This window comes from Urocitellus parryii, chromosome 7 (genome assembly GCF_045843805.1).
Source record: "Urocitellus parryii isolate mUroPar1 chromosome 7, mUroPar1.hap1, whole genome shotgun sequence".
Lineage (NCBI taxonomy): Eukaryota > Metazoa > Chordata > Mammalia > Rodentia > Sciuridae > Urocitellus > Urocitellus parryii.
This window is the reverse complement of record NC_135537.1, coordinates 102,839,856-102,911,944: the sequence shown is the minus strand read 5'-3', so window position 1 is coordinate 102,911,944 and position 72,089 is coordinate 102,839,856.

Here is a 72,089-nt window from a genome sequence, read left to right as displayed (position 1 = left end):
AATGTACAGAATGTGGCAAAGCTTTTGATTACAAATCACAACTTATTTGCCACAGCAGAATTCACACTGGAGAGAAGCCCTACAAATGTACAGATTGTGGCAAAGCTTTTGGTTACAAATCACACCTTATTTGCCACAGGAGAACTCACACTGGAGAGAAGCCCTACAAATGTACAGAATGTGGCAAAGCTTTTGGTTACAAATCACACCTCACTTGCCACATCAGAACTCACACTGGAGAGAAGCCTTACAAATGTAAAGAATGTGGCAATGCTTTTGGTTACAAATACCAACTTATTTGCCACAGGAGAACTCACACTTGAGAGAAGCCCTACAAATGTACAGATTGTGGCAAAGCTTTTGGTCAAAAATCACACCTTATTTGCAACAGGAGAATTCACACTGGAGAGAAGCCCTACAAATGTAAAGAATGTGGCAAAGCTTTTGGTTACAAATCACACCTTATTTGCCACAGCAACTCACACTGGAGAGAGGCCCTACAAATGTAAAGATTGTGGCAAAGCTTTTGGTCACAAATCATACCTTATTTTTCACAGGAGAACTCACTATGGAGAGAAGCCCTAGAACTGTACAGAATGTGGCAAAGCTTTTGGTGACAAATCAAACCTTATTCGCCACAGCAGAGGTCACAGTGAAGAGAATCCCTACAAATGTAAAGAATGTGGCAAAGCTTTTAGTCAAAATAGAGACCTTATTCACCACAGCAGAACTCACTGGAGAGAAGCCCTACACATGTAAAGAATGTGGCAAAGCTTTTACTGGAAAAACAGGCCTTAGGGCCTGGGGATGTGGATCAAGTGGTAGCGCGCTCGCCTGGCATGCGTGTGAACCGGGTTCGATCCTCAGCACCACATACCAACAAAGATGTTGTGTCAGCCGAGAACTAAAATAAAATATTAAAAATTCTCTCTCTCTCTCCTCTCTCACTCTCTCTTAAAAAAAAAACAAAAAACAAAACAAAAAAAAAAACAGACTTTATTTGCCATAGAAGAACTCACACTAGAGAGAAGCCTTACAAATGTAAAAAATGTGGCAAAGCGTTCAGTCAAAAATCATACCTTATTTGCCAAAACAGAACTCACACTGGAGAGAAGCCTCACAAACACAAAGTATGTGACAAAGTTTTACACAAATATTACACCTTATTTGCCACATAAGCATTTACACTGGAGAGAAGCCTTACAAATATAAGCAAAGATTTTAGCAGTATAACAGGCCTTATTCACCACAACAGAACTCACACTGGAGAATAGCCCTACAAATGTGAATAATGTGGAAAAGCTTTTAGTAAAAAAATAAAACTTTATTCACCACAGCAGAAGACAAAGAATAAAAGATATTTAATCACTCACTAAAGGTCACTCAGTGAATGCATAACAGTTTTTATTCTAAAGCTTTTACAGAATTTTTTGATAATACATTGCAAAGTCTCACATCTTTTCTTTTTTTTTTTTTAAAGAGAGAGTGAGAGAGGGGAGAGAGAGAGAGAATTTTTAATATTTATTTATTTTATAGTTCTTGGCGGACACAACATCTTTGTTGGTATGTGGTGCTGAGGATCGAACCCGGGCCGCACGCATGCTAGGCGAGCGCGCTACCGCTTGAGCCACATCCCCAGCCCCACATCTTTTCTTTAGAAATAAGAAACAGAGGTTGTTTTAGTCTGTTTTATAATGTTATAGAAAAATACCAGAAACAGGCCAATGTATAAAAAGAGATATAAATGCATAAAAATATTTTCTGAGAGGCAGGGGTTGTGGCCCAGTCGTAGACTGCTCACCTGCCACATGCAAGAAGCTGGGTTCAATTCTCAGCACCACATAAAAATGAATAAATAAATTAAATAAAGATATTGTATCCAACTACAACTTATAAAATAAAAATATTTTGAGTACATAGTTCTGAAGATTTAAGTGCACTGTACCAGAATCTTCTCAGCTCCTTTGATAGCTCCTTCACCTGCATTACACATGAGGTGGCATTTTGGTGAGGGCTCATTTGAGAGGTAGAGAGAATAATGAGACAGGAAGTTAGAGAAATTCAGAAAACAGACTTGCTCTTTTGTAACAACCAGCTTTAATAAGAACTATATTGTGCCCCATGAAAGTTACAATAAACCTCTCCAAGAACATCTCCCCCAATGATGTAACCACAATTTAGTAGATCTCATTTCTTAAACATTCCACTATTTCCCAACTCTCTCCCTTTGAAACTAAGTTCCAAACACATGAGCATTTGGGGGACATACTCAAATCATAATGAAAGTAGTATGAGAGAAACAATGGTAAAAATGAGACATAAAATGTCATTTCTTAGTAGTTATAAAGATTCTAGATTATACAATCAAATGCTTTAGACTATAGAAATTAATTTAGGTTGATATTTTAAAGACAATAGGATATTTAATTAAATTACTTTTTGAAGAATGAATGAATTTGAATGTGACAAGACTAATGGGCTAAATATATTAAAAGAAGGGAAAACTGTGCAAAAAATCAATGAATGTTTAGTAAAAAATGCCTAGGTATAAAAAGAGAATGCTGGGCTTTCTGATTATGCTATATCAAGCCAAAAGTTTACTGCCTAAAATCTGGTGGCCCTCAAAACCAGAGCAAATATTCATATGAAAGATTCAGTGGACATCAGTCTCAAGAGCTTCTTACTTAAAATATCTGCTTCCAAATACTACATGATTCATAGTAATTCTTGGGACTATTATATTTCTTTCAATTTCAATTTTTAGCTTTCTGTATAGTTACCACACCACCTCATGGCCAGATCAATATTTTCTTGAACTTCATATATTAATCTATACACTGTCTCAGACATGTTTGTTTCTAGATTTTCAGGGATACCTCCTAGTGAATTCTGAGATGTGTGAGAGGTTGAACAAGCATAGAAATTTGCTTATGAAAAATAAGCCATGTTGTAGGTGGGAAGTAAAAGTAGAAAAGATGCAAAAGCCCTCCTCTAAACTTGTATGTGCTGATACTACAAAAGGTTACTCCAATGATGTCTGGTTTGGGGTAGGGAAGCAACTTTTCTTATACATTATGACACAAAGTTCATCAAATATGGTTGTTACCGACTTTTGGAGAACACCTAATTTTTTCTTAGTAATTTCTACATTAAAAAACTACTGTTACTTTAAACAAAACTATCCATTGCAATAAATCTGAAATAGTTCTTTAATATTGCAAAACAGAAAATTGATGGCATTATTCACCAAATGCTAATATTTTCCAATAACACCTCACACCACAATATTTATGCCTTGTATAGTTTAACACCTATAGGGGTTCTTAACATAAGTAAAGAGTGAAATGAGACTCAGAAATGATTAATTATAGTAAAAATTATTATTACCTTATTTCAAATACTAGTGCACCCTTTTGCTTTTTTTCCCAAAAGTTATTTTTTTAACCTTTGGTATGATATTTCACTTTATTTAAATAACATAATAAGTAGTATTTTTTTCATATGTGCTCTCTGATGCATCTCAAATATATTTGCATACCCCAAGACCTTAGCAGATTTCTATACACATTATTCACTAGAGAAACCGTAGTTACTTCTGAAGTATATATTGCTCTTTTCAAATGAGGTCTTGCAGTTTTTTAAAAAATATCTGAGATAATTATAATGAACTTATTTCTAATTAGCATCTCTAATTTATCAGCCTTTCTGACATCCAATATCAGGACATGAATGCTGCTCATGGGGGGATATTTTTACCATCAAGAACAATCAATACTACTTTCTTCTATCCCATTAAACTTTACAAAAAAAGCACATTTTACTGTATTTCTTTTTTTTGTACATAATGTTCATTTTATTATTCTTTAAATCATACAATATCATATTAATGATTTGCTTCACAATTAAAAAAAAATCCCACCCACTCCCCTTGCCCTTCCATGGTCCATAAAGAGCATTCTGGTACTGCTCTGACTTCCACTGTAGCTTTGTTTCCGGTTAAGAAATGAAGGAACATAGGCACATTTTACTGTATTTCACATACAGAACTTGGCTTTCCATTATTTGTGTTTAGTGTGTTTTTATTTTCCTTTTTCATCACTTTGTTTTTCCTGTATTTTCTAATATTAATTTTTTCTTGTGGTGAGAAAATATATCAAAAGAATCTTCTAACTTTTGCTACATCCAATCACTTGACTACTCAATAGCTAATATTTCTATTAAACCATCATTATAAAGGTAGGACTGAGGTATGCTAAAAAACTATTTTCAAGGTCTACTGCAGAATCAGCATAAATTTCTTGAGCTCAGCAGTTAGAGCAAATTGTTTCTGTCCACAAAATCTGCGGCCTTTTAAAAATTTTTCTTCTATATTGAGTAACTCTCTTTGAAATGAGGCATGGAAAATTGCTTTTTAGATTTTATTATTTATGAAAATCTATTTTTATTTATCATTGATGGAAAATCGGCTTCATTTTAGAATACCAGGTTGAATACTATTTTTCCTTTACATCTTGAGGTTATTCTGTATTTATCATTTATAATCAATCATTAAGGATAAATACTTGGGTTTTATTCTTGCTCTCTTGAAGGTGACCATGATTTTTCATTTTAGGATATTTTCTTTGTTTTAAGCATAGCTACTGGAGAAAATCTGGAGATATATTTAACATATTTAAATTTTATTTTATTGATTATAGCATTCAATAAAAGTGGAATATTTCCAGACCTAATTTTCTTTTCAGTATATACATGTAGGAAAATGGATAAAATATGGAAAATAATATATCTGTTTTTCAGACACCAAAGAAAGGCATGGCAGGTGAGTGAAACCATAAGCACTAAGTACAAACTGGTTAGGCGAACTATAACTTTATTTTAAAAATGGTTCTTAATAAGTGCAGTTTTATAAAATGCTGTCAAAACTAATGGGTAAAGGGCAAGTAAAAATAATCAAAATATACCACTGTAAAAAATACTTGAGGTCTGGCACCTGAGACCAGACTGTGGGGAAAACTTCATGTTATGATAGGAAAACAATCCCCCACTTTCCCTTCACCTTCTCACCCACTTAACCTCACCAGAAACCACCAAGATGCCCAGAATAAAAGGTTTCAAGTTCAATAGTCACACTCTTTCCAACTACAAAAAGCAGTTTTAGTTCAACTGAACAAAGAAGCTAATGTGCAAAGTTAAGGGGATCTGAGACATCATATAAAAAGTTAGGTTAAAGATAATTCTGTTTTTTTGTTTGTTTGTTTGTTTGTTTTGTGTGTTTTGTTTTGTTCCAAGGGTGTGGTTGTTCATTGGTCACCTGAACTCAGAAAAGAAACTGTTATTTTGATGAAGTGTGAGTGGGTGACCCACATTGAAAACAGACAAATGTTAAAAAATTTTAAAAAATCCTTTTACCAAAAAAAAAAATGTTGCTACTTCTCCTTCTACATTTTGCTTTTTAAAGTATCTTTTTTTTAAAAAAAAAAAAATTCATTTTTAGTTTTAGGTGGACACAATATCTTTATTTTTTTTTATTTTTACATGGTGCTGAGAATTGAACTCAGTGCTTCATGCATGCTAGGCAAGCACGCTACTACTGGAGCCATATCCCCAGCTCTAAAGTATCTTTTTTTTAAGTTTTGATATTTATTTTTAGTCCTGAAAAGTAGACAGCAAAACAGCTTCTGGAAGAATTTACAACCAACTGCACGAGGGTTTGGGAAGCTTAGAGGCTGAAGCAGGGCTGGGAGGAGCAGATCAGAAGTCTGACTAAGGAGCAGACTTCCTTTAGTCACTAGAGGCCAATTATAACTAAAAAGAGACAAAAATCAATAAGTGTTTGTAAACCAGGAAATGACACAGATTATCAAGTTAGTATCAGTTATAAAAAATTCATATAATCAATAAAATAGAGAAATCATGAACAGGATTAGAAAAATAATATATGTAAATTTTATTTTTAGAAGTTTATTGGTGATACATAAAAATAAAGATGAATTTTATATTTTGATTTTAAATGTAAGGCAGAGAGATATGCAAGTCATATAGTACTTCACAAACCTTACTTCAGTTACAAAAGTATAATCAATTGATAACTTCTACTTATTTTACTCTCTATCTTCCTTGACATTTCACCTGAGGTCACACTTGTAGAGTGTGACCAATAACTAAGCAAATAACTAACCAAGAAGATAATAACTGAAGTTACACTCTTTCTCAGAAAACCCCAATCAATTTCAGAGCAAAGGTGTGATACAACACCTATTCATTTCCTTCTTTGGGAAAAGGTCCCTTTTGCGAATCAGATAGAAGAGGAAATTGGCCAACCTCTATCAAAATATTAGTAGAAATAAATATGAGTTATCTTCATTTAGAAGTAAAGTGAAATAAAATAACACCATTGTACAGTATCTTTCAGGATTACCCTTGAAAAATAAAAAAAAAATGAAAAAACAATTTTTTATGAGCAGAATATTGGCAGCACACTTCATCCTTAATTTCACGTAGAAAAAGAAGTTACCTCAGGTAAGAAGGTACATGAGAATGTACATAAAATAATAGGAAGAATCCAATAATAGGAAGAAACCAGTGTAAATATCATGGGATTTCATGCTATCACATACCAAAGCACACACATCATGGACATTGTACAAGACAACCAAGTTGACAACTGGACTTGGCTAGTTGTTTTTATCCAGCCTCTGATGCTGCACAGGATGAATGAGGACTGAGTACCATAGTGGTTTCCAGTTACCTTATTTTATCTATCAAATGCTTCTTCCAAATATCTAGCCAGCTAGGAGGAGAGATCTATATCTAGATTCTTGTTACAGCATTGTTCTTTTCATCTTTTTCTCATAATAAATTGACAAGTTGACATCTTTTAACCCAGAAATAATTTTAACCAGAAAAACCCAAACATTTTTTTTTAAATTTTGCTTTTACAGACAATAAATGCTAAGCAAGTACCACTAATAGAGTGTCAATACATCATGCCTAAAATTGAATAAGACCACACTTAACAAAAATAAAAAATATTACTATTGGTCTATGACTGTGGTATCCACTGTATCCTAACATAAAATTCTATTGTATATTTGAAGATAAAAATCAGATGATTCAGTTTGAAAACAGACGATCCAATTTTCTACTTTTTCGTATTCACTTTCCATACAGGAATGGTAAAAGGATCAATGCAGTAGTTGGGTCTTGAGAAAATTATAGTGAGGATCCTCAAATGATTTGGGGATGAGTATAGAGACCAAAAGAAGTATGTTTAGTGGATCTAAATTGAACAGCAGAAGAGACACAAGATAACTATTAATTTGACATTCAGTCTACACAGCTGTCAAAACTGTAATTAATTGCACTGTTTTCAATTCTTATACGTTTTCTTCAGAAATTGAGTCTCACCAGTACCGTAAACTAAGTACAGAACTTAGACTGAAAAGTGAGTTTTTGTGGTGTCACTATAGGGAAGTATGCTTTAAGGCACCCTTAGGACTGAAGGATTCATTTCCCAGACAATTGCTGAAAGTGATCTTTTCAAAATATTTTCATTAGTAGAAGATCGTTTTTCTGGCTATTACCATTTAAAGCTTCTTAAACTCAAGACTGTTTGAAACTCATGTAAATCATACTCCATGTCTCAAGTAGGAAAAATGTGAGAGTGCAAGACAGATCCATAATTTCACTTTGAGTAAGCAGAAGCCTCCTTTGAGATTAGACTGCAACCTCAGATTCTGTGTGCCCAAATGTGCTTCCTTCCCTTTATTTCCATTGTGCTGATCTGAAGCACACTAACTTAGGGACTTTCAAGATGCCTAGTCATTTAATCCACCTCCTGGGGAGCCCTAAATAGAACTCAAATGCATTCTTCATCTACTTCCAGACTTTCTGTTTTCCAGAAGTTCTTTGAAGTCTTTTTGTCACTGGAGATTACCTCCTCTTTTTATTGTGGATGTTTATCTCATTTTATGCTTCTCTTTTACTGTTACTTTAATTCATTGTTGGTAAAATCGACTTGTATATTTGAAGATCCAGATCTCTAAGTAAAATAGTTAGTTTATGGGCTTATAATACACAATCAAAATATTCAATACATTTTAATATGAATTTAGATCCATGATTAAAATTTGAGGAAATAAAATAGGCTTTATTAGGATATAATTCTGCACTACAAAATTATCTTTTTTTTCACAAGGATAAGAATTTTGGAAGATAACATGACACCAAGAAGAAAAAATACTATATTTTATATATAGTTGTGCTTGAAAGAGAATAATAATGTCACCATAAATTGATGATATAATATAAAACAAAAAACTTTATAACCAAGTTATGTTTATTTTTGAAAAAACATATTTGAAGCAAAAATACCAAATCATGAGTTTCCTCAAAATACAATACAGTGAATAGCATTTCTACACAAATCATATAATTTTTAATGATATTATGTAAATTTTCTAGACATAGATGTAGAGGTTAAATACACTAATATTATTTCTCAAGGCACATTTATTTTGAAGCACAGTTCCATAAATCTGCAAATACAATTAAATTTTACTTATTATACATAGATCAGTAACTCAAAAATGACCAAATACCTGGATATATTTACTTTGACAGATTTCTATTACCTAGACAATAAGGTCAGCTTTAATATAATATATCTTCTACCTTTTCAGTGACATAGAATTTTTAAATTTTAAGGAAACCTCTCCTTTAGGCTCAAAATTCACCATATAACTATGGTACTAATACAATTAGTGATGGATGTTACAAGAAAAATTCTTAGTTCTCTTAAGACAGTTTTTTTTTTTAAATGAAACACTATATCAACACATGATACTTCAAACAAATTATGATAATGCATCACAGCAATAAATTTGGAATAAAGAAGGTATAGACATTCATTAGCTATAGGACTTTGAAAACACATGCTTTGGACCTAAAAGACAGTTATTTTGCTTTGTAATTGGAGCACTTTTTATATCTGTTTGAGGAGTTTTAGTTCTATGTTTTTGTTTTGTGATCTCATGTGCTTCATTTATTCAGATGTATTAATGTAATATATGCTTATATGAGTTATATGCCTCTTTCTAATTATAGAAAAAATTTTTAGAAACTCTTGGTAAACATACAGTTTCTAAATTAGAGAGCAATTACCATGCAAGCTAGAAAATGCACAGTGGCTTAAAGAACTCTTCATTCCAGAGTCTAGCCTTAGATTTTTCACATAGTTGATGATCAATAAATTTATATGGATCATAAAGTTAAGATCTGTTTAATCTTTTTTTTTAAATTTTAATATTTATTTTTTTAGTTCTCGGAGGACACAACATCTTTGTTTTGCATGTGGTGCTGAGTATCGAACCCGGGCCGCACCCGGGCCGCACGCATGCCAGGCAATCGCGCTACCACTTGAGTCATATCCCCAGCCCAAGATCTGTTTAATCTTGAAGTAAAGAAATAGGAAGCCAGAGAGGTGCTTCTTCACAGAATTCAAGCTGTCATTACTAGGATACCCAAGGAGTCCTAGAGGGCAGTCTGTCTCTCTGATTGATGTAGTTATGTAAAATTCAAGTACTGTTTTTCTTCCTCACAACTTTGACTTTCCAGTGTCTTCTTGTTCTTTGTGTTTCAGTGACCAGAGAATGAGATAGGTTCACAATTATTTGTTCATGCTAAAGACAAAAAACAAACAAACAAACAAGCAAAAAAAGAACTAAAAAACAACTGAGGTTGTGAAAACATCAGAAATTTAAGTACAGTGATCAGGGTAGGATGAGATTCCACTGACCTAAATGTTCCTTTAGGAAAAACTAGATTCAGACATTTCCATTGTGACAGAAATGGGAAAGGGCATATATGTATGTATATAGTCACATATATATACACACATGAAACTAATACATAAAGAACGAATGAACACAAATATTCCTCCTCTAAACTTGGAAATTATATTCCTGTGTATTTTTAATCCAGGAATGGGAAATTACTAGTATGTTCATTTGATTTTCAAAAATATTCAGTGTGCTTCCAAACCCTGTTATCATGATCCTCTCATTTGTCATTTCCTATGTGAAAGAGTATTGGATCAGGAAATTTTTTTTTTGAATTTTTAATATTTATTTTTTAGTTCTCGGTGGACACAACATCTTTGTTTGTATGTGGTGCTGAGGATTGAACCCGGGTCGCACGCATGCCAGGCAAACGCGCTACCGCTTGAGCCACATCCCCAGCCCCAAGGATCAGGAAATTTTTAATCTTTTGAGTTAAATTGGATCCAAAGACTTTATGCTAAATATAAGTAGTTTATGGCATTGTGATATTGCCCTCTATGAAATGAAGTTTTGAACATAGAATATCATTTTATTCTAAAAATTTAAAAACTTATAAGTACTCAAATTATAGAATTCACATCAATAGTAGTTCTATTATATTTTTTAATATTACAGAAGCAAATTTATAAATAAAACATGCTAAATTACAGATGGCGATATGGCTCAGTAGTGGAGAACTTGCCAAGCATGTGTGAAGTCCTGGGTTTGATCCTCAGCACCACATGAAAATAAAATAAATAAAAAGTTTATAAAATATCAAGTTAAACTCATGTCTTCTTTTATAATATGTATACAAATAAGTAATTTTTAAAATCTCAAGATGACATTCCTTATGTAAGTTGTATCACTAGAACTCATTAAACTTAGAACAAATGGAAAACAAAAATTAATCATTATTACCTATTAAAAATGACTCATTTAGGAGGATATAAATTAAAGAAGCAAACATTTTTAGAAGAAAATATCCTCAATGTACCTTACAGAACACAGTCCTCTGGATTGAGTAAAACTGTTGGAGCTGAAGTCTCTCTTCTGCATCTACAAGAAACCTCAATTATGCTAAAATTTCCTCCTTCCACAGCCTTTCCATGACCCAACTGCACACTACTTCTGAATCTAAGAATGCAGAGGCACTTATCCAGATGGATGAGGCAAAAGATGATGTGGTGAAGGTAATAGCCTAAAGAGTTGCACATTTTAAGAAAAGACATCTTTAAGTTCTCTCTCTGTGGGCCTATACTTCTATTGTCTAGAGAAATATGACCAAAATCTCCCTGGAAAAGACAGAACTGTGGCTTTCCCAGTGTGACATGTAAGCTGTCTCTTAATTTTACTTCTTCTTTGGTGGATAACAGCAATCCTGGGAGAGCTGGTCTTCAAACTTTTTTCTGGAAATATTTGGAAAGGCATCTCAATTGGAATCATGTCCAAACAAAATTGCTATTACTCTGATCATAACATCAAATTAGTCCAGTCCAATTAAACAATTTACAATGCCTCCACTTTGGGGTGAGGGATTTTTGGCACCTCCCATGGCTACACCATGGCTCTGAGAGTCCTCTCTCTATCATGTGTGGTAGGCCCCTCTTCCCTAGCTTTTTCTCACATGAAGCACCTGGTTTCTGAGTAGTGTTGTTTCTGCATGCCACCATTTCTAAACTGGCTTTTTTGTGATTTAGGCTCTGTGTAAAATATTAAAATTAATCTGAAATTTTAAAAGAAGAAGAAGAAGAAGAAGAAGAAGAAGAAGAAGAAGAAGAAGAAGAAGTAGTAGTAGTAGTAGTAGTAGTAGTAGTAGTAGTAGTAGTAGTAGTGAAGGACACAGGCTGAGGAAATCACAGGAAGATTGAACATGGAGCTGAGTCAGAGCCCATGCTGAAAGGCAACCCGAAGGAACCTGTGATGAGCCCTCATATTCACTAATGGAGGTAGAGGGGAGGCCTATCCTTTCTCCAAGACAAACCATGTAATATTAGCTTAGTCTTCTCTGTACTATATATAAAGTTATATAAAGCATAAAAAATAAAATGGAGACTTGTGATGTAGAATCAAAAGAGAGTATAATCATTTCAAGCAGGTCACTGAAATTTCAGTGTTGGAGTCAGAAGATACTGCTTTATCACAACCATTGTCAATGTGTGAAGAGTTAATAAAAGTATAATAAAAATGAAAAAAAGGGTATTTTGAGAGAGATTTCAAAACTTGAATTAAATGGTAATAAAATAAAATAAAAACTGTAACATCTACAGGTAATTTTCCACATGGTTGAATTTGGAGTAGTTTGAAAGCTGCAGAAAAAAAAATGTATAAAAAATGCCAAATCATAAACCTTCAAAGCAATGTGCAAAAGAAATATAAAATAGGAGAAGGGCATAAATAGTTGAACAAGCATATGAGTGATAAGGCAAGGCTCATTTTTGGAGGAGGAAGCCCCAGGCTTCATGTGCCTTGGTAAAGTTTATCCTCTAGGCCAGCCCTCATCCTGGCCCAGCCACTCCTCTGCCTTTGCTGAAGTGGCTTGTTCCCTATTTCTTTGCGTGGCATTGTCCATTGATCACGAAGTTACCACCTGGAATTCTCTCCTCTATTTACACTTATTTTCTGGGAGTATTGTGGGGTGAGTTGTGGCAGAGGGGTTGGCTTCTGTCCTCCCAGCTTTGTGGAGTCTTCATTTGTTTGGAGCCACAGAGAGCTCTTTGGAGAGCTACAGAAGTACAGACACACACCCTTGTTTTCCTATGGACTTGATGCACAACACTGAGCAGGTGAATCCAATCTTTTTGTCTAAGTTTCCCTGATTTTTAATATAAAAGTGATTGCATCTCTAATTGTGAGCAGTAGAGTCAATTACCCTGATACCTGGACTTTAGCTCCAGTCAGTGAAACAAAAATATCTGGGGAGTACTCTCAAGCATTGGATTTATTAAGCTTGCAGGGAGGTTCCTAAATGTTATGACTAGTATAAGATAAATGTTAATGGACCAAGGTCTTGAGTACATATCATACATTTGTATTCTGGCTTTTATATATTTATAGAGGCTTGAATAGTTTTTTTTTTCCTTTGGTACTTGGGATTGAACTCAGGGGCACATAACAACTGAGTCATATCCCCAGTCCTACTTTGTATTTTTATTTATAGACAGTGTCTCACTGAGTTGCTTAGCACCTCAATTTTTCTGAGGTTGGCTTTGAACTCAGAATCTTTCTGCCTTATGATCTTAATCTGCTGGAATGGCAGACATGTGCCACCTCACTTAGCTTGAATAGATCTTTAATTTCTCTCCTATTTATTTATCTTTAAGATGGGGCTAATGCCACTTGCTTCCCAAGACTATAGTGAGAATTAAATGAAGTCATATATAGTTAGCACTTAGTGCCTAGTAAGTGCTCCATAAGCCAGGGGGATGACAGGCCTTTGTATTTTTGCTTTGTGGGCACCCAGCTTTAGCTTTTTTGGCAAAGCCTTGAAAAACTTAGCAAAACCCTGTTTAAAAAAATGCAAAAATAGGACTGGTGATGGCGATGTTTCTCAATGGTGAAGCATGCTGAATTTCAGTCACTGGTACCAAAAATGTCATTTAATTTAGGATATTGTAATTATTTTATTAGTATGTTCATTTGTGACCTCTACATATATGGGCATAACATCATTGACCCTCATTTCTCAGGGCCTGAATCATGTCTCTTATTATCTCTTCCATCAGTCTAAACTCAATTATTCTTCCTCTAATTTTTTTTTTGAGATCCACTTCTTTTTTTAACTCAATTTTTCTTTTACCTTTCTCATATGAAAGAAAACACTTGACAATTGACTTTCTGCATCTGATTTATTTCATTTAATTTGATGTTCTCCAGGTTCATTAATTTCCCACAATTGATATAATTCCATTCTTGTTTATGGCTGAGTAGAATGAGTAAACTTGTGAAAATATATGTAGATGCTATTTTCTGGGGATGTCACCTGCAAGCACACAGGACCTTCAGTGTCTAAGCTCAGCCTGCCATTGTGTGAGCCAGGGAATGAAGATGCAGGAAGCAAAAGGTCTCATGTGAACCATTTGTGGTCTTCCAATCTGTGGCTCTGACTGCTTGTAAATTCACCAAACCGCCTGGTAACATCCAGAGTGTCCTTTATTGTCTGCATTGATGACTAACCTGTCTCAGTGGTCTGTTTTCAGTACAGTTTTGTTCTCAAGAGAAGAGAGTCAATATGAAGGTAAAATCTCCTGATTCTCCAGGTGTCAGATGTAGGATTTGGCTCTTCCCTCAATTCTTTCCTTTTTATCCATTCATGAAACTGCCTTTATCCACTTTACGTTAGTCTTTTCCTCATGTGGCACCTTTGTATTCATACTGGCCCTGAGCTCTGGTTGGGAGCACGAAATCTAGAGTCAAAGCAGACCTGGGCCCACTGGCCCTGTGAACTTAATTATTTTATTTATTTATTTATTTTTTTACTTTTCAAGGATTCATGTTTCCCATGTTGTGAAGTGGGATTGACAGCTAGTTATGGTGACATGTAATGATATCAGGAGCCATTGATGACCATGTTCTGGACTATTGTTTTTGAGAATTTTATCCCTGACCTCTTCACTGGCAATAAGAACTCCATGAGAAGAAGCCATGTTTACATCCATCTTTCAGGTCAGGAATGCTCAGCTGTGTCGAGTTAACTTGCTTAAAGTCACACAGTTAGCAAATGGCAGCTTCATTGTTGCTGTGGGAACAGAGGAAAAAATGCACAGATGAGCATGATAAAGTATTGGCACATAATGATCAGGTCATAGAGCAGGAAAATGAAGTACAGGTCCAGTGGAAGGCCTGGCTTTAACAAATATACAGGCAGGGCCCCTGAGGAGGTGAAAGCAGAGTCCAGAGTACAGGGTAGAAGGAGGCTTCACTCCTATCTTAAAGAGGTCAGAGAGTAACACCACAGGAGGCCTGGGCCTGCCTTGCAGGGATGGGGCCTAGAGGGTGGTTCCCAAATTTGACATGAAAAAATGCAGAATGTGAGGATTGGGCTTGGTGGAAAGCCCCAAGTTCCTTGCTGTTGTATTTGCATGTACATAGGCACATACATGGAGGGATGCCCAGAGAGTTGATAACCTGTGTAAAATTAAAAAGAAGTGTTCATATTGAAGGAACAATTGAAAAGATATAGTTATCATTTAACTATATTTTAGTCTATTTGAACTGCTCTAAGGGAGTACTAGAATCATATACCTTAAAAGCAAAAAAAAAAAATCATTTGTGCACTTCTGAAAGTTCAGATGTCCAAGATCAAATTACCAACAGGTTTATTGACTATTGAGAAACTGCTTTTTTATAAACAGCTCTAATTTGAAGGTTTGTGTCCCCTTGAGTACCTTGGTTGAATTCCTCTCCATTAAGATGATGGTATTAGAACGTGAGTCTTTGGGGAGTTGTTGAGGTCCTGAGGCTGAAGACTTCATCAGTGAAATTAATGCTCTAATAAACAGTGCTACAGGCTCGCTGCCTTCTTCCACCATATGATGACACAGCCAAAAGTTTCTACCTATTAGAAATGTTTTTTCCAAGCATTGAATTGCCTTGTGCCTTGACCTTACACACTGTAAAAATGAGTGTCTGTGGCTTATAAACCACCAAGTCTACCATAAATCATTATAGCAGCTTGATGAGAGTAAGGAAGTACACCATCACTGTCCTCACAGGATAAATTGAGAAGTTTCTTTTCAGCTCTCTTTTAATAAATGACAATAATCCTCTCCCATGACTTAATAACTTGCAGGACCCCACCTTTGTCTGCCTAGGCTCATGATAAACTATCACAACATTAAAATACATACTCACACAGGGTCTAGGACTGGTCATTTTTCCCCAAGTCTCTATGGTCAAGCTTCTGAAACCTGGACCTGAAAGTAACTTTCAAGACCTCTCTGTGCTCTTGGCATTAAACTTTCAAAGAATTCTTCAGTGTATGTTAATTGTTATATCTATGTATTCACCAGGCTGCTCACCCTATATAAGAAGTGGCCCCTGCTCATGTAAACTCCAGTCTAATTGAGAAAGCATAAAACCCATGTTGTCCCTTGCTTGCTGACAATAAACTTTGCATATGTATTCTGTGATCCTTTATCGCCAATCACTGATCAGTTAATGTTACATCACAGCAAGCATTGCTACTTTAGGTAAACATTTTGTTCACATTGGAGAAAAGATCCTGGAAATCATGCAAGCTTAAGAAATTAGTCACAGAATAGTATGGTTAATGTTTGTGTTGTCAGACTCTTACCTGTCTGTTGGGCTTGATTTTTGTCCTTTGATTTAATTCTATGTTTTGAACATGGTTTTTGTTTATGTGGCTCAAATATAAACCCATGTTAAAAAATACTGAAGACTCATCTATATTCCATCCCCACTAATCTTTAACCATTGCCCTTCATGAACAACTGATTTAATTGTTTCTAGTATATATTCTTACTTTTTCTTTTTTGTTGGTGGCAATTACAATAATAAGTTAATATGTAAATTTCTTTCTTACCCAAAAGTGAGTGCTCCTGTATATCCTTTACACCCCTTATTTTTCACTCAGTGAAACAACCTGGAAAACACTCCACATATGCAAAAATCTTAACTTTCCATGATATAGATAGACAAAAGTTGGAACTAAACAAATGATGGTCATTTGGGCTATTTCTGAATTTCATTTCTTAACAATATTTCTGTATTGAATAGCTCTGGGAATCTATTTTATATTCTTGCAAATGTACATTCAATGTTCAGTCCTGCAAGAAATATTGCTTTATCAATGGCTATTTTTTTATACTTTCAAATAATAAAGCCCAATTCACTGGAGGGTTGCAACATTGTTCTTTCTCCCAGGAGGTATACAAGTTCATACTTTATGTAGATGCCCTGTATACAGAGGCCACATTTTGGATATTCTGTGCACTATCACAATGTGCTTGTAATTTCTTTTTTTTTCTGAGAGAACCATTTCCTATTTCTGTTATTTTTTTCTTTTTACATATGATTGATAACATATTATGGTTACAGATAAAAACAGCAGTGTCCTACCCTAAATAAACCCATAGGTTGGTGAGAGTTCAATGCTGAAAACTATAATTTAATCCCAGTACAATGATCACCAAGGACAAAATGTATTTTGGTAGTTTGTGTCTTCCAACAAATTGATCTATATAATCTAAGTCCTTATACCTATGGCCTGAGAGTTTTAAATATTGTTTATTTATTTTAATGTTCATGTATTAATAGTGATAACATAATTTATTTTTTAGTTAGATTTTTATCTATTTATTGACTTTTAGAAAGACCTGAGGACATGAGCCTTAGAAAAAAGACTTCCTGGAACACCCCCAAAATTGAAAATAAATGCCTTAGAAAGTAATGCATTGGTACAATTTTCAGCATACAGTAATAAATATAAGATCATGTTAGGTCACATTGATGATGGCAGTAGAAGAGAATGAGAATGAAGCATTCATGAACATGTAAAATACCCACAAGGAACAAGGAATTACAGGCTCTGATGTGAGAATTGATGGTTGAACTTTGCCAAGCAGGAGCTTCTGGGGCTGAAGGTGATGTCATAGAGAACACTCAGTGGGCAGGTGGTACAAATGGAGAAGCCCCCCCAAAAAAAAACCTGTGAAAGTAGATTATTAATTTTTATTTGATGTCATCTCCAAAATTATGAGATAAAAACATCTGTAACTATGAACCCCATAATTATCAGCATCCCTAGATGTATTAGGGCCAAGATACCAATGGTAAAGATCTTGGGCTAGATCTTGTGCTAGAAAAGGAATGTGAAGTTTCAGAAGAAAATTCTGGTGTTAGCTGAAATCTCAAAACAAACTTCAGAGGAAATGTTTCTTTTACTAATAAAATAATATTGTTTGTTGATCTTTTTCATTTTTTTTCATATTCCATATCAATAGTATATATCTTAGGAGAAAATGAATCAGAAGCCTTTGTTTAAAATAGTGTCATCTTCATCAATCTCAGCCTATCCTATTACCAGGGATATATGAGGATTCACCCAAAACACATTTTTCTCACTTCAGTTATCAAGTCCCTCAAATAAACTCCAGGTGCCATTCCAATATTATTACCAAATTATGTCTGGATTATGTAATGGTAGTTGTGCTCCCACTGTACATAGGCTTTCTTATAGATTCAAAATTACCATATATTATCAAAATAGTTCTTGATATAATCTCATCTTGAAGTTTTCTGGGGTAGTGTATTACTTTGATTTCATCTTTCTCTTCTTGATTAAGCAGTAGGAACATATTGAAAACTCTACAATTTTCAGTGAATCGAAATGGAAGGATTGCACAAACATAAAGAATTGCAACCTTCTCAAAAATGCATCTTAATGTAGTAGGTGTGCACTTAGATGTATTATTTAGTGCTGTCTTTTTACATTTATTACCAGAACTAATGCCTTTAATATATCATCTAAGATGACACTGAGAAGAATGCCCTCTAAGATGATTTTTATAAATTTGTATTTATAATCTTCTATTGAGTTAAAGTGTTACCTTGATGCTAAATCTGATCATCTTGTATGACATATAAGGAGTCACATTACATATATTCTAGAGCTATTGTGTATGAAAGAAGAACAATTATCAAATATAAATGGGATTCTGAAATATAAAGTCCTCAGTAGAAATGCTGGCCATTATGTTTTAATTATCCAGTTTCTCATATATGTGATTTAATAGATTTAAATCTTTTCTTTTAATAATTGCTACATATGTTTTTGCTTCAAGTTGTTTTCATAATGTTAAAATATTCTAGCAATATGTGTAGAAAACCCTTTGGCAGTATTCTAGGCCTGTCTTTGAATCCCCAGTGTAGCTATCCACCTTGCATATATGTCATTATCATGACCAGAAAAAATATCTTAAGTGACCAAAGTCCAGCTATTGAATATCAGTAGAACTATATTATTATTGTCTTCTCCTCAGTCATCTGGAATAAAGGTGTCATTAAAGTCACATTTCAGATAGAGTCAAAGTCATTTCATTGTAAGGTTTTTAATTAAAGAACAAGAATTTGACCCAAGCCTAAAAGATGAACTTCCATAAAATCCCAATATTCATCTGCTTGAAGGAGGCAATTTATTTCTTCAGTAAAGAAATCACACATAAAATTGATACAGAAAATTTGATGTTAATCTGATGGAATATTTTCTATACAAGGCATGTTGTGTTTTAAGTCAAGTGTCTGAAATAGTAGGTATGTATTTTAAATTGTTTCAAGCCACATATTAAAAAATACCAGGCATCAGGGCTAAGATTGTGGCTCAGTGGTAGAGTGCTTACCTAGCACATGTGAGAAACTGTGTTCAATCCTCAACACCACATAAAAAATAAAATAATAAAATAAAGTGTAAACAAGTTTTGAAAAAAAAATAGCATTCATCAGAAAACCATGTGGATGAGGCTAAATCGTTCCATGACTCTTTAGACCTTATAGATCTAAAAGACATGACAGTAAGAGAAACCAAAATAGTGAAACATTTATTAACATAGGATACCATTTTAAAATCTGAGGTGATGTAGATATTTGGTTAAAACATCAAAGAGTTGATTTATGTTTATTTTAATTTTTAACTGGAATCTACTATTTGTACTTGGATATGAAACCCATTATTGTAACTCAACATGAGTATATAGTGTGTAGTTATCAGATCAGGGTAATTTTCATCTAATTAAAATTATTATTCTTTGTTTGAAACCTGCAAATTTCTGGCTATTTTTATTTGTTTAAGAAGTTATTGTAGAACATAATCACATTATTGTGCTATAAAACCTAAGAGTTACTTTCTGGTCTTTACTGGTTTTGGCACTCCTTACACACAATCAGTCTCTTTCTCATTCTTATCATAAATCTGGGAAGCATTTCTGTTTCAGTTTCTGTGCAATTAATGTTTTAGCTTCAACACATAAATGCCACATGCAGTATTTGTGGGAAAATAAATGTCATTACTAGGAAAAATAAAACATTATTTTCAATTAATAATTTGGGATATTGGCATAATTATTTGCATTCATTCATTCAGTGTTTTAAACTTGTCTATAATAATAAATCTGGAAAATGAATAAGAATATATAAATCAAATATCCATGTTTTCAAGATTTTATGGGTCACATTTGGTCAATGGGTATAATTTTTGTGCCATCTATTTTTATAAAAATGGCATATGCTAATTCTTATAAATTTATTTATAATAAGTGAATACATTATATGTACTTTTTTGGATTGTAAGTTTAAGTAGATCCTTGTTACCATGGAATAAATAACTTTCAAAATTGTATTAGAGTTGGCTCAGTGGCACAGGCCTGTCATTCCAGTGGATGTGGTGGCTGAGGCAGGAGTATTGAGAGTTCAAAGCAAGGCTCATTAACTTAGTGAGGTCCTGAGAAACAATTTAACCCTCTATCAAAATAATAAAAAAATAAATAAAAGAAAAGAGGAACCAGACAGAGTGGCACAGACCTGTAATCCCAGTTGCTCAAGAGGCTGAGGCAGAAGAATCAAGAGTTCATAGCCTCAACAAAGGTGATGAACTAAGAAAATTACTTAGATTCTAAATAAAATACAAAATGAGGCTGGTGATGTTGCTCAGTGGTGGAGTATCCAAGAGTTCAATTCTAGAAGGCCAAATCAAATAAATAAATAAAAGGTACTAGGAATGAGGCTGGGCCTTTGGTTCAGTGGTGGCATAATTGAATTGCATGGCATGTGTGAGGCACTGGGTTTGATTCTCAGAACCACATATAAATAAACACAATAAAAATCTGTCAACAAAGCAAAAATATTTTAAAACCTGGCAATGTATCAGTGGGTAACCACCCAAATGCACTCACCCTGTACCACTTCTCTATCTGGGATGACCATCCTAACACATATGAAAGAATAATATCTCAGCCTGGCCTCCTATCCAGCATTTCTCTTTTAGCAGCCCATGAGGACCCATTCCTCACTTGATGCCCATTCTTTCATGCCACCGTGTGACTATGCATTGGGCCTGGACTAAGCATCCCGAGCACAACTGGTTGTTAAGGTCCAGGTTCAGGTATCACTAATTCATTCCACTGGGACCTTATATTTTATAAAATGGGTTTCTAATAATTCAAAAATGACAGGTTTAGGGCTGAAAGTACAGTTCAGTAGTAAAACGAGTGTTTCACATGTGCCTTGCTCTGGGTTTCTCTGCCATGCTATCAGAACCAGTGTGAGCTTCATGAAAGAGGATTCGATGCATAAGAAATTGCTAGAGAGTTTTAAATTAAAGAGACTCTCATTACATTTAGCACAGCTCTGAGATGGCTTCTCCTAGTTCCCGTCTCCAGCCACCTAATGTGGTGGCGAGATTTACAGAAGAGACTAGAGAGAAGGGGAGAGCATGCCAGGGAGTGAGCTTTTATTGGGCAACAAAAAATTCAAGGGAAAATCCCATCCAATGAAGGATAAGGGGGGGGCAGCATCCCAAGTTCAGGGCCAGCAATTGGGTCTTAAGGTCAGTGGCCAGGCACGGATCAGCACAAAGAAGCCCTCGGACCTGGGAAAGGGTGGGGAAGGCTTTTTAACACAGGCTGTTTTTATTCACCTCTCACCCAGGCAGGGAGGTAACTCAAATCACATGTAAGGATGGCCTCCCAGGATCCAACTCCAGCATGTAAAAAAAAAAAAAAAAGCCAGGCAGGCCTGGTGGCACATGCCTATAATCCCAGTGACTATAGAGGCTGAGGCAGGAGGCTCACAAGTCTAAGGACAGCTTCAGCAATGTAGTGAGGCCCTAAAAAATCTTAGAGAGACACGATCTTTAAAATATAAAAAGGGTTGGGGATGGTTGTTCAGTGATTAAGCAATCCTAAATTTAGTCCCCACAACCAAAAACAAACCAAACCCAAACTAAAAGTGAAAAACAAACTGTATTCCCCAATATTCTTTGCGGGTAGGGGTCTCTATTATTCTGTGTTGGCCAAAGAGATATCCGTGGAAGCAACTGGGCCTCTAGATCTTTGTTTTTTCCTTATTCCCTTTCCCCTGATTTCTGTATTGAATAGATTGCAGAATGAAAAAGTAAAGGTTCTGGGGCATGATGGCATAGCTGGATAGCCATAGCAGCCCAGAATACCAACCACTGGGCTTTTTTGATTTTCAAATAAAAGGAAATCTTTTTTCAGTATTTTATGGGTATATTTTTCTAGTAGTGGAAAGAGAGATGCATTGATTTTTCTTTCTTTTTTTTTTTTTTTTTTTTTTTTACTTTCTGTTCATTGTCCTCAGGTACAGGAATAATGTAGGCCAAGAGAACCAGCCATTTTTGTCACCAATTATTATTCAGGTCTCTGGGGATGGAAAGAAAGTACAACAGAAAACCTCGACTTTACCTAATCTGAGCCCTTGGGGCACAGTTAGGCCTCAGTCATCTCCAGGATCTCTCACCTGCCCCAGAATGTTCTCAGAGAGTGAGTATCTTTTCTTTTGATGCCAACACTCAAGTCCAGAATCTCAAGACTCCCATGGCTCTCCTGAGAACTGTTCCACAACAGGCTGACACTGGTCCCAATCTCAATTCCTGCACTGATGGGCCATTGGGAAAGTGATTTTAAGCAAGCCTTACTGTTCCCATTTTTGAAGTGGGTCTTATCCAAAAAAGACTTGAATCTAAATGAACACAGAAGGAAGAAGCCAGGGTCCAAGGACTGAAGATGAACACTCCTCCAGAGAAACCTAGGATTTGAAAAAATATTCAATTAAACTGAGGTGGCAGGTAAAGTATAGACCTTGACATAAAACAATAGGCTGACAGCAAATTGTTAGGTGTGGGAATGGACATATGTGTGAGAGACTGACTTTTCACAGCCTCCACTATAGGTGAAAATGAATGCTAAAATTGTAATATGTAACATAAGAAAAAGGAACTGCTTTTTTTCTTTTTCTTTTTATTTTTTCTTTGTACAAGGATTTGAACCTAGGGGCACATACCACTGAGCCTCATCCTCAGATTTTTTTTTAATGTAATTTTTTAACTTTTGAGACACATTGTTAATCACAATATTAGTGTATTCTTATATAGAATAAGCACTTTGGTCACAAAATAAATATGTCATGTTAGCAACTACTTCTCTTTTACTGATTTTGTTTTTTTTCCCTTAAATTCAAGTGAAAATGGTTTATTTTCATATTTAATAACTTTTTTATAATTTTTGCCATTATTTTATTTTATTTTTTTTTATTTTTATGTGGTTTTGAGATATAACCCAGCACCTTGTGTGCACTAGGCAAGCAATCTCCCAGTGAGCCACAAACCCAGCCCACATTTAACCCCATTTTAATCAAATTATTTTCATTCTTTTTACCCACCCTTGCTTTTTCATTTACTCTCCAATCTATGTGACTAACAAGGCCTGAGAAATGAAACTACCTAATGTTAATTCTGGTGTTTGGGGCACTGGGTTTTGCCAAGATTCCCACCCTTTGGCAAGTTTTTCAGTATTCTACTGTATATTTTGAATTCTTTATAGGAGCCTTTAGCATTGTTGTAGAACAATGCAGTTTCCCAAAATATGGCACTATTTTTGAAAGGTTTGTGGACATTGAGTGACATGATGAGAAAAGCACCTGGCATGGTGTGGTTGTGTGATTCTGAGAAGACACAAATATCATTGTGAGGTCACAAATGGTGTTCTTACCTATAATTAACAAATTTTCTTCCATTTGTTCTTTATCATACTTCAACTCATCCTTCAATACCTACTTTAATGTGAAGAATTCATACTCTCAGCCAATACCTATACCCAGCCAACCAGACCCCTTTCTCTGAAGACTTAAGAATCTGAGCAGAAACAAAGCAACAGCAGAAAGGCTTCCAGTGTGCTCATATAGCATTGGGGTCCAGGAAAGACTATAAAGGGGTTTTGGGCACTGAGATCACCTGGCAAAACCCAGCTCCTGGTTTTATTGAATTTTGCCATCAGGTTCCCTTGACCTCAACAGTGTCATCTATAGAATTTTGTTTAAAATCACCCAGTTCATTTTCTGCAGCTTGAAACCCAAGTCCCCAACTGCTGCCCTATCTCTACAGCATTGAGTCAGGCTGTCAGAATAAAAAATAGTTATACATAAGTCATTATAAAGAGGCTTTTCTTCTGAGACTCAACCTTGAGAAAGATGGCCATGGTCAGACACTTATGCTCCCTCATTCTGAGATAACCCAGCTGGCTGGAGAAGAGATCACAGATGACTCTTGTTTGCCAAGTAGCTGTGCCCATCCTGTGCTGAAAGGGTAAGACAAGGTGGTAAAGCTGTGTCTGAATCAGACTCTTGGCCCTGTGTGTGGCTGTGAATTACATTCTCAGCACCCCAGGAAACTCAAGAAAAATCCCATGTTTCCATCCAAATTAAAAGGATGAAAAAGAAGTGTAATATTGGATGAAGTCTCTTGCCTTCCTCTGGTCAGTCTCCTGACCCCTATGAAGTAAGAACAGGGATCCTCTGGGTCAAATGAGTTGTTGCAAGCCCTCCAGTAACTAGCACACAGGTGTTTGGGTTTTTTTCATTAGTCCAGTAAGCATAAAGAATCTACCCCTGGCAGGCAGGAGGCCTCTAATTTGAGAAGCAGAGCAGTATTAACTACAGGCCCATTTTCTCTATCCTGTTTCTCAGGAAGGGTGTCCAGGCCACCATGACATTTGGCATATGTTGGGTATGAGAGATTACTTTGCACACCATCTTAGACTGCTCCCCCTATGAAAACCCCCAGCCAGAATTTTATGATGAGTATCTGTATGGAAGAAGATGAGGGCCATGTGGGAGTGTTTTTGTTAGAATAGTGGTCTTTTGTGTGGTGGTTGGAAAAGATGAGTGGGTCCACCTCAGCTTGAACTCTGGTGTGATGTCATTAGAGACTCAGTTCTGGAACCGATCTCAGAGAACTCTGCCCATGAATCGTGTTGGGATTTTACAAGGCCAGGCATTAGAGGAGCCTTTGGAAACTGAGATCTAGGCAGAGGGTGGCTTTCTCCACAGCACTGGGAATCTCAGGCAGGATTTCACATGATTTTGCTGTTAAAGCCTTTTCAGCTATAGTTGAGAGCCAAAACTCACATGAACCTCATATTTTAGACGCCCAATGGGCCTGGATTCCTGTGACCTTTTGCCACTCCTTGAAAAGCCTTGTTTTATTTTTAATATAGCTCAATTTACCTATTTCTTCTTTCGTTACTTGTGCTTTTGGTGATGTACTTAAGAAATCTTTGCCTAAACTAAGGTCATGAAGATATATACATGGGTTTCCTTTGAAGAGTAGGTGATGTTGCATATTTCCTATCATAACAGGACTCATATTGCTCAGTGATATTTTGCTTTGAGGTTGAATCTAGGGGAAGAATATGAATATATTCTCCCCCCATCAATTAAATAAAATAAAGGCAATCAAGACATTTGTAATTATTGAAACCACATCACTTGAAATTTTTGACTGGACAGTCTTCATACTGTGACAAAATTTGTGATTTATTTGTTTATTTATTGTACTAGGAATTGAACCCAGGGGTGCTTTACCACTGAGCTACATCCCCAGTCTTTTTAATTTTTTTTTAATTTTGAGACAGGATCTTGCTATGTCCAGGTGGCCTTGTTTGCACTTGGTGATCCTCCTCCTTCAACCTCCCAAATTGCTAGGATTATACTTGTATGCCATGGTGCCTGGCTAAAATTAGTAACTTAAAATTGTTAATTTGGGGCTGGGCTGTAGCTGAGTGGTAAAGCACTTGCTTTGCATGCACAAAGCCTTGAGTTTGATCCCCAGCTCCAAAAAATAAAAGACACCCCCCTCAAAAAAAAAACCCACCTAAAATCATTACTTTGATTATGGGAAATGTTAGTTTTCTGGAAGGTAACTGCTCTTGATGGCAGGAGACTTGGATGCTTGGGGTTGGAATTCTTTCATTCATTGACTTTTTTATTTTAGAACTATTGATTATTCCTGGCATTGTACAGTTGCCTTGCATTAGAGCTAGATTCCAATGTTCATTGCATTTGCAGTTGGGAGGCCAGTTAGCTTTTTCAGAGCAGAAAAAGCAGCAGAAGCCTTATTGGAGCTGATTGAGGAGTAAAAGGAGAAAGTGTGGAAAGACTAAGTGAAAATCAGTTTTTAGCTTAAACAGAAGGAGACGAATTAAGGGAATTTATTTTTTTCTTTACTCCATCTTTTCTTTCCCACTTCCCCCTTCTTTTTCCTTTGCTTTTCTTCCTCTTTGGCTTCCTTCTTCTCTCTGCTTTCTTCTTTCTAAATTGAATAATATAAGTATATTTATAGATTACTGGTAAAGAATTAGTAGAGATATTAAAATACAGAAGGAGGGGATATCTGGCCTGACAAGATACTAAAATATGGGAATAAGTGAACCCATCTGGAGGTTCATAACTTTCATAAGTGAAGTCATTCTATTGAAATAGTTAAATAAAGGCATAAAAAGCAAGGGAGAGAGGATTGGGCAGTTGAAGGAACCTAAAGATTTTTATTTTTATTGTTATATGAATTAGCTTCATCTGCCAAGAGTAAGTTTGACAAATCTGAAAAGTGTTGGGGGTCTTTAGTACTTGATGAAAGATAATTAGTAGAATTATGAATAGTTTTGAGAAACTGAGAATTTTAGTGACCCAATTTCTATATTTGTCTTTATATGATTTTCCCAGTATGAAAAAACTGAATTACAATGTGGTATAGAGATAAGATAGAAGGTTTGCAGGAACTGTGAGGTTGAAGGGTAGAGTGGGTGGGGATGGGAGTTGAGGTTACTAGAGAAAAGGTAATGAAGTGATTGGCAGTCTGTGGAAGATGAAGTATGGCCAGGAAGAAACTGAAAGGGGAGGAATAGGGCACTGGATTCTTTGATTAAGGTCAAAAAATAGATAAATGATAGGAGGAAAGAGATTAAAGTGATTGGTTTCAGAGATGAAGCAAGTGTCATGGTAAAGTCCAGGTTATTGCATCACAGTAGACTACTGAAGTAAGGTGAATACAATTCTGTTTGTTTAGATAAAGTATAGTTGAGGCATGTACATGATATGGGCTATGCTCTGAGATTGTCTAGGATAATGTCTTGGTGAGGTAGAAGGATCTCAGAGCTTAAATCATCACTGAATATGGAGAGTGAGGATGAAATGGATTCAGTAAGGAGCGTTAGTGTAGTAGAGCTGGATAGCATGTGTCTCAAAGAGAAGGGTGTGATAGGGGCTAGAGGTAGCCATGAATTAGGATACTGATTTTTCCCCTCCTGTTGAGTGTGTTGAATGTTGCAGAAGGGAGCATATTCACTTGATTGGGTATCATACAGCTAGTAGTGTTCTGTCAATACAAACTAGACTTTCTACTTTTACTGGCAGTAGGTTCCAAGACAATGAATTCCTTTTTTTTTAAGAGAATTTTAATATTTATTTTTAGTTTTTTGGCCGACACAACATCTTTGTATGTGGTGCTGAGGATCCAACCCTGGCTGCATGCATGCCAGCCGAGCGTGCTACCGCTTGAGCCACATCCCCAGCCCAATGAATTCCTTTTAAAATGAAAGTCTGAGGGCTTCACAGAGCTCAGTAGAATTGATTGGAAAGGAAGAAAAAAAACAGGATGATCAATTGAGGATTGAAAATATAGTGGAAAGGAGATGAGGTTGTGTGAGAAGATAGGTGACTAGAGGGCTCAGCATTTTGTGCAGGGCTTTTGGGTTATATTGTGTGATTGGAAATGATTAAAAAACAATACTGTCTGGCAAATTTGTCAAAGAAAAATGAAGTCAGTTTTTAGTTTAGGGTAATAATATGCCCACCAGGTGGCCCTCAGGCTTCATATTTAGCTATACAAATAAATAGAATAGGCTTGTAATGGGGCCAATGTTATCTAGGTCTTTATCTGCTTTTCTCAGATATGGCACCATCAATTAATCTCTAAATCAGTCTATTCAATGGTTTTAAATAAAAAGATCAGAGACTTGTAATTTTGAAAATAAAAGCCAGAGTCCTCTCTGAAGTACAGATGGTTATGGCATTGTTTCTCCTGAGTAGAGAGAGTTGAGTTGGGAAAACATAAACCCAATAGAAATGTCATGAGCACAAATAGATATAATGTACAACTAAGCGTGTTGGGGAGGGAGGTAAGTATTTAAAAATTCACTGGTGTCTTGAGGGGTTGAATGTAAGCAGTTCTACATGCCATATATATGGTGAAGTGGTGACCTTAAATAACATGCACATCATAAAAATTGTTTTACCAAGTTATACCATTCTGCAACTAGGTTACTAGTTGTTCTCCATCCTCACAAGGAGTTAGTATTGTTAATTTTCTAACTTATTCTAACAGCTATGTAGTCACAGTTTTAACTTATAATTCCCTGATATCTAACAATATGACACTTTTCTATACTCATTTATTTACATCTTACATAAGGACTAATTCCAAATGAATTACTGTACAACATAAAAAAATGTAAAACCATAAAACTTTTAGAAAAATACATAGGAGGAAAATCTTTGTGACTTTGAGTAAGGCAAAAGATTCTAAATTGGATATCATCAATATTTTTGTTATATTTGCCCTGTGAAAAGCTTTTAAGAGAATAAAACAACTAATCACAAACTGGGAGGGAATATCCACAAGTCACTTTTTATGTTAAATAATTTATATACAGAATACATAAAAATTCATCAATCCAATTGTATGAAATCAAACAATCCAATATTTAAAATTGGCAAATGATTTCAACATTCATTTTGTAAAAAAGAGAGATGTGTGATGTTCAAATAAATGAGTATAGAAAAGCATCAACTAGTAACCTCACACATTTGTGGTGGGGATGCAGAATGGTATAACTTGGTAAAACAATTTCTTAATACAAACTAAAATACATAATGGTCATATGACCCAGGACCCTACCGTACTGTTTATATTCAAGAGAAATAGAAATTAATGTTTGATAGAAAAACCTGTGTGTGAATGTTTCAACAGCTTTATTGACAATTCCAAAAGCTACAAACAATCTAAATGCCTTTAAATCAATGAAAGTATTAAAAAATATGATATACACAGAATAGTACTTAGCAATAAAAGAATCAAACATGTAATGATGTGGATGAATTTGAATGTATTAGCCTAATGTAAGAACCAAGACTCAAAAGACTGCAAATACATTCTTCCATTTGCATGGCATTCTGGAAAAGGCAAAACTATCAGGAGAGAGAACAGATGAATGGGTTTTATGAGTTAATGGTTGCAAAGAGATTGACTATAAAGAGGAGGAGGAAAGGTTTGGGGCTGTTAAAATCATTCTGTCTCTTGATTTTAATGGTGCTCACATGACTGAACATATCTGCTGATTTTCATTGAACTGCACAACAAACAGTGAATTTTCTCATATCTAAATTTTAAAAGTAAAGAAACTCATTTCTCTTATGCTATTAATAGGAATGTGGTAAAAAGAAATAGGGAGATGATGATGTAACTATGCCATATTTTGATCATCTCACTGAAGATGATCAGATAACACAATCAGAAAAACCAGTCTGTGAGAATTCCAGAGACTAACCTTAAAATTTCTTCAAACCCTGATCCAAACTTCTGTCAAAGTGTGATCAATAGTTTGTAAAGAAAAAAATGTGAATAGCTGGTTCATATGAAGGTAATAATTAGAAAAATAAAGTGGTGGAATTGCCCAAAATATTGAGTTTATTCAAATTAATGAGATACATCAAACTATGACATGTAGAAATATGTTGCAATGAAATATGAATATATGTAAACAAATGTGTATGTATATATAATGCACTAACTAAAATAATGATAACAATGGTAGAAGAGAGATGAGTAGTAGAGCAAGTGAATTGGAGAAGGAGGAGGGGAAGGAAAAGAAGGCACCGGAGAATAAGATTCATCAAATTATTCTATATGTATGTTCAAGTATGGCATAGTAGAACCTAAGACTATGCATAATTATAACATACCAATAAAACATAAAAAAAATTAGAAATCTTTAATATGCAATAATTTATGTAAAGTCTATTTAAATTTAAGATTAAATAACTAAAATCTTTTGATAGTTTACCACTTACTTATGTCTGTTTTACACACTGTTATAACAACAATCTTGTTTAGTGTTACTATTTTCATTGTAATTTAATTTAAAAATTATGAAATATAATTCATTATAAATACATCAATATAGTTTTATTTTCCTGTATACAAAAAGAAATATCTTGTTTTAAATAAGAAAGTTAAGCCTAAGGGGTTAACCCTAAAGCTTAACATAGTGGTTAACCTCTGCTGTACCATTGAATCTTTACATATATAGAAATTAACAGACTTAAATAATCATATTTTTATTACTCTTTATTACTTAATTTTGATTTGTTGAGGTAAAATTAATGTACAAAAATTTCACACAATGAAATATACATAGTGTTAAGTGTGAACATATGCATCCTAATGAAACTACCTCCACAACTAAAATAATAAAAATAGCCATTGCAATTTTATTGTGTTCTTTCGTTTTACATATTTTGGTTTTCTTTGGTTTTGTTTGGTAAAAACACTTAACATTAACTATATATTTATAGCATATTTTAAAACACACAATCTCATGTGTAATTACTGGTAATGTGTTATATTGCAAATCTCTAGAATTTATTCATCTCACATAAGAAATTTTATACTCACTGAGGAACATTGCCCATTTTCTATCTCCCCAGACTCTAGCAACCACCATACTATTCTCTGCTTCTATGAGTTTGACAATTTTAGATATCTCATATACACAGGATTCAATGCAGACTAATAATGAGCCAAACACTGGAGGTAATGCTATGACAATGGTATCAAGAACTAAAGATACCTGGGTAATTTTCCTAAAGAATTAAAATCATCAAACTATAGGAATTTATGCATACCCATGGTTATAACAGTACAATTCAAAATAGACAAACTATGGAAACAGCCTAGGTGTTCATCAATGGAGATATATATAGATAGATAGATAGATATAGATAGATAGATATAGATACACATATACATATACATATATAGATATACATAGTTATACGTAGATATATAGATATATAGATATCTATATCTATTTATATATATCTATCTGTCTCTCTCTCTCTCTCTCTCTCTATATATATATATATATATATATATATATATATATATAAAAGAATCAAACATGTATATTTTGATTCTTTTACCAAGTTATACCATATATATATATATATATATATATATATATATATATATATATATATTTGCAAATTATTATTCCAGCTCCTGGTGTGTTCTAGAGATCTGCTGTACATTATACAATGGTTAATCATTTTCGATTGTGCACTTAAAAGTCTGTTAAAGGGATAAATTTTATGTTCAGTGTACTTACCATAATAAAATATAATTTTAAATATGATAAATAGTCAAGTTCTATCTAGCAAAAGAGATTGGCTGCAGTTATAATTATACTAAAAATGTGAGCAAAGTGTCAAAATTGGTCATGCAGTGGTCCAGCCTTCTGTCTCAGGTGATGAGGGATTCAAACCATAATGATCCCACCTATTAGATGGGTACTTTTGATGCCACTGTTTCTTCATTTGAAATGGGGAGAAGTGTGATTTTCAGAAAGAAGCTTTTCAATGTTTCTCTTTCTGTATATTTGAAAATGCTCACAATCAAATATTTGAAAGCTAAAAAAAAAAAAAAAAAGAAACATAGTGCTTTTGTTTTTGCCTTCCATACAAACCATATATTTTAACCCTAGGTCACATTATTTAACTGTAGGTTACATTGAATTTCCAAAAATGCTTGTTGGAGTGGGCAATCACACTGTGTCTTCCAGACAGCTCAGGTGAGCAAAGAGGAAAAAGGGATGTCCTTTTAATGTCAATATTTCTTTCTGCCCTAAAAATAGAGAAAAAAAGATGAAAGCCTGATCATCCTCAGTTTGGGAACATATCAACAAGGCAGGTCCCCTACTCTTATGTCTTATCAGACTAGCTCATGCACCTTGTTCCCCTCCTTTCACCAGTTTGGAACATCCAGTGTGTGTATTAATCTGTGTGCAAAATATCATATACACTGTTAGACTGCCAAGAGGTGTATGAACTTTTGAATTCTATGCATGCATATAAAGATATAATGTGTAGCACTTGTATTTTATACTTTTTAAACAACACTATTAAAGTATAACCGAGCAATTAAAATATATATAAAAGATTATATATTTAAGTTGTATAATTTGGTACATATGCATATATGTACACACACACAAATACACACACACACATGCATACAATCACTGTGGACCAATAACCACATAAAGATAATAAATACATCTGTGAATTCACAGTTACTCTGTGTGACAGTGTGTGTGTATATGTGTGTTTGTGGTGTTGAACACTTTGAGATCTGTTTTCTTAGCAAATTTCCTGTATACTAGAGTTTAGTTGATTACTGTCTCCATGCTCTACAGGGGAGCACAAGAATGCATCCATTTGCATAACTGAAACTTGGTATATTTTGACTAGTATCTTCAAACTCCTCCATACCCCAACCTCTGGCAACCATCATTCTATGTTCTGCTTGTATAATATCTACTCTTTTAGATTTCTCATATAGTTAAGATTATGTGGTGTTTCTAACTTATTTTACTTAGTATAATGTGATGAATCTTCTATTTACTCTCCAAAAATGGCAGGATTTTCTTTTTCTTAGTACTGAATAACACTACCTTCTCTCTCTCTCTCTCTCTCTCTCTCTCTGTGTGTGTGGGTGTGTGTGTGTGTGTGTGTGTCAACAGACATGTAGATCATTCCCATACCTTGGCTATTATTATGAACAATGCTATCATTACATCAGGAACTCATGCAACTCAAGAGCAAAAAACCCCACAAGTAATCCAATTTTAAAATGAAGAAAAATGAATAGAAATTTTTCAAAAGGATGTATACAAATGGCCAACAGGCACAGGAACAGTTGCACAGTATTACTAACAATCAGAGAAATGCAAGTCTAAACTACAATGAGATATCATCTCACACCTGCTTGAAAGACAAAAGATAAAAAGTGCAGAAGAGAAGATGTAATGAGAAGGGAATCCTCATCCACTGTTGTTGGAAATGTAAATTTGTAGAGCTGTAATAGAAGACTGAAGATTCCTCAAAAAATTAAAAAATAGAGCTGACTTATTACTATACGATCAATAAAAACCAAACAAATGTTTTTCCCTGCACATTCTCAGGGAATATGAGACAAAATACAAAAACACACATGCACACAAACACACACACACACACACACACACACACACACACACATACACACCTGGAGAGGTTCTGTGTCTATCCAAAGTGTCATCTGACTGGTGGGTTAAACTATGTTCACCTGCAAGAACCTGTTCTTTCTCAGCTCTAGTCTCCTTGAGCAAACTCACCACAGATGTCATGACCCTGTGAAGATCCAGTACCTTCATTCTCAGGAAAGGGCCCTTCTCAGTGCTTTAATGGCATTTGCTCATCCACCTTTCAGTAGATGCCAAGAAAGTATGACTCTGTCTTTGATAATTCAAAACAAGTGAGCAGAGTGGAACTTTGTCTGGCTCTGGGTGCCTAGCTACCTGGATTCCAAATTTAGTGAGCTCCAAGGCCTAGGAATTGAGGTGAGATCACTCCCTTAGTCAAGGAAGTGAGATGTGGTCACTGCCTTGGCAACCACTGTCTCCTAACAGGTGCTTCCAAGGGCCCCATGAGATGGAGGCTGCACACATCTTCCTGTTACATTTCCACAAGTTGACAAAGTTCTACCAACTCATACAGGATCAGGTATCCAGACAGGCCTGGTTATGTGCATCTTCCCTGGATTGAGGAGACAGAGCTTGGTTCAGAAACATTTCCTCATTCTGATCATGTTGATTTTCCTGGAAGTTGACAGCATTCCTCACAGGGCCTACATAGCTGCCTTAATATTGCCCAGGGATCATTCTGGCATCTAGTTTTGAGATTCTCAGCAGATGTTTATCCCCTATATATCTGTACTACTATATCAACTCTATACATAAAATTAGTTTTAGATAATGGAGTAAAGTTAACATGACATTTCAATTTTGGCCAGGGGTAATTTTAGTGGAAGAATATTGGTATTGAGAAACATAAATATTCATAAGAATGTATAGGTGAAAAAAATATGTAAGATCTGAAACATAGAAGTGCATTAGGTGTGTATTTGGATACATATTTTTTAATTAGGGGACTTACAGATGTATGATAAAATCAATACATGATGACATATGCAAGCGTACCATTCATAACAGAATGCAGAAGTCAATATCTACTGAAATATGCAGAGTATGTAGGTTTTCAATGTAGATTTAAGAAGAATGAGTTTAGGATTAGTATTGAATATTTTTAATAGGACAAATTTCTTCAGTGTTTGATTCATATGTGTATTACTTAGAGTAACAGCTACATTAATTCATTTGAAAATTGGTAAAACAAATTTGCTTTGGGCTCTGACCTCATAAGCCAAAAAGCCCCGTGTGAATTTGTAGAGTTGAATTATACTTCTGAAAAGCAGTTTTATTATGAAGATATTGATACCACTTCTACTCTTAGAAATATTCATGACCAGGCTGATAAAGATATATTAGTTATTAACAACAGTATTCTTAAAGTGACAAAAAATGAAGAAAAAACAGAATAAAGTGACAGAATTATAGAAAGTAAATTATTGGATAAGAAAAAAATGAGATAATTTCAGAGAATAGCCAAAACTTTTGATACATTTTTTAAGAAAATCATATTACTCCCAAATATTTCAGAAGACTCTCAATGGTTTTGTGGAGTCCATTGTAAAAACATTATTTTGTAATTTGTAGTAAAAATTTTCTGTATCCTGTGGTATCAGATTATTTTAAGTTTGCTCTGAAGTGCTGTGGCTTTAACATGACTACATTATATTGTTATCATGCCCAATAATTTATATGTATATGGTTTTACATAGGTGGTATATGGGATGGATGGAAATCTCTTGTGATGTAAATTTAATTATTTGAGACCATATGATCATTTGTCTGAGAAGAGCTTTCTCATTTTATTCTGCTATTCTTACCCAGCAGAAGTAAGCTAGCTTTTTTACTTTAGAATTAAATTTTGTGGGTAAATAAGGGCCAAACATCTGAATTGTTTTTACAGATTATTCAATTTTAGTGTAAGACAAAGTCTTGCTAAATTGTGCAATGTAAACTTGGCATCCTCATGCCTCAGGTTTCTGAGTAACTAGAAGTATAGACAGTCATCACTGGTTCCATTTACAGTTAGGTGTATTTTCTACCTCACTTTAGGTTAAAAATTATATTATCAGAGTAGTCACAGCTATGATTTACTGGTCAGAAATTTAAAGTTTAGAATATACATGGACTTACAAATAAACTGAAGTTCAGAAAAATTTCAAAATACACATGAACCATAAAAGTATAAATTGGCATCACCTAGATTTTGGTTAATAGTTCTGAATTATTCATTAATTGTGTTTAAAATTCATAATTTTATCCATGCATGGTAGCATATAGCTATAATCTCAGAGACACAGAAGACTAAGGCAGGAAGATCACAAGTTCTAGGCCATCTTGGGCTATTCAGCAAAACCTTTCCTGAAAATAAAACTTTAAAAGGTAGGGGTGTTGCTTAGTGGTAGAATGCCCCTCTGTTCAAACTCCAATACTGTAAAACAGAAAAAAATAACCTAACTAAATTAAATAAATAAATACATAAATAAAATCACAATTTAATAAACAGAAACTTTATGCACATATAAGTAAACATTTAGATTAAAATTTTTGAGAAACTAAAGGCATTTAACTTCAATACTGAGGCATCTACAGAAATTTCAAATGCATTACAAGTAGACATAGATATTTAATGTCTGAGCACCTAAAAATAATGTTAAGGATACAGTGATAGCTTTATGTTCATAATGTGTTCTTCTTAGGAGAACCTGCATTCTTAACATAAACACAGCATAAGCAAGTGGAAAGATTATCAAAAAAATGCCAAACCATGTTTGAAGGTTTAAAACACCATTTGCATACCTCAAATTGCCTGCAGATCAGGAGATCATATGCAAAAAATACCTCGATAAATCAAGTATTTTAGTTATGTTTATAAAAAATCACTGATAGTTTCATTGTTTTCTGTTGAATCTTATGAAAATAATAGAACACTACTGGGTTCAACAAATTAAAACTTAAAATTGAGTATATGTTGTTCTAGTTAATACTCCTTTGTTATGGATAAATTGCCCCTCATTAGAATTGTGGCTATGAAATTTCTACAGATCTGTGAATCCATGATGGTTTGGAACACAAGTCTTCAAACTGGAGTATTAGCAATCCCAAAATTTGGGCTGACAAATTACTTTATCATGGTATGAGAATTTTAGAACCTATAATAATCCTCAGTGTATCAGGATAAAGAGCATATTGTTTACTTTTATGTTTTCTAATTTATCAGCAACTCATATTTGTTTTATAGAGTTTTCAGTAAGACCAGGGCAACAATCAGTGTAAATCATGATATCTGCACAAATACCAAAATAAATGTATTAAAATTGTTCGTTTGTGGGTAGAGCAAACTATAATTCAAAGTAAATGAACCTAATGATGGATGATAGATATTTCATGTGTGTAATGCATAATGATAGAAATGTTAAAATGATGTCACAATTCTATAATAATGTCTCACACTTTTCAATGGTTAGGGTACAATGTACTTCTGACAAACAATAATATATTTAAATAAGAAAAGCAACATTGCTTCAATTTTTACTTGTGTATCTTAACATGAGACTCTTGAAAATTCTTTAGAAAATTTACCCATTTCCTCAGATGTAAATTTATGCAGTAATAGTAATATTATAAGACTATTTGAAGAATAATTGATACAATGCATTTATAATTATAATCTCTTAAAAAGTGCTTGATATATAGTAAAAAGAAATAGATTAAATTCTTTCTGCTTAATGAAATGCAATAAGCAATCAAATTCCCATTATTTTCTTTTACTTACAGATAAATAATGTCAAATTTAATACCAATTTTGTCAATGTATAACCATTACCTTTCAATATGCCCATTTAAAATAATTTGATTTTCCATTTTGTGTTTCTAAATCAGTAAAATTTTTTTCTTTGCGCTTATTTTTAAATTCATTTTATGTATCTAAAATATAGAGAGCAGAAACATTATGCTTAACACTAAATACATCATGCATTTCTTATTAATTCATAAAAATATTTTTTTAAAAAATTATTAGTTGCTGATGTATCTTTATTTTATTTATTTATATGCAATGTTGAGAATCAATCCGAGTGCCTCACACATGCTAGGCAAGTGCTTTATCACCAAGCCAAAATCCCAGTCCCTGTAAAAATACTTTAATATTTAAAAATATGCATCAACTTTCAATGTTGACCTTGAAAGTGAAATATTTTTCTGGTAATATAGAGCTTATTTGTTCAATTTTTATTTTATGTTTTATAGTTATTTAAACTTTAATTTTCACTTCCAATATGATAATGAAATCATTGATTAAATATTGTGTATGGCTTCTTTTTTCTTTTATATTATAGGCTTGAGTTTAGAAAATAAGATTCAAATTAAATAATACACCAATGATCACAAATTCGTAGGATTAAAATTATGGCAACTCTTTCAAAATTATAAGCTACTTTTAAAAAGCAAAACACAATTGGAATAATAGGAGTTACCTAATACTTAACTATAATTCTTTTTAGTGTCTTGGTAAAAGAAAAAAATTCATTCATTAGTGAAGTTAAGCAGGACTTAGAGGTTGGAATATTTGTCCTCACTGGTGACAAGGCAGCTTCACACTCTCCCTCCAGTCTTGTTAACACATCAGGTTTACTTGAAGATGCAGCCAGGGTTACACTATTCTGTGCATTGACACCAACAGAGTTCACTTTGAAATGAAGAACCACAGAAGCAACAGCCATATGAGGTGGAACCTCCTGGAGTTCTTGATAGTTTTCTCTGTCATATACTAATGCATTTATTATGAGTAATTTGAAGTTATTGAGAAACCATAATAGGGAATGCATTGACTATTGTTGCAGAGCTGTAATAGTGTTTGAAAGCTACCCTTTTGAATCCCCTTATTGAATGACCAAGTTTTTTTTCAAAAAAAATTCAAATTAATTCCTGATTCTCCTTTCACTTAAATCAATCACTAGAATTATGACAGTTCTTTATTTTTAATAAATAATTAAATCTAATGAACTACAATTAAATATAAATATAATTATTTAATCATATTACATGAAAGCTTTAAAACAATCATTTTATATTAAGTAACAAGAGATGGGAAAAAGGTAGAGTATGGTTACAGCCAACTTGTTATCCAGCAAAAGCAAATTTCTTCTTCATTCATATTTCTGCTCAATTTCATTCAAAGACAGTAATCTTCAATACCTGATTTCTGGTTGTGATCCTAACTCATGAATATTTGTGAAAGACCAAAATATTTGTAAATGCATAAAATAACTATTCAGAGATACTACCTCTATTCAATTTTTTTGAAACAATTTTCAAAATAAATAATCACGTTTTTAAGCCTCATCTTTTTTTAAAGGGTTAAATTTATTGAAAACTATTTATATCAAATTTGCATTACACAAAGCAGATTTTAAATTCATATTATACAATAATTCTATTTTTGTGCAAATATATATTCATACAAAGTATTTAAGTGATATCATCATGAGTGATTTTGTTATTATTTTTTTTGGTTTTGAATTCTAACAATTCTAACAATTGAAGTGATTTTTAAACTCTTGGCCTTGGGGCCTGTCATGAACTGCCCAAGATTAAACATTCATTGTAAGACCAGGTAAACAAAGACTAAATGTGATAGTAATTGGACTTCCTAATTGTGTCTATGGCTTGTGTATTTTAGAAGGATAGCCCATGGTCTCTATGCTCTGAGTTGGTTTTCATCTGTGTACTAGGTTATGGGAGTTGATTTTGGATATTGTAGCAGCACACCTTAGCTAGCACAGAGGTTCTTTGGCAGAGGTCCATGGCACAGAATGGTAAGCTTGTCTGCTCAACAGGTTTTCTCATCTACTCTTTCTCTGATTTACATCTTCAGTATGGGAATTTCTGTCTAAACAGGCTTTGGGGTCACTGTCAGCACAGATGTCAGGTCTTTTAGGGTCTCAGTTACATGGCTATAATGTGAGTTTCTGTCTATGTCATTTTGTATATGTTTAAATGTGAGCACTTTTTCTTTCTCTTGCCTGCATTTACTCCGCATTTTCCTTTGTCAAGTCTCTTAAAGTGGCATGTACCACATTACCATATCAAAACAGTTCATGCATACAAAAGGAGTTTGTTAGCTCTTTGGTGGGAAGTTCAGGCTGGGCTGGTCCCTAGAACACCAGGTCTTTTTCTTTCTCCCTTTTGCATAACTTATCTTTGTCTGTGCTGGCATCTATGGAGGACAACTTTTCTCCATGAGTTGAAAAACACAGCTTTGGGAAATTCCAGGCCCACATCTTGCTCATAAGGAACAATTTCAGAGGAAAGAGCAATGCTTGTTGGACCTGCAGCTGGGCAATCTTTTTAACAAAAGCCACTTGGTTCTGCTGAGTTACCTGCCCATTCCAGTTGTGTCTGTAGCTCCAGGGGCAGGAGGAAACAAGATAGACAAGCTGAGTCAAATCTCATATGGTAGACATAGAAAAGTAGCTATGGACAAATCTGGGGCTTGACTGCCTGGACTCAAATCCATACTCAGATCCTTAATAGCTCTACAAATTTCAGTAGATTCCTGAAATATAATAACAATAATACATGGCAGGCAGGATTGCTTTGAGAATTTAGTAAGCTATGTCTGCAAAAGATTTGGAACAATCCTAACATGTATTAAGCATAACATGGCTTTGGGGTCACTGTCAGCACAGTGGCACCAGTATAATCAGTGGGACTCCCCAGTAACAGATAAGCCACTTTTTTTTTCTATAGCCCAAAGCTAGGATGTGGAGAGGGTTTATGTTGTAAAAAACATGAATTCCATGGGAAATCTACAACAAATCATGATGTCACAAAATTTTCACTTTGGAATAAATGTTTTAAGCTCATTTTTCCTGGCAGAACTACGGGCTTGAGGTGAAAATTGACTCATATTGTAGAAATACACCTAAGATCTACACATTCTATACATTATTCAAGAGCAAATGCAATAAAAAAATTCTAGTTCCTTAAATCTGTTTCTTTACAAAGTTGTATATGTTACCTATTTGAGAATGAATGTACACACAAAAATAGGGGAAAGATGCCTGAACTCTTACCTACATGAGACTTGGGTCTGTCTCTGTACAAGTTGGCATAGTTTCTAGAAATTGCTGAAAACAGTTTGCTGAGAAATTATTCTTTCTTTTCTTGAAGGCCAAGGGTCAAAGACAAACCAACCAATGGTTTCCCAATAATTAGTGGTGTCCTGGATATTCTGTATTTTAGCCATTTTCTGACCTGTAGCTAGGCATTCATTATTGGACTATAAACTTTATTTTGTGGAGGCTGAGCTTAGGAGGATATGTATTAACATCTCTCAGAGGCCCCAGGAGCATTGGCGGCGACCTCCTTCACCTCTAACCAGCTCCTGAAATATGGAGTTGTAGTGGAAACATCTGTCAATCTGAATTAAAAAAAAAAACATTTTCCAACCAAGACTTATAAAAAGTGAAAAGTAAAGTATAGTCCCAAGGATGGGTTTCTCTAATATTCTGTTTTTGAACAATAGAAAAAAGTGAACTTGATATCCCATCTAAGGCAATGCCTGGCTTAGATGGTGACCTCTCCTGCTCCTGAGTTTTCACCTCTGGTTCTTCAGACTGTGACCTGCATGGGAAATAAGAGTCATTGCAGGTAGAGCTGATTAAGATTAAATAATCCTGGAGCAGGCTGGGCGCCTAATTCAACATGACTTGAGGACTGTATCAGAAGAGAAAATTGAACACAGGTTCAGAGAAGCATATGGGAAGGGTGCCATGTGGACCCTAACCCCACTGCCCCATCCAAAGAACTATCAGGCAATCAGAGAGGAGCTAGGGCAGACCCTTCTCTGAAGCTTCCAGAGGAATCAGGGCCCTGCTGAGGCATTATCTAACACCTCAGGATTCCAGACCTTTCAGACAATATTTGCTGCTCCAGCCACTCCATGCTGGTACTTCCTGGTGGCTCCCAGAAACCCTAACACCTCCCTGGGTAATTACAACTTCTTCCTGCTCTGCCCATCTGTTTTGCTTGGTGACCAGAATTTCTTCCCCAACATGTCTTTAAGGACCAATTGGAGTTGCCCTCAGAGGCCAGCCTGTCACACTCCCTGTTGTGAGGAGGCACTTGTGTGGTCAAGGACATTGATCCAAACACTGGGCACTTACTATTATAGTGTGACTTAGAGAACATGATGTGTCCTAAGCCCCAGGGTTAGTTTTGCTACAGCTTGCTTCTCAAAAAAGCCAACAAACTGCACACACACACACACACACACACACATACACACATATATATATATATATACACACACACAGCATTTTTAATTTCAATTTAATGAATTTATGATACATATCATATTCATAATTTTGACCAGTCATTAGTTTAGAATTCTAAATCTGGAAGAAAGAACAATAAAATGACTAAGATTTTCAAGAAGAAAGAGTCAGGCCCCAGGGTAAGCATTGAGGGTAATAGTATTTTATGATCCCAGTTTGAATGTGCCCTTGTCATACTGATCTGTCAACCAAACCCCATGACTGGAAAGGCAAAGGACAAACTGTTGCTCTCACTGTAAAAGCACTAATGGGGTGGAAGGCCTGGAATGGTGGCAGAGGGGGCCTTGGTATCCCTTGACAGATTTACTGATTGACCTCCTGCTTTGGTTGTTGATTATATCAGGTGTCTTGGTGCACATGATGTGTGGGAAGCCCCTACATTAGAGGTGACTGACATCTCTTGCTCTGTGCTGCCCTGTCTCCTCTATCAAAGGTGGTACAGAGATTATAAAACTAAAACTGAGTCCCTTCTCACTTTGTGGATGTAAGTTTGCTTGCTCATTCCACATCACCACTTCCCTTTAGCTTTTCTGCATTGTGTACATATAGCATGGCTATGTGTGTCAACAATTTTCTGTAGCTGGATTCCATTTTGGTGATGAGGCCATTAGTGGTTGAAACATCATCTCAGCTCCTGTTGCAACCACCTGCATCTGGGAGCTTTGTGCTCAAGCACATGAGGAAGACGAGACCTGTTTATAGAGAGTAATATGCTGCTGACTTACTTACACACTGTCAAGAACCTGTGAATGTTCCTAGAGTCTATCTTAATATCTTGGCTATTTATTCTTTTGGGGGGACAAGGGGAACGGGAGATCAAACTCAAGGAACTCAACCACTGAGCCCCAGACCCAGCCCTATTTTGTATTTTATTTAGCAATAGGGTCTCATTGAGTTGCTTAACACCTTGCTTTTGCTGAGGCTGGCTTTGAAATTGTGATCCTCCAGCCTCAGCCTCCCGAGCCACTGGGCTTACAGGCATGCACCACCATGCCCAGATATTTACTGATTAATTGATAGAGTTTCATGCCAATGTCAGACTTAGAGTTTTAACTGTGCACCATATATTGTATTGCAGAATAAATCTAAAGATGTTGCATTAGCTCAAGCACAGGTCCTTGACACATCCGAAGTCAAGGTTTCTCCACTCAGAAATGTACATGATTACATATTCCTTGGCAATATCAAGTTACAAAGTATTTCAACTTTTAATAATCTTTTCCTAAACAAAAATCTGTTAAGGCTTGTATTCTCCTAGGTACATCCATCCAACGGTGTCCATAACTCTGTACAGGGAGTGAGAACTCAGAGCAAGTGACATGTTCTAGACGGGTCTGACTAATACAGCTGACACGTTAACTCAGAGGGTCTCTTGAAGTAAACAGCTTCGGAAGGTATCTGCTCTCTAAGCCAGGAAGGTCTGCTACAGACAGTGCATACAGATTCCGTGGGGCAGGGCGGCGACATTAGCATGACTTCTACACTGGACTCCAACTCAGATGTCCAACTCCTGAACAAGCCCTCACTCCACAAAACACAACAGAAAATTCATTTTCTAAAAGTTTTTCTTTTTCTCTTCTCAGAGTGTTTGTGGGGAGGGGGGTTGTCTGGTTGGTTGAGGTGTTTCTTGTTTTGGTTTTGGTTTTCTTCACCCATTTAACAGAAAAAAAAATAGAATGAAATTTACAGTCCACCAGATGCCACTTTAAAGCCCAGTGTTATTGGTACAAAGACTTAAGATGACATCAGGATTCTCAGGTGGGAAAGGAGGAAATTAAAAATGACCTGCCAACAACTGAGAACACCTGGACACTGACCCAGATCTAGAACCCCTCCTAATCCTCAGCTGCAGATGAGTCAGCTTCCGGGTAGGCAAGGCTCCCCAAGGACACAAATGTGGTCACTGCATTAGAAAATTGAAGATTTTCTCCCTCCATACAGAGGAACTCCAAGTGCACATATCAGTACAGAAAACATACCAAAAATGGTGAGCAATCCAAGAGGGCAGTCACTAACTTTTAATTTCAGTGCTGGGAGAGTTAACCGGCCAGGTGCTCTTACATCTGCTATAACACGGTACAGAGGGGAGAGGTAAAGTCTCGTGTGGAAATATGAATGACTGGATATAAGAACAAGAACACAATTTATGCCAGAAAAAATTTTTTAAAAAAGTCTTTGGACGCATCAGTGTTGTTTTTTGATGTTTTTAAGGATATTTATACTATGTATTAGGTCAGTCTGACTGAAGCTGACAAAAAGTACTTTGCTATTAGTGAGTTCCACGTACGACAACACATAGAGGAAATACCAATGAGTGCAGACCCATCTGGCAGAAATGAACTACAAACAAGGTACAGACTCCACAATCCGACCCACAACCAGACCCACACTGAGCCAGCCGGAGACAGCACCCAGCGCACAGTGATGACTCTGCTGTCAGAGTGACTGCTGACCACACAGAAACTGGCCTGTCCTGGCTTGTTCCCACTGTGCGGTCCCTTGAGCACCTCCTCCTCCTGCTGTTTCTCAGAGTGAGAAAAGTCTTCCAAGACGGAGGTGGTGAGCTGCAGGAAGTGACCGTTCTCCACACTTGTCTGGCTTTTTCTAGGGGCCTGTGTGTCTTAGGAGTTTGTGACCAGTTTGTGCTGCTTCTCGTCTGATGTGTGGGAGCTGGTTATTGGGCACATCCTTGTCAAAAATCCACTTCATATCAAACTGGCCCTTCCACCTGTCCTGAGACCGGACGGCAGCACTCCTCAGGGGACTTCATCTGGGTCACCCGCAGATATGCCCTGTTGGCGCTGAAGAGCAGGAAGACGGGCCTGGGCTGCTCTTGTGTGGAAGGCACTGCCAGGCACTTGTGGCCATATTTGGTGCTGTACCAGGTGGGGGACTTGATGGAGCCATGGCTGTTGTCCTCCGAATAGCTCTTCCTGATGACCACAGTCAGCCCTTAAGGTTCCTATCAAGCTCTTAGGGTTGTAGTTGTGGGTGGCTCAGCTCAGTGTCCATCTACAACTGTAGTCCCAGTGACTCGGAGGGATGCGGCAGAAGATTGGCAAGGCCATAAGCCACTTGGTGAGACTCTGCTGCTGCCGCCGCCGCCGAACTCTCATCTTGACTCGCTGCTCCTCTGTCCGCCATTTTGAATTAAAGCCTCATCTTTTACTAAGTATTTTTCTTCACCAAGAGAGCATAGCAGGAGTGTGGATTTCTAATATTTTGGAACTAGATTGAAAAAGAACATTGAAAAAGAAGAAATTATTGTTGAAATTTTGGATACCAATGAAAATAGAGTTAACAGCTAACAGGGACTATATGAATATTAGCTTTTAAGTGAAAATGTAAAGAGGAATAGAAATACATGCAATTAATGAAAATCAGGGAGTTTACCAAATTACAGATACAAATACTTTTATGATACATTTTTTCAATTAAGTTTTTGTCAAGTCTTATTATGACCTCAATTAATATTTGAAAATCATGGTTGAAAATGCCTTCTTTTAGCTTACACATCCTAAATAAGTAAATCATGTACAATGTTATTTATTCTGTTATCAATTAAAGCAAACAATGGTTTTCCTTATGGGAAAATAGCCACCTTTCCTTGTGTTGTAGTGCACAATTGTCCCTCTGTATACATGGGAGGTTGGTTCCAATACCCCCCCTCCATACACCCAAAATCTGATGAATTTCATGTCCCTTATATACAGTAGTATTATATGTTCATATGACTTACTGCATATCCTCCTGTATACTTTCAGTAATTTTTACATTACTTGTAACATTCCAATAAAATATATTGTTCAATATTTTTAGGAACTAGTGTCAAGAATAAAAGTGTGTACATTTATAGCAATGGATTACATTTATTTCCAGGTATCTTCAAATTCATCATTGATTGAACCTATACCTATATAACACAACATTGTTAGGACTGAATGTACTTCAAACAACATATAGTATTATAGTTATGATATTAAATGTTATAACTTCCTCCATAAATATAGTATTTTAATAATCCCAAATTACTATATCATATTTTATTATCCTAAATCATACAATGATTCATTTATCTGATAAGATGACTGTTGAGAATGGCCAACACTGCTAGATGCTTTGGATATAATGCCACATACTAAAGTTGATGTAAATGTCTAACACCCACAGATAAAGGCTAAACAAACAGTCTCTTAGTGAAATTTTATTCTAATGTGGGAAGTTAATGTTAATTGTTAATGATACAAACAACTGTCAAATTATAATAAGAGTATTAATGAAGAATGCTCAGTGTCAGTGACAATGAAGTCGGAAAGATCAAAAACCTTACTGGAAAAAAATACAAAGAATTTGAGACTTTATAGATGAGGAAGAACTTTTGGAAAAAAAGGGCAGGAAAGACATTTCATTGAGAGAGAAAAGCATCCTTAAAGGCCTCTGGAGAGGATGAATAAGGATAGGTATCAGGGATTAAAGTCAGCATACCTGCAATCAAGAGCTAGAGAAAATGTGTGGAGTTGAGGAGGCTGGAGAATAGAGTAGGCAGGAGCCCAGTGAGGACACCATGCTTGAGTACTCGAAGTAGGGTGATAATACGATGAGACTGAGATGACAACAGAGAGAATCACATAAATATTTCCACTTAAATAGACAGAACAAATCAGAGAGAAGGCAAGTTCCCCAACTCAGCAGTAGGAAGCTGTTGCAAAGCTGAGGGAGAGGTGCTGATGGTCAGGAAGTGATAAAGAAAATACTGGACTCTGGGGTGATTCAGGAAGTGAAAGTTTTCTAAAAAACTTGTCATTATTTGCATATAGTATGTGAGAGAAAAAGTAAAATAAAAGCTAACCCTTAAACTTTCAATGGATTTCTTGGATTGTGGAATATAATATAGAGTGACAGAGGGATATTGAAATAATCAAAATAATTTGGGGAAACAAATAATCCCCCAAATATGACCCTCTCTCTCTCTCTCTTCCCCCCACCTTTCTCTCTCATTTGTAATCAAGAATGGAATCTACAACGATGCCATAGACACTATGGAAATTCACATTAACCATACATAAATTTATATATATTTTCTGTTTACTATGCATGCCCCATTCTTGTTTTGTTTTTAACCTTAATACTTTTGAAATTGGGACACATCTAACATCAGATAATCAACAGTATTATCCTAATACTTTTTTCTCTTGTATTCATTGTTTCTTTTTTTTCCTGACGAACTGACGTCAAAGCATGAAATATCTTTAAAACAATGAGTCAATTGTGAACCAAGAAAATCACATATTCATCAAATCATTCAAATAAGAGGTGATAACAATAGAAATTGCCAACTAAATTTAGGTGCTATTTTGAAAAATAAATTTAATATTAACAATTATATTAGTACAAAATACATGTTATTGTAAGCTATGATAATATTTGAAAAATTTAGAATACTACCCATATATTCATTACCATACACTGTGTTATAAATATGTTTTAAAGTGTTTTAATCTCAAGAAAGTATGTCTACATTTTTTGTACTATTTGGGTAATGTTCAACTTCTTTAAAATTTTCTGATAAGTACTATTTCCCAGAGGTTAGACCCAACACAGCTCTACTAACGTACTTTTAATGCAGACGTGGTCCTGTAGCCAGACTTTTGTTTTGCTCTGCTTTTATTTCTATGCTCAAAATGCCTTTGGTCTTGTAAAATTATTTTATTTTATATTATAAATGGACTAATGATTATAGATAAGTTCTATGTGTCAGGCACCAATATAAGTTTTTTCCATTAATTAGGTCATTTAAAATAGAGCATCCCTGTTTTTCCTACCCCTGCCTTACAGAACCAAGGCAGAGGGAGGTTAAGGAATAATTTAATTTTTGTGTAGTTCATAATATCAGAGTCAAGTAAAAGAGAAGAAAAAAATCTCTTCCACATGTGTCTTATTTCTTGAAATATGCAGGAATTCTGATGTCCATTGATGTTTTTTCTAAATTAAGTAATTTCTGCAATATTCTTGAGAAGATTCCCTTCCACAACAAATCATGTCCCATTAACCTGCACCTTATCTTTCCAACTTTCTATCAGTCTCAGTAGTCAGTCCAATAAACAATGCTTCCTCTGCATTCTGCACAATCTAGCTCTTCCAAAGTGAATTCAACCTCATTCAATGAAATCTCATGCTCAACCATTTTAAACAAAGAAGTAAGAGGAAATAAAAGAATTTATTAGCTTTATAATTGCTCTCTTATCCAGTTTTGTCCCATGTATTCAGTTAATATTTTTGTATTTGCATTCTTAAGTTTCCAATGTTTCATTACCTTTGGAAAGTGCTTAAATCTTCTGTATTTCTTCTCTATTTAACATTTATGCTAGGATTGCTTCCAAATTCCATGAACATGTAATAATCTATTTTTCTTTGCATGTCTCTAGCATTTACCTTTGCAGGTCACCTTTTCTCTCCTAAAAGTACATTATTCTCTGACCACTGGTCCCATAATATTCACTGCTGTAATCCAAGGTGTCATAGCTACTTTCTGCAATGGCTTTGTAGCTGGAATCCCTTCCATTACATGCAATCACTATCTTATGTTTTTTTCTAAAATTGCTAGATAAAGCTCTTTATACCCAAAGTCTCATAATGCCTCCTATCTATTCAAAATCCACTGGGATACATGTACCATTCTTAGTTTAAAACTAAGCAAGTGTTCTGAGTTTCCACTCCTCTGGAAGATAATTAGTCCAATACATTGGTTCCTAAAAGCTCTTCTAGCAACCTGCTGTTGTCATGAATACACTGAGAGAGAATGTCTAACTTTTCTTTCAAGAATGCATAGTAGATTTATTGATTCACTTCTAAAGAACAGTAAATAGTGAAAGTAAAGTAGATAGTTATAAGACTGGTTATAAAAGGCAAAACATACCAATAGTTCAGCATCCGCATGAACAGATTCTAATCACAGATCCAGCTGATGTCTCAAGTGACAGCCAGCATTAATTAGTTGCCCAAAAAGTGATTATTGGAAACTTCAGAGGATTCTGAGTGCTGATGCTGAGTAGAGCAGAGGTGAATTTTTCCTGCCAAGTCCTGTTCAAATTGCAGGTTTCTGACAAGTAAATGTTTTCATTGTTTTAAGCCACTAGGTTTTGGACCTTCATTTTTTATTTAGATACACACAAACAACAAATAAATCTTTTCTTAAACTTTAACCTTATATTCCACTCTATATTGCATATGTAGTTTTAATTATATTAAACTGTCTGCAGTTTCCCATAGGTACCATTTTATTTTTTAAAGATCAGAAGACATTTGCAGTTTATATATATTATTTCCTGAACATTTCCTAACCACCCCACCATTTTTGGAAAAAGTACTATATTACTTAAGATTTAATTCATGACACCACTTCTAAGTGCCTTCTTCCCATAGGCCACAATTTGTACTAGAATTCCATTCTTTTATCTTAATGCCAAATATAACTCATGCTGGATTAATATCAAAATGGATTAATGGTCTGTAAGTATAGTTCTTGCAATTAATACATACCGTCTACCAAAAAAATGATCACAGAAATAATGTAACTTATTTGTTACATTTCTAGGAAAAATAAGACTTGAAACTTAAATTTAAACTTAAATTTATTTCTTCTCTCTCTCTCTCTCTCTCTCTCTCTCTCTCTCTCTCTGTGTGTGTGTGTGTGTGTGTGTGTGTGTGTGTGTGTGGCGGGGGGAATTGAACCTAAGGACTCACACATACTAAGCAAGCATTCTACCACTGAGCTAAATATCCATCCCTTTTTAAATTTTGAGACAGGGTCTGATCTTGAACTTGAACTTGCAACCCACCTTCCTCAGCTTTCTGATAACTGGGATTATAGAAATGTGCTCCCATGTACAAACTGTGTCTAAGTTTTTAAATTTTGTTTTAATTAGTTAAATGTGTCTAATTATTAAATCAATTTTTTACTTTCAATAATTAACGTGTGAAATTATATATTTAAAAGACCTCATTTATATTGATTTATATGAACAAGCACACATACCTCGCTAAAAAGTCCCTGTAGTGAAAGTTGAATTTTTGGCTTCTTTTGGTGGGTGGGTTCCTAGTAAGTGGCAGGCTTCTGCAGCAAGGTGTTCTTGATAGGAGACTCTACTCACCGGTGTTCCAGCCAACCACAGAAGCTCACCAACAACTTTCTTTCCAAGGAGTCCCAGCTTCTGAATTTACAAGATGCAAACTAACTCCAAGCATCCCACAACAATTCTCCTGTTGAGTGTGCTCAGCTTGTAGTATATATACCTCTTGATTCCACGCTATTGGTTCACGTTTAGGCTGACAAGGGTTTGGAAAAAGTACCAAACCTATTGGTCCAAATTTAAGTCGCCCCCTTCGCCCCTGCCAGAGCACTGGATTCCCTGGAGTGCAGCAGGCAATTCTGCTGCCAGACTGTAAGAACAAATGATGCTGCCACCAGAGCGTGGAACTCAACATCATCTTGTTGGCGGCGCCCAGAATTCAGGATCCCCCACGCGGCCAACAGAGAGCCAGAGCTGCTGGAGTGCAGGAGCCAATGTTGTTGCAGCTGGAATGCAGGAGCTGCCCCACAATTCCTCAGAGCCACCTGTAATGGGACCCAAGCCAAAGAAGGAAGGTGCTGGGAGCTCCTTGGGAAAGGTGCAGGCACCTTGGGTTGGAAGACAGCAGCTTCTGCAGAGCTACTCTTCGGAGACAGGAGTTACCACATTCTAGGAGGACTCACCCAGGGTGGGCATCTTCCTCTGCAGCGCTGATAATTTGGCCTGTGAGTTTGGGGGTTGTGAGGATGGGAGTAAAGGGGTACTTCTGGTGTCTTTAAGCTGTGTGTAGGGGTAGATGAAATGAGCATCTTTCTGGTGGGGAGCATACCTTGCGGTGTCTGTATGGGATCCCATTTTGTGGAGGTACAGGTATGAGGGTCTCAGTGAGGAGATCTTAAAGGAGAGTCAAGCTCCTGGGGATAGGAAGGCCTGTTGTGGGGGATGATGTGGAAATTTTAGACCAGGACGCACAAGAAATGACTATTGACTCCAATTAAAATCAAATCAAAGCAACCTTATTATTTCGACTGGCCGGGTTGCCTCTCCCCACAAAAACCATGGGAACAAGACAGCCACACAGCTTTCTTGCAGCCCAGCTTTATAGCCCAGTAAGTTACACAAAGGGGGATTACAGATAACAAATCTCTGACGAGGATAACACAAATGGTAGTTTACATTTTTGCTGGCCCCAATATCAGAATTTATGAAGGTCATTGGAGCCTCAGAGAAGGTCGTTATCTGGCTAGGGAAGGCCAAAATTTGTGAGGCACCACTAAAGTTTCAGAGAGGGATGCTATCTGGTCAGAGAGCTAGGCATGAGTGAGTTCAAAGCAGGTACAGGCATTCCAAGTAGGTTTAGAATTTGCAGTAATTTATAGTAAAGCTGAAATTAGCTTTTCATGGCTTTGTGGCGAGATGGCTCCCAATTTTAAGAGAAAATCAGGTTTGGCCTATCAGAAAGGGATGCCAAGGAAGCCCAGCCTTCAGCAATGGGCAGAGACTCAGTGTGGGGCCATAAAGACTTCCTTCCACACCCCAAAATTCTCATTACTGGGAGACAACTCTAGGAGTCAGGAGATCCCTTTACTGAGAATTCCATGTGAGAATGTATGAACTGCTCCTTTGGCATGTAAGGTTTCATCACCCCTTGCTTTCTGTGACAGGAAAATAGCAGGTTTTTGTTGGCCCTCTGCCTTTTCACTCTCCCTTGGTCCAGCCTGGAGCTTAGTCTGACCTCTGAATTCATAGCCAGTCATCTTCCTGGTCCCTGTAGAGGTTGGGGAAGTTTACAGTTGTGGAGACTAAGGATAGCATTTGCTTGTCTGGACTATGAATGTGTGGATCTATGAATATGGCTGTGTGTGTGTGTGGACATGTGCCTGGAGTATGTGCATATGAGAATGTATGTACACCTGTCTGGAGATGTCCAAGAGTATATCTATGTAATGTGTGTATGCATATCTGTGTGCATGAACAGTTTTTGTGACTGTGAATCCATGTGATGTGTGAGTTCATGGGAATAAATAAGGCTATGATTGTGTTTGTGCTTGTGTGGTCTGTATTAACCTTCCCTTGTCAGTGCCTTCATCACTCAGCCTGGCACCACATTGTAGCTATGTTTGCATCTTGTAAGTTGTCAATGCAAGAAAAAGGGAATACAAAATAAAGGAGACAGAATAGAGAAGTGGAAAAAAGGAAGAGGGCAGAGTTAGGGGAAAAGGTGTGAACAGAAAAGACCAGAGCATGCAGCGAAATCAGAGGCATGGGAATTGCTCTTCACAGCCCTGAGTTCTTCCATTTGGGAAGGTGCTGCAGTCACTGCCCAGAGGCAGCATATAACATGGGGTCACAGCTGCCTGCTGACAGAGCACTCGTGGAGCTGGGAGTAAGCATGTAGGAGAAAGTTGGTGCCACCTTGTATCCTGAGTTCTTCATTGGTTTGCAAAGGTGTCAGCAGTGCCTTTGTGAAGACAGGTGATGAACAGAGGTGCAGTTCTGGGCAGGGACTTAAAAACCTAAGGACAGTGGCTACCTGATCATGACCAAGAGATGGTGGACCACAGACCCCAGAATTTTGATGAGGCACAGAGGACCTATGTGTGAAGGCCACCTGGAGCTCAGCTGCTAGATTAAGACTGCACTCATTACCTGAAGCTCAGTCAAGTAAGTGGCAGTAGTGGATGACTTGGTTCTATTTTATGTGCTAGTAGGAAATAGGAAATGTTTTTGCTAGAGGAGTTGAAAGAAGGAATTGTGGAGGGAACAAAGGGGGTTTTTCTGTCAATTTGGGGCTGGGGTGGGGTTGTACCTGAGAAAGCAGTCTGTTGTAGAGTTTCAGCTCCTGGATTGAGGGTGGGAAATGCCAAGGTGCCAAACAATGGGATGTGCATGAAATGGGTAGTAAATAAAATGAGAGGTGGCCAGGAAAGATCCAGGATCACCCTACACAGCTTACTTACATTTGGATTTCTTCTTCCTTTAATGCTGGATCCTAAGCATTAAGCATCCAGGCTGGCAGAGTTGCAAGGTTCTCTGTGTGAGTGTGTGTGTACTTGTGCCCAGGCTTGTGAGCATAGTGTGGGTGATACCTTCATTTGATTTCATAAGAGGCTTAGGAGACTATGTGCACCAATCTCCTAGAGGAGCCACTTACTTGAATGACACTTAAGGGATCCAATAGGTAAATGTTGATCTTAGAATAGTGCAGGTAAATGTCCTTAGCCAGACTGTGCTTTTCTACTCACCACGCCAGTCTATACTCATTGTTAGCAGTGGCTGCTGAATCGCACTGGAATTCCTCTCTGGAACCCTCTCCAGGCACAGTCTCCTTACAGCAGGGCGAAATTCTGCTTGTTTTCAAAGGGCAGATTCTTGGAGGAGGAAAATTCACTGGAACAGATTTTGCTTGTCTGCTTGGCTGAGTGCATATTGCAATTGTGATCTTGATCTTAATCATGCATGTGTGTGATTCTTCCTGCATGCGAGTTGGAAGCGAAGAAAAATCAGGGAATTGGGTATTGCATGGACATATGGTCAGATACCATGCATGCAAACCTTCATTTGTCTACAAGTTTTTTTTATGAACCTGTTGAAAATTTGTGAGGATATATGCCCTCTACACCACAGTGCAAATTTTGTTTGAAGTGTGAATGAACGGATCTCCTTGGGAGGAAAATATATTTATCATAGCAATTGTGTTGATAAGGACACTGATTATTTCACTGTGTGCTTTGCATAGACCTTTCCTTTCTCCCTTGGCTTCTGAGTTCCAACAAGACTTATAACCTATGCCCTGTTTTTGCATTTTTCAGGCTTATTATTTGAATAAAGTAAGCATGGTTTATAATTTTACATTCCAAATAATTATCTATTGTTAGATCATTTTATTCCACATACCATTTATCACTATTTTTAAATTAAATTATTTATTCTACTTTGTTATACATAATGGCAGAATGCAATTCACTTCATGTTACACATATGGAGCACAATTTTTCAAGTCACTGATTGTACACAAAGTACGTTCACACCACTTGTGTCTTCATACATGTACTTAGGGTAATCATGTCTAAATCATTCCACCATCATTCCTCCTCCCTTGCCTCCTCCCTTCCCCTCCCCCCATTTGCCCTAAATTCCCTCCAATCTTCCCATGCTCCCCCCAACCCCAATGCCATTATGAGTCAGCATTCTCATAGCAAAGAACACATTCAGCCTTTGTTCTTTTGGGATTGGCTTGTTTCACTTAGCATTATATTCTCCCAGCTCCATCCATTTACCAGTAATTCTATTACCAGTAAATTCTATTGTGGCCACTTATGATTATAATCTCTTTCAAAGCTGAGTAATGTTCTGTTGTGTATATATACTAACTTTCCCTATCCACTCTTCTATTGAAGGGCATCTGGATTGGTTCCACAATTTAGCTATTGTGAATTGTGCTGCTATAAACATTGATATGGCTGTGTCCATGTAATATACTGTTTTTAAGTTCTTTGGGAATAAACCAAGGAGTGAGATAGCTGATTCAAATGGTGGTTCCATTATAAGTTTTCCCAGAATCTCCATACTGCTTTCCAGAGTGGTTACACCAATTTGCAGTCCCACCAGCAATGTATGCATGTGCCTTTTCACCCATATCCTTATTGTTTGTATTCTTGATAGCTGCCATTCCAACTGGAGTGAGATTAAATCTTAGAGCAGTTTTTATTTGCATTTCTTTAAATGTTAGACATTTTTTTCATATGTTACTTGAATGATTTTATGTCCTCTTCCAAGAAGTGTCTGTTTAGTTCCTTGGCCAATTTATCAATTGGGTTATTTGGTTCTTTTGATGTTAAGGTTTTTGAGTGCTTTATATATCCTAGTGCTGTATCTGATGTGCTTGTACTAAAGATTTGCTCCCATTCTGTAGACTCTCTATTCACCTCACAGATTGTTTCTTTTGCTAAAATGCAGCATTTTAGTTTCTCCCATTTATTGATTCTTGGTTTTAATTCTTGAGTTATAGGAGTCTTATGAAGAAAGTTGGGGTGTAATCCTACATGATGGAGATTTGAGTCTTCTTTTTCTTCTATTAGAGGCATAGTATCTGGTTTAATTCCTAGGTCCTTGATCCACTTTGAGTTGAGTTTTGTGCATGGTGAGAGATAGGAGTTTAATTTCATTTTGTTCCATGAGGATTTCTGGTTGTCCCAGCACCATTTTTGAAAATGCTATCTTTCCTCCAGTTTATGTTTTTGGCACTTTTGTCTAATATAAGATAATTGTAGTTTTGTGGGTTAGACTCTGTGTCCCCCATTCTTTGCCATTGGTCTACTTGTCTATTTTGGTGCCAATACCATGCTGTTTTTGTTAGTATTGCTCTGTAGTATAGTCTGGAATAGTAATTCCACCAGCCTCACTCTTCTTTCTAAGGATTGCTTTGGCTATTTTGGGTCTCTTATTTTTCCAGATTTTATTATTTTCTGTGTTTGAAACATTGACCATGTATTTGCTTTAGAGAGAGATCATGTATGAGTAGGAGGAATGAGGAACCTAGAACAGATACAGAAATGTAGACAGAATTGTTGTGGCCACCTATAAAAGAAATGATTACTTTCTATTTCAAATACCTTGAAATTGATAGATACATTGGAGGTGCACACTCTTGTAATGAAAGCTGGCATTGCAGTTTTATTTGGACATGGAACATGCTTTCTCCTTAAGAGTGTGTTTCAACTAATGTGGTTCCCAGCCCATGATTCCAACACTAGATAGCCTTCACTTGGGTTTGCTTTACATAGTTTGTCTCAATAGCTGAATATATAATTAGTTATTATGCTTTTTGTAATTAGTGATTGTGGAGCTTCAAGGCATAATATTTTTGAAGGGGTTTTTATATGGAGATATAACTTTAGCTTACATTTTAATTGAAAAATAATTATGTTGTAGGTCTGATTTATATGGTTTCTGTAGGCTGAATCCTATGAGATTGAACATAACATGAAAATAGTGAAGATGAATTTCTGTGTTTTTTTTAGTAATGGTGGATATGGGACTCTGGGATAAAAAAATAGACTTAAAAAGTCTTTAGCAAAGAAAATTATTGTGACACGAAAGTGCAATTTGAGAAATTAAGATTTAGAGGAAAATAGAACTGTTATAGTGATTAGGGTTTTGTATTAAGTCCACATTAAAACTTACTTTGAAATTTTGTTTTAAAGTTTAGAGAAATATGCATACATATTATCCTCTATCATCCTGGGGATGGAGTACAGTAAAATACCATATTGTTTCTTAAGATTATTTAAGGCTGCATAAACATTCTTTAGTGTGTTAACTTCCCATTAGTTTCTTAGGAAGAACAATAGTTATTTTCTCTTTTTACCTTTTTATTTGTTTTAATTTCCTATCTATGACAGCAGAATACATTTTGATTTCTTATACACAAATGGAGCAAAACTTTTCATTTCTCTGGTTGTACATGATGCAGATTCATACCAGTTGTGCAATCATACATGAATATAGGGTATTTCATTTCATCATCTTTTCAACCTCCATACCCTCTTCCCTTCCCTCACTTTCATCTGCCCATTCCAAAGCTTCTCCATTCTCCCCCTGCTCCCCATTATTGATCAGCATCCACATATCAGAGAAAACATTTGAACTTTGTTTTATAAGGATTGGCTTAACTCACATAGCATGATACTCTTTAATTCCATCAATATACCTGCAAATGGCATAATTTCATTCTTTTTAAGGCCAATTAATTTTCCATTGTGTATATATGTGATATTTTTTAATCCATTCATCTGATGGAGGGTATCTACGTTGGTTCCACAGTTTAGCTATTGTGAATTGAGCTGCTATTATAAACATTGATTTGACTATTTCTTTAGAGTATACTGATTTTAATACTTTGGGTATAAACTGAGGAGTGGGATAGCTAGGTAAAATGAAGGTCCCATTTCAAGTTTTCTAAGGAATCTCCATATTTCTTTCCAGAGTGTTTGCACCATTTTGCAGTCCTACCAGCAATGTAACAGTGTATCTTTTAACTCATATCCTTACCAAGATTTATTGTTGTTTGTATTAATGATAATTGCCATTTTAATTGGAATGAAATAACATCTTAGAGTAGTTTTAATTTGCATTTCTCTAATTGCTAGAGATATTGAACATTTTTTATATATTTGTGGATATATTGTATATCTTCTGTGAAGTGTCTCTTCAGTTCTTTAGTTCATTTACTGATTGGGTTATTTGTTGTTTTGGTGTTAAGTGTTTTGAGTTTTTTATTTATCCTGGAGATTTGTGCTCTATTTGATTTGTGTGTGGTAGTTTTATTTTTTTATTCTGTAGGCTCTCTCATCACATTATTGATTTTTTTCCTTTGCTGAGAAGAAACTTTTTATTTTGATACTTTCATGAAAACAATTGCTTAAATTTCAACAAAGAGCAAAAAATCGCAAACATATCTTTATACTCCTGTGTTCACTTATTTTGAGTGGTAAGGTATAATGGAATAAATCAAGAGCATTCCCCAGTTGGTCAGTCATCTGTGATTGCTGAGCTGTCTCGCAGGGGATAATGTTCCCCATATTCTCCACTGCTGAGCTAAGCAATGTCTCTAGCATCTGGTCTTAGAACACATTTGAAGATAGAAAGAGGGTTGACTGTAATTTGGAATATTGGTCTTTGGGCACTAAGGGAATACAGAAAAATTTCTTTTCATTATCAAGAGAATAGTTGCAAGGAGAGGAAAGTACAGACAATAATCTGGGCCTCCCCAAGGTGTTACATATTCAGAATTATAAGGTGTGCCTAATTTCTGTGCTTTGGAAAGTCATCTTTCCTTGATGGAAGGGTTAGATGGATATGGTTACGAAAGAGAGGGAGTCACAGCACACAGCATTCATGAGGTACACAGGCATTCTCCTGATACTATAATGTCAGTTCTGCTCAGATTTGCCTTCCACAGCTTAGTTATACTTTCTGCAGAGAAAAATAAAGGTGAGAGATAGCTGGTAGGCCATACAATGGACAGACAAAATATGGAAGCCAACTTGCTTTCCTGGTAGTTCCACTCATTCTGATTTCAGTATATTTCAGGTTCATCATCACCAATCCAGAGTCCTGACAATTATTCATATATTTCAGAATGATTCTTAGTGCACATGGGTATTTGATTTTCTAAGATCGAAGTCAATTAAAATGGTCCATCTGAGACCTGCTTTAAATCTGTCACTTTTCATTCTGTTTCTCTTGTCCTTGGTTATAAGCTCATTTTGATATTCTTGGTAGTTTTGGCAGAACTTCAGGAAGGAACACACATATATTCACACCCTCTCAGCTAGCATAATAAATGAGTTACATCAAGTGAAACTTGCCTAAATCTTCAAAGGCCATGAACAAATAGATCATCTCTGATGGACTGTTCAAAATCCTGGACCCACAGTGGAAGAGTAAGAAAGTGTCATGGTACCAAGTTTGGGTTGTTTGAGTACTGAACCTAAGACAGATAATGTAGCTTCATGAAAAAATCCTCAAGGAACAAATTTCTGATGTTTATCTACCCACTAGAGTGTTATAGAAATATGACTGGGCTCTAGAATGGTATTCATCAAAACACAAAAATTGTATTTAAAATGCCATCATGTGGTTTTCATTGTATGTCCATAATGATATTTATTGAGCTTCTGAGGCTAAAGAGATAAATCCAAGCTTCTGTGAGTTGGGGAACAGAGGATTTCAGCAATTTTATAGTGCTGAACTAATTGAGCTCTGTCAGTTACACACTTGTAAGTCTTGTAGAGTCATGGCACAAGAATATGGAAAGATTGGGATAAAGAAAATATGTTAGAAATATGAATTGATAATGATGTTTAAATACCAGCTATTATAATTTTTGTAGGTTGTGCCTATGTAAACATAATACATCTAACAATCATAATTATTACAAAAGCAAGGCAGTTTATCAACTTCTGTGAGGTCTGGAATTGTAGAAATTTTAACAAAATTTAATTGCAGGAAATTTAAAAAAAAAAGTGTTCACTTAACATGGGCCATATGTCAAAGTTTCTTGTTGAATCTTAAGAAACTTACTACAACAGTAGAACACAAACTAAATCCCTATGAAATATAGAATGGTACACTACAAAGACTTAATTCATGAAGAACAAAGTAAAAAGTCAAGAAAAGAGGAATAAAGCAATAAAGTAAAAATGAAATAAAAGAAATAAATGTATGTACAAAGTCAATATCAGTAATTGTCTTGTGACAAGAAAATACTTCTCAAGGATTTGCACATGGATTGATATACTAGATTAAAAGAGATGCCCTAAATATAAACATGCAAAGAAGCTAAACATAAACATTATTTAAAAAATGTATAATGGGTAAATTAACCAACATAGACCTGCAGTGGCTATGTTGGTATTATCCCAATTAAAAATAAAGAAATTTTATTTCAGAATGTAAAATTATCTATTTACTTATCAATTAAATGAGTAAGTAGAAAAATATACGTATAAGATGTTTATGGAAAACATGAATAAACAAATAAATTTGAATGACACCAGGAGCACAAATCTGAAAAGTAGTTGCTTAATGAACCAGTTTAACTTGTGTGATTGAATAAACACAGGAACAAATAGGGGATACCTTTATGTAGTTCAACTTGACTTTTATGATTTTTCTCTGTCAGCAGGAGTGGCCCCTGTCATCTGTTCTTTTCCTGGTCTTATTCTCTCCACACTGCCCAGAACTGATGCTCTGAAGCTCAACATGAAAGATAGCTCCTACACTGCAATACAAATGGATGACTATGTGTTATAAAGAATACTTAAATCCCTTTTCTTCTAAACAAGGCTGAATCACTCTTTTATATATACCATAAGCATTTGTCACTTTTAAAGAAAAACACATGTGTTGAGAAATAATAGTGAAGGAAAAAGTTCAAACATTCAAGGAAATGCTCTAGGTAAGCTATTTTAATCTTCAGTCAAAAATAACAAAATCAATCTGAGTAAGACAATCTTAAGAGTGTAGGACAATCTTAAGACTGGTTCTCAAACTCATGTTTTCTTTCTGGCAGAAGAGGAACTTCTACAAAATCCTAAAATATAATTCTCTGAACTAACCTTCATGATTACTGGCATTAAAGTTTTTATATTATGTCTTCCAGAATAAAGATCTTAAAAGCCACAAACACTATCTTTCTCTATTCCTTTTGCTAGATTAAGTGTGAAAAGTCTATTTGTATATGGATTAATTTTATACATACTTATTCTAAAAAGGTGACATATTATGTAAAACTAACTCCCAAACTTATTTTCCTAACCTCAATAGGACATTTTTACTAATTTTCAGAAAGTATATGACATGTAGACAGTAACTTCCATCTGTTAAATTGTTTGTGAATATGTTTTACCACTCACTCCCAGGGCATATGAAGATCAAAGATCTCCACTTTAGTACTACCTCTTTCAGGAATTTATTGAACATATATTTATTGGGTTCCTAAACTAACCAGAGTTTGTGCTAGGTGGTAAGTAGCAATACAAGAGAAGAAACATTTAATTAATGTTTACATATTATATTTACTTAAATGGGCAGGGAGCACAGCACCCTACTCCCCACTCAAGTTCAGAGCTCTACAATTAGCATACAGAAAACTCTGAATTTTTAGAAAAAAATAAGTCCAGCTATTTCAGAAATTTACATTAATGAGTAACATGGGATGGTAATTAACATGTCCTCTGAATATATTAACTAAAGATTTTTCTTCAATGGGAACTAGAGGTCTTTCTCTAAAAAACCAATTTTGCTAGTCCCAAATTCAAAATGTGACCAAATAATAGAAAATTTCCACTCATATAAAGAAGTATAGTGTTCATCAAGATACAAATGGTTATTTTTGCATATGGGATTGATAATGGCTTTTAAATTTAGAAGAAGTAAGAAATTAACTGACAAATTTTTTTTTCTGTCCTATTGTCTACTATCCCCCCTCCCCTCCCCTCCCCTCCCCTCCCCTCCCCTTTTCTCTCTCTACCCCTTCTACTGTAAATCATGTCTTCCATTTGTATTCTCTTGACTTACCCCTCCTTACCTCTTATATGACATTTTGTATAACCCTGAGGATCGCCTTCCATTTCCATGCAATTTCCCTTCTCACTCCCTTTCCCTCCCACCAATAAAAAAAAATTTTTCTGGTAATTTAATCCATTTCTTCCACAAAATTTATTTAATACTTATGATGTTCCAAGCTTTATGCCAAGTAGGAAAGATAAAAATCATGAACATACTAATGTCTTGTCCTCAAAAAGACTTGATCTAGTGAGAAAGCAAGTCTGAAATACAGTCACAAAGTAGTGTAGTTCTCATAAAGGACATTTAACCCAGTTTTTTGAGAGGAGGTAAGAAAGTCTTAGAGACAACAAAAATTATTTAAGGCAGGGGGTGCAGTTAATGCAAAGGCTGGAGACAGAGTTCATGTATAATAAACACAACTGGCAGGCTAAATTATACACCATGGGTATTTGTACTTTGAAACTTCAAACACTATGTGATGTGTAATGACTAGCTCTAGTAAGATGGTGATTTGGTTACTGGAATTCAGACTGTTACCTCCAGAATTAACAGCACCAGGACTGTGTGTCCCAAAAACTGGATTCCACAGCAATTGAAATTTATTCTAAGTTTTAAAAAATTAAGCAACATACAAAAAAACCATTTATTTTAGAGTACAAATAGACTATATAAAAACAGAGGAAAGGAAATTTTTGATTTTTTAAGATTAATGTTAAATATTTTCTAGAACCATTGTGAGCAATAATACGATATTCTACATCATGAGTCATTTTCTGTATTCTCTTTACATCAAGACACAAAACTTGAGTTAGACCTTGTGGTGCATAGCTGTAATCCCAGCTACTAGGGTGGCTGAAGCAAGAGGATCATAAGAATCTTTTTAAAATGGAGGTAGCAGAACCTTCTAATATTCTATGACTTAGATATTTTAGGAGGGCATTCTCTCTGCCCTTTAAAATGAGAAATAGCATCCAACTAATTATTGCAAAGCAACAAAAAACAAGGGTCAAGTGAATACAAGTAGACCCTTAATTTTGATATTTCATATGTGGACCCATGACATGTACTCTGAGGTGATACTGGTAAAAATGCAATGAATATTTGCATAAGTATCTGCATACAAACACTTCTGCCATGACTTAAAAATGGAACACTGGTATATAGCTAATCAGAAACACAAGGTAGATCAATAGGGTGTTTACTTTTATCTGTCATGTATAATGAGAGAAGAATGACAATACACTATCAGTCATGGGCATTAAGTCAAAACTCTGGGTGTACAACATAGAAAAATATTGATATTATCAATATTTTGAGAGAAAAAGTACACCAGATATTCAATGATGTGTGCTTTCTAGTGAATAATTATGAAGGTTCTAGAATAAAATTTAAATTCTCATTTCCTGTTCTATTTTTTTTTTACTAATTATTTAGAGATACAAGGAGGAAAAACAAAACAAAATAAATCCTTCACTATGAAAAGTCAAAATAACATATGAGAAAATAAACATAAAGATGATAAACAAATGAAAGGATTATTATTTAACCAAAAATAAAAATGTTTCAAGAGTGGTTTGCTTAGGTGATGTTAAAGTAGTGAGAAAAGACTCTCCACCTTTCCTGCCTATGAAGAACACTAGTATATATTTTTATACATTCTAATGTTAAGTAGATCTACTGGTAATAGGAAATAACTCTCTCTTTTTAAAATGAAATTTCAAATATGCTCTGACATAGGGCACTGCATTAATGAGTACAATTTTATATTTTTATTTGTCTGTTAAAATGATTAATAAATAAATGTGCCAAGGCAGCCTTGTGCTTTTTTAGGTAATGATCAGTTTCTTGAGCCAAACTATATTGCCATAACTTAGGCACCAGTCCTCTGTGGAAGGTAAAGATGTGTGTCAGTGTGCGTGGAGATCAGGGCTCATTGGGAGTTGGGCAAAGAGAAACTGTCACAAAGAGGAATTACCCTGCAGGGTAGCTCCTTTGAATTACAAAAGACAATATCTGGTACTTACATTTTCACTGGGTTAATTAAGAAAAATCAGAAAATCAAAATTTTTTTTAAGAGTTCAAAAAGTAGTGTTAATAGTAAATGCCAAAAAACAGAGATAATCTTTCTTCTTGTTACCCGCCTACACTCACTATCCTGCTTTCATGTTTCAGTAGGTAATACTTTATTTTTTAATACTTTGTTTATAAACAAACTTGCCTTTTGTCATATACTCCTCACTTTTTCATGAATAAACCTGTCCTACAGGATTTTTTTTAACTTATACACAATCTAAATCCAATCTTAACCCACACTCTCCAAGAAAAAAAAACAGAGATTTTCTGATAGTGATCTACAGACTTTGGTACTTAGCAATGTGTCAGAAATCATATTTGAAGAATTGTTCTGTTTTATTATCATTAGGGGCATCTCTAATGTTCAAGTATTTTGACTAACTGCACACTGGGAGATGCAGTATTTAAGTCTAGTGTTATAGTTTAAATATGAGCTGTTCTTCAAAATCTCATGAGTTAGACAATTCAAGAAAGTTTGCAAGTGAAATAATTGGGTTATGAAAGCCTTAACTTAATCAGTGCATCAATTATAATGGGTGGTAACCATAGGCAGGTCCCTGATGGGAAACGTGCTGTCTTCTTCCTGGTGCCATGTTTTAGCTACTTTCCTCTACAAAAACATTCTGTCATGATCTGTTGCCTGACCTTAGGTCCAGAGCATTGGTGTCAACCCTTTATTAAATGAGACTTCTCAAGCCATGAGTGACAAACAAATTGTTCTTGGCAGGTCTTTTGGTCACAGTGGCAAAATAAAAAGTTGACTAGAACACATAGCCATATACATTTTGAGAAAAACATGACTCCTCTGTCAAGATTAGAGCTGAAAAAAACACCTATATGTGTTAAACAAAGCCAAGATGGTGATCCACATGAGCATTCATATGCTAAGTATATGATGCTAATGATCTAGGTAATTTCTCTACTGAGCTTTGCAACCTTAGATAGAAGATTTTTTTGTGGTGTATGATAAAGGTCACAGTGGCAATAAAAATATGCTTAATATATGTTGGTAAAAGTATAAATATCAATTATGATATAAGAAAAATTTATATAGAGAAAGCTAACATTGACAAGGTAAATTGGAACACATGAAAATAGAAACAATATTTTATGAATGATTTTTTGAGTTATTGAAAGAATTTAAATCAAATATGAGTGAAGCAATGGTTAAGAGAAAACACTATCAAAAACATCTTAAATGCTATCTGAGTGGGGTGGCACACACGTGTAATCCCAATGGCTTCAGAGGCTGAGGCAGGAGGATCATGACTTCAAAGCCAGCCTCAGCAACTTAGTGAGATACTAAGCAACTCAGTAAGGCCCTATCTCTCAATAAAATATAAAATGGGCTTGCAATATGGCTCAGTAGTTAAGCACACCTGGGTTGAATTCCTATTATATATATTAAAAGCCACAAGTATTTTAAAATAAAAGTTATTAAAATAAGTGTACTACAAAATTAGATTAGGAAAGGTTGGAGTCATGACTATGCTTCTGAGTTAACTCATAGATGATGATAGAAGTCTGTGGTAATGAGGAAGACAAAATAACCCATCATGTATGAAATGAGAAATGGATGTTTTATTGTATATTGGGGAAAAGGTGAAGTAAAAAGGATCACTTTGAGACTGACTAGTAATGGAGAAGTGAGCACATACTTTCTGTTGTGGGAAAAGGTGACAAAATTGATATTAGATGATCTCAGAGAACCCAGGTAAATCAGGAACCCAGTAAGAGGAGAACAATAGGATCTCTAGTGGTGTAATGTACAAGAAATATGAATGGATGATCTGAGTGACTAGTCAGTGCTAACACAAAGAGGAACAAATGAATTCAGTACCATTTTTTGACTTCTACATTTACATATATTAACTACAGAGACTACAGATATGGTAGGCATGGGCATATTATAAATATTTGCTTCAATTCATATGTCATGACTTCTGTTAATACTAACCCACAAAATTTAAAAGATCATCCTAACAAGCTTGAAAAGGATAAAACAATTGATCAGGAAACTTAATAAAAATTCTGATCTATTTAAAATCCAAATATTTTAATATTAGTAATATTTATTCTGAAGAATTTTAATCTCTATATACAAGGTATGTTAAGAAAATGGCAAATTATAGTCATGAGAGACTTTAGGAAATAACAAATATATTTTAAATAAACTGAGAAATGAACATATTGACTGACAAAATATTACATTAGCTTCATAGTAGATATGTATGTCATTTATTTGAATTAGGAATAAATTCAAAGTTAAAATATGTATGAAGATTAGAATATTTAAGTATTTATACTCAGATTTCAGGATACAAAATTGCCATGTGCTATTTTCATCCAAAATCATATGCTCTGTAAACACCAGAAAGTAAAAATTTAAACAAAGTTCTAAGTACTAAGTTCTAAAAGAAAGTAAGGAGTTATTCTATATATTTTTAAATTATATAATTAATTTACATTATAGTAGAATGCATTTTGATATATAGTAAACAAATAGAGCACAATTTCTCATTCTTTTGGCTATATATTTTTTGGAGTAACTCCACTAGTGTTTTCATACATGTATGTAATGTAATAATATCTGTCTCTTTCTACTATCCTTCCCATCCTCAAAACCTCACCACTCCCCTGACTCTCTTATACACAGACCATAGTTCCTTCATTGTTCTCTATGTCTTTGTCCCACTATGGATCAGCATCTGCTTATCAGAGAAAACACTGAGCTTTTGTTTTTTGGGGGGAAATGGCTTATGTCACTTAGCATGATATTCTCATGTTCCATCCATACAACTGCAAATGGCAACATTTCATTATTCTTTAATGCTGAGTTATATTCCATTGTGTATGTATACCATTTTTTTCCATTCCTCTGCTCAAGGGCATCTAATCTAAGTTTAGCTGTTGTGGATTGAACTGCTATAAACATTGATGTGGCTGTCTCACTGTAGTATGCTAATTTCAAGACCTTTGGGTTGAATCTGAGGAGTGGGATTGCTGGGTCAAATGGTAATTCAAGGAATTATTCTATAAGTGAATATTTAACTGAGCTATTGTGAATAAATAACACTTTTTTCCATAGACAGGTCAATATTCAGTGAATGTAGAATTTACTATTTCAGGGAGCTGCCTATATAAGAGAGAGAAACACCACCATGGCTAATAATAGCAACTCAACTGCTCTGTTATTCTTGCATAGAAATTGTAATTATGTGATACAAACTTATTTTGTCCCTTCACAACATGAATGTCTTCATGTTATTCATCATGTGATGCCCTAAATTTATGAAGTATGTTTATTTTTCAAGATATTAAATATCATTTCTTTCTGCTGAAAACTAATCATGAAAAGAGTTCATTCAAGTGATAAATTGTTTATTTGTAAGCAAAGGGAACCATATTAACAGATTTAGCTACTGCTTTGGAATACAATGTAAATGAATTAATAACATTCTCTGCTTCCTGTAAAATAGAACAGTATAACATTATTGAAAAACAAGAAAGAAGAAAAAACACTATCAAGGAACCATAATACAAAATTTATGACATACGAAATGCATGTCTGCCTCCAGGTAAAATGGGAAGTTGACAAGGGAAAAATCTGTGGTGGTATATGTCTGACAATTTTGAAGGTCTCATGTAAGTGATGTAGGAATAGATAGAAAGATGGTGTGGAGCAATTTTGGGAATAGAAATGAGGATATAGAAGAATATAAAGATTGTGGAGATTGATTGAGAATGAACTAATGATGTATAAACTGTGGATTGCAACTTGAAACTCTTCAAAGCCTTTAAATTGAACAGTCTATGCTTGCTAATAGAACATATCAAAATTGGAAGCTGTACTATAGACATGCATCAGATATGAAATGTGTTCCCTGTTTTCTACTGTTTCCCCACTTCTGAGAAAAGAGGAAAAGAAGGGTCAAGTGTGAACATACCTTTTTGGTGTTTCAGGTTTCTTTTTGGTTTTGTTTTGTTTCAGTTTGTTTTCTCTCATTTGAGAAATAAAACATGATGAGGAATTCCATGTATATCCATAAACATCTTCCTCTTAATTCAAGGATCTGTTAATAGTATATTTATTTAAATTTATTTAGTATGCCAGAAAGTGATTATGAACATATAATAGTAGACAGTCTTAGAAAGACTGTCAGGAGATCAAAAATTAAATTACCACTAGCTTAAACCTAGGATCTCTCTAGAATATAAAATTTATTTTTATTCAAAATTGCATTCACTTTAGTTAATAATAGAATAAGAAAAAAAGAAAAAAAATGGGTTCCCCCTATGGGATAGCCATTGCATTCAAATAAAGTTAGACATAATGCCAAAGCAATGCTTTGGTTAGATCACAATACGTGACCACTTTTTATAGCATGTGCTAATGATACATTCTATCATAATTTTAATTAAATTGCTATTTGAAGGCATATAAATTACATACTTTTTAGTTAGCTTCTATAATTTAGACTTACCACCATATATTGGGCATCTTTCACTACAACTCTTTCTTTATTTTTTTTTAAAGAGAGAGTGAGAGAGGAGAGAGAGAGAGAGAATTTTTAATATTTATTTATTTTTTTTTTAGTTCTCGGCAGACACAACATCTTTGTTGGTATGTGGTGCTGAGGATCGAACCCGGGCTGCACGCATGCCAGGCGAGCGCGCTACCGCTTGAGCCACATCCCCAGCCCTATTCTTTACTTGTTTTGGAGAACTTAAAATCTCCAAAGAGAAGAAGTCTAAATTAGAAAATGAAAAGGATCGGGAAATAGTCATGAAATTAGAAGATAAGTTTGCTAAAAGTCTCTTTTTTTACTAGCCCAAATACCACAACTATAAACTGTACCCTTAACATAACTGTTAGGCTTCATGTTAGAGTAATAAGTCATAGAGTTAAAATTTTTTTTATAGAGTTAAAATTTGAGATTGAGTTGTTTTTGAAGTATAAGATTTTGTCAAGTAATATATAATAAAACCTTTCCTTTTAGTTAACAATACTGTCTGTGGATATAAGTATAGGTAATTTAAAGTTTTAATGATGAAGCCTGTTTTATTTTTTAGTAAAAAAGAATTGAATAAAAAGTACAATTTTGCTCTGGATAATTTAAAGTGTATATAATCTTGATGAATCATTAGGATTAGCTTTCCATGAAAGTATTGCCTCTGGTTATGTAAATATAATTGTGGTTATACTATAAAAATCTGTAATCAAGATTTACAAATACGTAGAAGAGAAAGAGATTGGACAACTAGGTAATTATCTAATATTGTTTTTAGCTGGAACACCAATGGTTCACATGTGGATATGATAATTCTTTTTATAAGTGTATGTTTTCAAAAGAGTATTATTATTTCATCAATTTAAATTGAAAATTTAAAGAAGATATACTCTTTTAGATTTTTTTTCAGAAATTCAGATTTTATAAAAAATTAAGATGGTTCTAAAATACTTTAGAATGTATCAACTATTTACTGGAATGTCTTTTGAGATTTGGTATATGATATACTTATTGTTGAAAAGGTTTTAACTATTGTAAACAAATGTTATTAGCAATTGTTTATATTTAGAAAAATGGTGCAGAATTTATAAATATAAAACTTGTGAATTTTATATATGTGTGTATGTAGTTTCCATGCCTCTTTAGTAATCTTGCTTCTACTTTTGCTGCTACCAAAATTAAAATAAAGTTGTGCAATTATTTGAAAAGCTCTATATGAATATATTTCTAACCAGTACAACCATATTTTAAACTGTTCCTTCAATTTATAAGTACACTCCATTTAATTCTTTTTTTTTCCAGTACAGAGGATGAAACCCAGGGCTTCATGCATGCTAGGCAAGCACTCTATCACCATAACATATTTTATCTGTTTCCTAAACTATATTAAGCCACACTATCCAGCCTGCACTGTACATTTAAAATGGCTTTTTATTTTAATAAGTTTGAATGTTTTGTGTAAGATGAATCAGAAAAGCTAGCAATGGCTTTTTATTTTATTTACCCAAAGGAATTGAAGATGTACTTAGGACATTGCTGAGAAATGACAAAAGAGATTTCATTTTTTTTTATTCAGGGAGAGAGAAGAAATTCCTTATCAGAACAACTTATTTTATTCAAGTATGTATTCTGGATCATTTTCTTTAACACATACCTGTATTTGTATTTTGATTTTTAGTACTGAGAGTTGAACCCAGGGTCACTCAACCACTGAGCCACATCACCAGCCTTTAAATATATATATATATATATATATATATATATATATATATATATATAGAGAGAGAGAGAGAGAGAGAGAGAGAGAGAGAGAGAGACAGAGAGAGAGAGAGACAGAGAGAGAGACAGAGAGAGACAGAGAGAGAGACACACACACAGAGAGATAGAGAGAGAGAGAGAGAGAGGAACTTATTGAATTACTTAGGGCCTCATTAAGGTGCTGAAGCTGGCTTTGAACTTGCCATCCAACTTTTTCAGCCTCTTGAGCCACTGGGTTTATGGGCAAGTGCCACTGTACTTGGCATGCATGTGTGTGTGTGTGTGTGTGTGTGTGTGTGTGTGTATACAGTCTCTTAACACCATAACATATTTCATCTGTTTACTAAGCTATACAAAGTGTTACATAAATATCAGGAATTACTACTGTTCTGATTTTCCATTCCCTGCCAGCCATTAATTATCTATCTTATCACTGTTACTGCCTTATTCTTTGGACCTTTGTTTAGTGTTTCCTGTCTTTTCAACATACCATGTAGTTTTCATATTCTGCCTTACTTAGTATCCTTCTTAGCCTATGAAATTATTGCAGACTGAGAGCCTACAGAGCCTGATTCACCACCTGTGATGTCACTCAATCAGTACCATGTCCCCATTGACCTTCATTTACTTCTTAAAGCAAATACCAAATTCCCTGTGGTGGAGTTAGGACCACAGTGAAAATGCAACAATATACCAGTGGTTTCCCACTTCACACAGGAAGACCTTCAGCCCCCAGGGGCCATAGTTCACCTCTAGGAAGAGGATTCAACTGTGCTGCTTCAGGCACATTGGGAAATAGGAAACAATGTCTTTCTGATCACAATGAAGGAGATCCAGCTCAGATGGTGTCACTGGCAAGAAAACCAATGCTCCTGACAGCAACATCAATTTCAATACCAAAAGCTGAGAGGAAGGCTGTCAAGAAAGTGTTAGGCCAACTTTCCTCAATGTTGGTAGAAGATTTACCCTCAACCTTACTTTTACACACTTCTCTGACACCTCTGTCCTTGTGAGCTCTAGAGCATTTCCCATTTCAGATACCTCATCACAGACATCATTTTTCTTCCCTCTCTAATTGTGTTTGATTTGGGGTGATGGTAATTTTATGTCATTTCTGAGGAAGACATTTGGAACTTTATTTGTGTAACACATGCTCACAGGGCCATTCCATTCATTCTTATATTTTATCAGTGACATGTTCAATCATTAACCCTAACCCTAACCCTACTAAATATTGTCAACATATCCTGATATTATTGGTACACATGTACCTTCTGTATGAAAAATACAGCTAGACCATATGAGGCTTTATGATTATTTACTTTCCATTTCCATGCTGATTGGTAAATTTTCCAAGCTAGTTACATCTTCATTATACTTCTTATCCATGTATCTTCAATGGTGAAAACCACATAATATTCTGCCTCACTTCACAAAGTACCTTGGGTCAGAATATGCATTACTATATATATTTTTTCATGTTTTGTGGTACCAGTTCCCTAACCACAAAGTCAGCATAAATTTGGACTGAAAGACAAATGCAACCTAATCAGACCTCCACCACTAAACCAGTATATACATGAAAGCATGGGCCCTATAAAGATATTATCTGTAGCTTGACTGCTATCAATTAAATTATCCATGGCATATCCTGATATGTATTAGTATAGGCTCATGTACTTAATGTATAGACAATGCACAAATTATGAGATATTGAATATATGAGTGACAGTGTACTCAGATGTGCATTGAAAATGTGCATGTATGTGGACTTTTATGCATATGTTCACAAGATCAGTAACATGAAATATTCACATTTCATGGTATACAGTCATTTTCTAGTACTCACACTCACCCCCATTCAATGTTGAATAGTAACCCTAATATTACTCCTGTCATTTATACCTAGTTTATCAACTAATGTATATTCATATGAAATGGGATGGGCTTTTTGAATTGTACATTTTTATCATTGATACATTAGCCTTTAAATTATTTCATATTCAACATGAGATGGATCCATTGAACCCCATGTTTTTAAATCAATTCCTAGTTCCCAACACATATATTCCTACATTTTTAATCTTAACACCATAACATAATTCATCTGTTTACTAAGCTATACAAAGTGTTACATAAATATCAGGAATCACTACTGTTTTACAGTAGTAATTAAGTAATTAAGTATATATTACATATATTTTACATTTTATTTTGATGTGAATATTGTGTTAATCATACATAATTTTTGAGACCTATAGGATCTCTTAGCAAAACCTAAACAAACTCATTATGCAACACTAAACCTAACATTACCACCAGACTTAGAGCTATTTTAAATCCATGCCTGTACATGAATATGAGATTCCATGTAAATTTAAAACATTATTTAAATTTTCTTTTTTAAATTTGTGTGAAATATATTCTGTATAAGTTCTGAGTTATATTCATGCATCTGCTGGAGAAAAGTTGTTATAAATAGAACACATATATATCTTTCCCTGTCAAAAACACCATAGTTTTCAAAGATTTTAAGAGTTATCGTGAAAAAAATATACATGTTATCTGACATACATATTCATTTAATAACAGTGGTTACTGACAGATAATTCAATATGAATCCTGAACTTAGGTTTATACCAAAATTGAATATGTACAACATTTCAGTATACCTATGAACTTCTATGTATTTTTTAGTAAGCCATTGAATATTCAATGCTAATGGTGACTAGATTTTGTGTCTTCTTCATATTCCATATTCTGCCATTTTTCATTTAAAAATACTAGTAATCATATAACATATGCGATGCATTTCTATATCTCAGAATATATATATATATATATATATATATATATATATATATATATATATATATTTGGGATTCATACATATTTTCCAATGTAGCTGCTCATGAAAACTCATGGGGGCTGACATTCACATTCACTTTATAAAACAAAACCTATTGCAAAAAATAATTCATTACTAAACTTAAACTCCTTGTTCTCCCCAATAATCCTACATACTGTGCACATATCAGTGGATATTGTCTTAGAAATTCAATTATCAATGGCATAC